Here is a 72089-nt window from a genome sequence, read left to right as displayed (position 1 = left end):
ACCTCCTGCACGTTATATGAAACAGCATATATGGATGCTTTCGGATCCTTGCCGGTTGATTTAAAGGACTACTTGTTGTGAACCGAAGCCAAATCTTCCCGTTGTTAAGTACTTTAAAGCATCTTAAATGTATTTTTCTTCCAATTTAGATTGGGATCTTTTTTCTAATTTTAGCGTTTTCCTATCATTTGGAATCCGCTCACCACATTCAAGCCTCCTTTTGTGGGATTTGTCCCTTACGTGGATATGAACTTTATTTGCTCTATTATATTATGTTATTTTAACCAATTGTGTATTCTGGATTGTATGTGATTGCTTTTTATTGTATATATTTTATTTCTGTTTCATTTTATTTTATTTTATTTTTGTACATTATTAGTTGTTTTACTAATGGTCTCCTTCCCCCGGGAGAATTTTTAGCTTTGTGTTTTTTATTATCTCTCTTATTAAATGCAATTTTATTATATACTTTTTCTGTTATGCATTGTTAATTAAGCTGCCTTGTACAGCGCTACAGTGTTCTTTCCTTTTAGGATCTTTCCTTTTAGGATTTCCTATTGTGTAACATACGCTCAGGAGCAGCAGTGCACTACTGGGAGCTATCTTCTGATTGGTGGCTGCACTTATATGCCTGCTGTCATTGGCTCACTTGATGTGTTCAGGTAGGTCCCAGTAGTGCATGGTTGCTCTTTCAAAAAAGGATTCAAAGAGAATGAAGCACATTTGATAATTGAAGTAAAAAGAAAGTTGTTAATAATTGTATGCTCTGTCTGAATCATGAAAAAAACATTTTGGGTTCTATGTTCCTTTAATGTTGATTTGAGGTTCAAACAGTTAGTATGCATCATTTTTGTTTATGTTGTTTAAACTACAAGGCAGTGTGATAGTTATTACCCATAGGGAAATTGATGGCTTATGATGAATATACAAACTATTTTCCATTACATAATGTATATATGTATATAGATACTGTATATATATATATATATATATATATATATATATATATATATATATATATATATATATATTTATATATTTTATGTATTTATTTAGTTATTTTTGTTGCATATCTGCCATTTCTCAGATTCTGGGACTAATAAAAATGGCAGCTGCTTCCTCTCACAGGGTGGTTTTCGCACTGCTGACTAATTAAATGAGGATAATCGGATTTCTAGGGAGAAATAAGGAACGTGACAGATCTCTGGAATCCTTCCTTGAGAATGTATGTTTGGAGCAATCACACCTTAAACAAGAGGCAGAATGCCTTATGTGAATATCACTAAGCATTTTCGTATACATTTCACTAAAGTATATAAAAAAAAAAAACAGCATAAATTGAAAGCAGATTTTGCTCATATGTGTCAGACGGAGTTTCATAGTATATTTCAGGCTCCTGAGCATCACTGAAATAAAAACTATACATATAATCTGCCATTAGCTCGTAATAATGACATGTCGCTCCTCAATGAATTACCATTGTGACCTTTAATAACTGCTTCAGATGTAAGGAACTGTTTTTTCTTTTTTGGTCATGATTTTATGCAGATAGGAAGATTAACAACAACTGAGACCAGAGCAAATTCCCCAATATAAAATATATAGCAGAACATGGACATGAAATAATAAATTCAAATTAAGCATCTCAAGTTAACCCTCCCTGTGTTCCCACATCTCCCCCTTTACTTAACATAAGCCATTCTTTTTTTAACTCAGAATAAAATATATTCTAATGCAAAAACGGAATGTTGTGACTCGTTAGAGCAGATTACTTTTGCATTACTGACCGTAGATTATTATGATTGAAACTCAAAAATGTTAGTCTTGTGAAGACTGACTTGTGCACTATCAGTTCTCGGAATTGGAAAACTCATAATTATGCGGTAACACGGCTCAAGTTAAATCAATAGCGCTTTTATTTTTGTTCTCATATTACAATTTAAAAGCAACATGTTAGCGCTTGAGGAAAAGCCTACAATGCTCTAACAACTTAATGTCAGATAGTGTGGGTATGCTAAATCCCACACAGATAATAGACTTCTATGGGGTGCACTGAAAAACTGCAAAATTGTTAATCATATTGTTAAAGTCAGCTCCAGAGCAGCAAAGCTGAAACCATCTAGTGAGCCAATGACAAGAGGCATATATATATAGCTCCCAATTATTAACACGCTCCCAGTAGTGCTTTGCTCCTCAGTCTACCTAGGTAAACTTTTCCACAAATGATACCAAAAGAACATGTAAATTTAATAATTTGAAAACTTTCTTAAAATCACATACTCTATCTGAACCAGGGAAGTTTAATTTATCCCTTTAAAGGCATATGTTAGTTGGTTGTTTGGGTCTATACAGCTCCAGCATACTGCTGTGGCATAATTGCTAATATGTGGTTTCTATTTAGCCTTTTTTAGGACCAAGAGTAGCACTATGTGTACACGAACAGTGTTAAACTCTCCTCTACCACAGGTGCCGCTTGATAAATATGTTGCATAAGCTGTGAATATATTGCCAACCAATGAGAGTATATGGGCCGGGCTTTTGTGGTGCTGATGTGAAAGCTGCTAATGCTTATCTCTGCTCTAACACAGGTGCGTATGCACAGACCATTCCAGTTAGCATCCATACACATGCAACAGGTGAGTGCGGGAAAGGTGTCAAGCTTAAATTTCATGTTCATTTAATACGAAGCACAGTAACAAGTTAAGATTTATTTATTATTTTATTTTTTTAACTTTTCTCCCTCCCGCTTTTCAGCCACAACTCAATGTGCCCATCAGCTCATTGCAGATTCCCACAGCCTTTTCATGCTTATACTCACCAACAATATGCAATGAAATGACCTCCCTGCCCTCTGCCAACTCCCTACTGATATCTCTCCCACATGCCTATTGTGGCTCGGAAAAGCATGGTACTGTGCAAATTTCAAACCTGTTTGCTGTGACAATCTGTGATGACTACTGGAGCTGAGGTCACTAGATATTAACCTACAAGAGATGAGACCATTTAATCCTCTAGGGAGCCAGTGAGCTAAACAAGGGCTCAGATCCATATAGAGAACAGCCTGTTACTCAATGCTAAATAAACACACATCTCTTGCACTGCTTACATATTCACTTCATTTAGACTGTTTATAGTGGGCCATTTTTATCCCAATGTGTGTGTGCCCTGGCATCAGGCCTTGCACTGTTTGTTTTACTGCTGCAATCAATTCAGCATCTTCTTTCATTTAACCACAAGAGAAACAAATGTATAAAGCATAGTTTTCTAATGGAGGAATGAAAATGTAAGTGGAACAAAAAAGTTTGTAGACTTCAGGTTATTAACAGAAAGCTTCTAATATTTTTAGGTTAGCCATATGCACAATATTTTTATGTGAACAATTGGTATATAATATGTTACAGAGTTTCAAGACATTGCTATAGCTATTTTTGCTTGTTTTTAAAAGAAGCAGGGTTGACACATATATAAATGTAGGCACTAATCTCACAATTAAAAAAAATACTATATTGTTGTAAATGCTTGATCTATGAGCTTTTTATTTAGGTACAAGGCTTAAGTTGAGTTATTTTACATTTTTCATGTGGAAATACCTCCTCAGAGTCATAAAACCAGCCATGCAATATTTGTAGGGCCAGGTAATACTTTTATATAGGGTCATATTATAACAGGGCATTAAGATGGTGGGTTCTGGGAAATCAAGAAAGATGGCTGAGCAGTCCAGGACTAGATGATTTGGGTAGCTTTAGGTTTCTTTAAAATAAACCCAAACATAAATGGGAAAGAAGCAGAGGTAAAAGGCAGAACAGAACAGAGTTCCCAGTCCAATACAATCCTGCAAATGCAGAACGATTTGGAACTTTAGGGATGTACAAGAATTTAAAAAGTCACTAGCCTCATATGGTTTATCAAGCCTTGTTTGAAAGTATGAATTTATATTTTCGAGAACTCCATGTGATTCGTTTGTTGATTTAATAAAAATAAAAAAGGTTATAATGCAATTATAATAGGTGTTAATTTATTGGAGCATCTTATTATTATACAAATGTTATCTTGTCTGGTTAAAAATGTAATTAAATGAATGTTTAAGAGCCGCAACACAGTTAAGCAGTACACAGCTGTTGAGCCAATCAGGAGCAGCATACACATGTAGCTTCCAATCACCATCCATGACATACTCAGGACCAGCATACCCTTTACACAGTAACCAAAACGCATTTGTGTAACAATTTAATATATAATTTGATATATAATACTCAACCAAATAAGAACATATCATTGCTACATTACAATGCCCATTTAATGAGAACAATACATACAAAGTGCATTTTTTTTGCATTTGATTTAATTGTCCCTTTAATGAACTGGCTGACCTAAAAATGACATTAAAATGGATTTACTTATTCAAAATTGCAAAACATTAGCTGCATAGATATTCTTTTGAGAAATCTTAATACTTTATGTGAATAAACCTCAACTCCATCCCAAGAGGGTTCATTTTAATTCAACAACAAAAGGATAAGGACGTTTTTTTTATTTAAGGGGCAACTGATTCTAAAGAAAAGCCAATTACTCATGTATTGTTTTTGACCTGTTAAGATGATCTGAGACCTAAATACAGAAGAGATCAAATGGGGTCAGAAAAGAAAAGAGAGAGGGAGTCATCAATTGTAAGGGAATAGAGTGAAGTGACCCCACAGTGAAAGCAAAGATGAGTTAATCCAGTTCAGCAGGGTCAAACCGGATCAAAGAACAGACTTCTTCTGTGAGATAATTTTTCCATTTATATAAAGTCTGTGCCATTATTATGGAAAAGAAAATTTGTTAAGTTTTGTTAACCTTAAAGTAGCTATTGAGCATATCTTTGATTTAAAAATATAGGATATCAGTTATACTGACATATGACTTTCACAAAAAAAAATGTGTGAAAAAATAAATATAATTGTCTAGAAACTGCTTGTACTGATGTCAATTTATAATGTTTCAGCACATTTCAAGGTTGGAAAGAACTCAGCGAGTTGTCTTTGCAGTTAGCAAACAATTATTTCCCCCACAAACGTAGCTGTGTACAAAACAGAGCACATTATCAGATGCAGCTAGTTGCTAACAGCAAAACTAGATTCTCCCAGTTTATTTACAAAATGTGCTGTTATCGAGAATGCCTGTTTTTTATATAAGACAAGTTAGTATAGCATAGAAACAAATGTAAACGGCATACAATTCTAAGGAATAATTTATTTATTAGAAATTGTGTCACTGTCCCTTTAAAGGGACAGTAAACACTGAGATGTATAAATAAAATGTTTAGTTATGTGTAATGAAACAGCTGCAATACGTTTTCATTAATTATCTTGTCTCCTTTTCATGTAATTTAGCTCTGCAAATTGATCAATTTCTAATTCTCAGAACTTGAAATGCACCCTGCTGACTTATCAGGGCTAACTCTGCTACACATCTTTCCCTAATTGGCTTTATCATAACAACTGTAAAACAAAGCACTTTATACTAACTTTATGACCCTGGTTAGCCTTGTTGTCTGTGGAATAAAGCCCAGATTGTCTCCTCCAAATAAAGCAAATGGTGGGTGGAATTTGGATATTCAAAAATAATTGCGGTTACAAGGATGTTAATTTGTTGTATTAAGACTCGGCTGATATGTTATTCTATAACAACACTACAGAAATGTCTTGTAATTACAAGATATTTACTGCCCCTTTAGGGATAACCTTTACTTCTTAAAGGGACATAATCATCTCTTTTATGAAACATTAAACATCTCTTTTATGAAACATTTTGCTTGTCCGACGCTACGGAAAGGCCAATTAGCAATTTCTTTAAACTGCAAATGCTGGTTTAGGCAGTTTACAGCACTTTAAAAGCCTAGGTTACAGATTTTGCTTTTTGTCTTCTCTAGGGAGCGTGAGGCAATGCATTTTTTAAATTTTTAAAAAGCAAGAATTGCTTACTGTCCCTTTAAGAAAAAGTATTTTTTTTTCTGTTGGCTTTGGATGTGCCACCTCAGTATTCACCTAAGACAAGCTCATTCTTTCTTGTATTTCTCAGGCTGTATTGCTGTCATCTCATTTATGTGTCTTGAGGGAACATGTTTCTTATCTTTATGATCACTATCGCATCCTAAAAAGACAGAACGGCTGAATTACTCTGCAGGATCCATCACTGATTTATGGCCTAAGCTTCACTTAACCACACCTCTCCTTTCCAGGCAAACCACAAGGAAACATGTTTATGAGAGAGTTATTTCTCTGATTTAGGACGCTGGGGGAAGCGAGGGAAGTGGCCTGCGTGCTACACGGTGCTCAGGGCTCAGACAGATCCTCCATTTATCATTATAGTCACCAGGGCTTTGTCTGGTTCACCTACATTTAATGGGAACTATTTAATGGGCCTTTGCTTTCTTTTTTATGTGTAATAAGCTTTGATGCGTCTCGTCCACCTGTTGGATTTCTTCCAGTGAGCTACCAGCCTGAGAGTCTGGCTCAGATCCTGTTTATAGAAAGAGAGAGAGCAGCTCTCCGTGCTGGAGATAGGAAGGAATGAAGAGAAATGAATTTTGGGGAATAAAATCTAGTGAAGGCCAAATAACAGCTCATCAGTAGTTTGTCACCCCTGATGCACTTAAAAAGGGCAATATACCCAAACTGAATTCCTCATAACATATTTATTAATATATATAAACTTTGTAAGCTACTTGCCATGACTTATTTTGCTTACTTTCTGTAATTTTTACTCTAAAGTTCAGTTTTGTTTTTTTCTATTTACCCAATGTTGCTTGGCGGCATCACAGGATTAATTATTATGAACGGACAATATTCTGAGCAGTGATAGTTTGATCATTTACATTATACTAGTCCTAAAGCCTGTGTACACTGGCTATTTTTTGGAGTACAGTGGTCTCACCCCTTGCTCTCTCTCTATCCCCCCTCTCTTTTGCTCTCTCTTTCTCCCCTCTCTTTTGCTCTCTCTCTCCCCCCTCTCTTTTGCTCTCTCCCTCCCCCCTCTCTTTTGCTCTCTCTCTGCCCCCTCTCTTTTGCTCTCTCTCTTCCCCCCTCTCTTTTGCACTCTCGTTTCCCCCTCTCTTTGCTCTCTCTCTCCCCCCTCTCTTTTGCTCTCTCTCTCTCCCCTCTCTCTTTTGCTCTCTCTCCCCCTCTTTTGCTGTCTCTCTTCCTCTCTCTCCTCCCCCTCTCTTTTGCTCTCTCTCTCCCCCCTCTCTTTTGCTCTCCCTCTCTCTCTTTTGCTCTCTCTCCCCTCTCTTTTGCTCTCTCTCCCCTCTCTCTTTTGCTCTCTTTCCACCTCTTTTTAGCGCTCTCTCCCCCTCTCTTTTGCGCTCTCTATCTCCTACGCTATATTGTGCTCTCTATCTCCCCCTCTCTTTTACTCTCTCTCCCCTCTCCCTTTTACTCTCTCCCCTTTCTTTTGCTCTCTCTCCCCCCTCTCTTTTGCGCTCTCTCTCTCTCTCTCTCCCCTATCACTTTTGCTGTATCTCTCCCTCTCTTTTGCTCTCTCCCCCTTCTCTTTTGCAGTCTCTCTCCATCTCTTTTGCTCTCTCTCCCCTTCTCTTTCGCGCGCTCTCTCTGCCCTCTCTTTTTTACTCTCTCCCCTTTCTTTTGCTCTCTCTCTGCCCTCTCTTTTGCTCTCTCTCTTTTTCTCTCTCTCAACTCTCTTTTCCTCTCTCTCTCCACCTCTCTTTTGCTCTCTCTCTCTCCCCTCTTTTTTGCTCTCTCTCCCCTCTCTTTTGCTCTCTCTCTCTCTCACCTCTCTCTTTTGCTCTCTCTCTCTTTTCTCTCTCTTTTTCTTTCTCTCTTCGCTCTCTTTTACTCTCCCTCTCCTCTCTTTTGCTCTCTCTGCTCTCTCTCTCCCCCTCTCTTTTGCTCTCTCTCTCCCCTCTCTTTTGCTCTCTCTCCCCTCTCTCTTTTGCTCTCTCTCACTCTCTTTTGCTCTATTTATCCCTCTCTTTTGCTGTCTCTCTCTCTTCTGCTCTCTCCCCCTCTTTTGCTCTCTCTCTCTCTCCCCCTCTTCTGCTCTCTCTCTCCCCTCTATCTTTTGCTGTTTCTCTTCCTCTCTTCTGCTCTCTCTCTCCCCCCCCTCTCTTTTGCTCTCTTTATCCCCCCTCTTCTGCTCTCTCTATAGCCCCTCTTTAGAGCTCTCTGTCTCTCACGGCCAGTCGGCCATGCATCCGGCCCCACCTGCCATGCCTGCACCATGCCAGGCCCCGCCCACGCCATGCCCGTCCCTGTCCGGGTCACGCCTGGCCCCGCCAACACATCACGCCCGCTCAGTCATGCCCACTCCACGCCAGATGCCAAGTGAGGTCAGTTCTATTAAGGCGAGGTGTGTTTGTCCTCGCACACAGTCTCTACTGCGCATGACAGCTCGGACAAACACACTTGGCCTTTTAATATATAGGATCTGTCCCTAATTTGCTACATTAAAGGAGATAAGATAAACACTCAATGCATTTCAAAGGGTGTGCATCAGGACTGCAAAACCATACACCTTTTTTCTCAAAATAATGTTTTTCTCAACATATTGAAAACATTTAAAACAGTTGTTTTGCATGCAGATATTTTGCAATCTTGTGATTATTTTTTTTATGCATATATATATTCTGGTTTTACTCTCACTTTACAGCATTTATGAGATACCATTATCATGCTTTACAACAGAAATTAGTATGTTCCAATGTTTTGTTGTGCTCCTAGAATCTCCAGTGAATATTGCATTTTCCAATATTAGTATTGCTTTACAAACTATATAACCTTTATCCTTAGCATTTGCAAAAATATAATGCAATTAGTACTATAATAGTATAATTTATAATGTGTATTAGGCCACCATAATAATTATAAACTCTCAATATAACCTAGTAAAAGTAATTTAATACATTGAAAAAGCATTACCAACTTAATAGCTGGTTTGTATTTGCAGTTTACTAACATTTCAAATTTTAAACTTTCCCGTAGTATAAACAGAATGTTAGTGATATTTTAGATCAAGTTTAATTCATCAGTTGTTATTAAGATAAGCTTTAACTTACTTTTTAATGTAGAGCAGAAATTCAAACACTCTGGCCGCCACTTCAAAAATATTTTTTTTTTTTGTGAGCGGTTTGAACTGTTCTCCAATCGGCGCTCTAGCCATACGGCACTCACACAATTTTTATTTCTCTCCTATTGGAGAACAGTTCAAACCGTTAGCGCACCAAATAAAAAAACGTTTTGAAGTTGGTGCCCGGAGAGCAGGGTATTTGAATTTCAGCACTACATGAAAAAGTAACACGTCATTACAACGGATTAATTAAACTCCATCTAAAATTTTGCTAACATTCCGGATCTGTTTATTCAAAGGGGAAAGTTTATCATCACTTGAACATTAAAATGTAGTATTGGAATGTTACTTTAAAAAAATCAAATGTTAGATCCAATATATCAATGTAAAATGTTGTTGCATAGAAACGTGTTAAGTATACAACCAATGTCAAACTCAATATTGGTTCTACTATTTGAATGTCAAAAGACAGGCAGACATTCTCCAATCTCTACTGCACAGCAAATGATTAACAAAAAACCTGACTGAAGCTCTACACCCCATGTGTATAATCATTATAAAACTCTTGGAATAAATAAAAAACTGTTTAGATTTCCGATTTAATTAACAGATAAAGGATACAATATTGGTAGTGGTAAAACATGGTAATGAAAACTATGAGAGGACACAACACTGTAGATAATCTTTAGAGCACCAATTTATATAGTAAGATGAACACATACAGAACGTGTCAAGAAATCCTAATGCATTTAGTATATAGCGAAGCCAAGCAGCTCTTTTTTGTATTTATTTATTTAAGAACACAATTATTGTCAGAATACAAATATCAAGAAACCATTATAAGAACAGTTAGTAGCTTGTTATTGACACACTTTGTGTAGCTTCTCCAATAGTAAAACACTTTCATTAAAAGATTTGGGCCTAGATTACAAGTGGAGCACTATTGATAGAGCATGGTGCGCTATCATTAGCACTGACTGCGCTATGATTAGTGTGCAATATGGCATTACAAGTCCATGGTAAAAAAAAACCCAGAATGTTTAGTCTTGCCAAATCCCTTTAGCGCTTCCTATTCTTTCAATGGATATTGAGTTAATAGCTCAGCATATAACAGCGCTAAAAAAATTGCAACTTGAGACATGAAGTAAAGTATAAGGGCTGGACTAAAAGTATCACAAAACACATGTAAAATATATTAAACATATTCTGCAGTGCTGTCCATGGGTACAATTAATTTAAATAAAACAATGATAGAAAAGTTGTAAGAGACAAGACAAAATTTGACAAACACATACAGGGGGAGTTGAGGGTACTATTCCCATGGGAACTTACAATCTAGAAGGGTAGGAGGGTGAGAAACAGGAGGGAAAGACTGCAAGGGTGAGAATGATGTTAATAGAGAGATAGATGAGAGCAATTATTAGGTAAGAGGAATTCATTTGTTACTGTGTTGGGTGTTAAGCTTCCCTTAAAGGGACATTAAACCCAAAAATTGTCTTTCATGATTCAGATAGAAAATACAATTTTAAACAACATTCCAATTTACTTCTATTATCTAATTTGCTTCATTCGTTAGATATATTTTGTTAAAGAAATAGCAATGCACATGGGTGAGCCAATCACAGGAGGCATCTATGTGCAGCCACCAATCAGAAGCTACTGAGCCTATCTAGATATGCTTTTCAGGAAAGAATATCAGGAGAATGAAGCAAATTAGATAATAGAAGTCAATTAGAAAGTTGTTTAAAATGGTATTCTCCATATGAATCATGAAAGAAAAATTGTGGGTTTAATGTCCCTTTAACAAAAATGTCTATAGGGAGCGTTTAAAAGAAGGCAGATTAGGGGAAAGTCAGACAGCACAATGAAGTGCTTTTCAGTTAGTTGGTGATGCACGAGAGAAGTCCTGTATTCTTGCATGGGAAGAGGTGATAATGGAAGATGCAAGGAGCCAGTCATTTTTGGATCCTGGGGGGGGGGGCTGGAGTATATCTGTTGATGAGTGAAGATAGGTAGTGGGGAGCGGCATTGGAAAGGGATTTGTATGTCAGGGTTAGAATTTTGAATTGAATTCTGCTGTAAATGTGGAGCCAGTGAAGAGACTCACAGAGAGGTGCAGCAGATACAGCATAATGGGAAAGGTGTATTAGCCTGGCAGATGCATTTAGGATGGATTGAAGGAGGGGGAGGTAGGCCAGTGATTAGGTTATTGCAGTAGTCATGTCGAGAAAGCACAAGGGAGTGGATCAATTGTTTTGTGGTGTCAGTGTTCAGAAACAGGTGAATTTTAGAAATATTGCATAGGTGGATGCAGCAGGATGAAGACAGCGATTGGATGAAGGGCAGATTGTAGCCAAGTGTAACTCAAAGACAACGGATTTGGGGTGATGGGGAGATAGCGATGCTGTTGAATGGAATAAAGAAGTCATAAATCGGAGTAGAGCTAGAGAGGGGATTAGAAGGAGCTCAGTCTTGGACATGTTAAACTTTAGGTGGTGAGAGGCCATCCAGGAAGAAATGCAGGAAGTCGCTGATGTGAGAAAGGACGGAGGGAGACAGAGCAAGGGTGGAGAGATAGAAAATATATTTATTATTAAAAATAAATTCATAAAAATTGTTTAAAAAGCATGTATGTGTGTGTGTATATATATATATATATATATATATATATATAGATAGATAGATAGATAGATATGGATAGATAGATAGATAGATATGTATATATATTATATATATATAGATAGATAGATAGACAGATAGATAGATAGATAGATAGATAGATATGTAGATAGATAGATAGATAGATAGATAAGTATAGATAGATAGATAGATAGATAGATAGATAGATAGATAGATATGTATATATACAGTTATTAGGTAAATGAGTATTTTTACCACATCATCCTCTTTATGCATGTTGTCTTACTCCAAGCTGTATAGGCTCAAAAGCCTACTACCTATTAAGCATATTAGGTGATGTGCATCTCTGTAATGAGAAGGGGTGTGGTCTAATGACATCAACACCCTATATCAGGTGTGCATAATTATTAGGCAACTTCCTTTCCTTTGGCAAAATGGGTCAAAAGAAGGACTTGACAGGCTCAGAAAAGTCAAAATTAGTGAGATATCTTGCAGAGGGATTCAGCACTCTTAAAATTGCAAAGCTTCTGAAGCGTGATCATCGAACAATCAAGCGTTTCATTCAAAATAGTCAACAGGGTCGCAAGAAGCGTGTGGAAAAACCAAGGCGCAAAATAACTGCCCATGAACTGAGAAAAGTCAAGCGTGCAGCTGCCAAGATGCCACTTGCCACCAGTTTGGCCATATTTCAGAGCTGCAACATCACTGGAGTGCCCAAAAGCACAAGGTGTGCAATAGTCAGAGACATGGCCAAGGTAAGAAAGGCTGAAAGACGACCACCACTGAACAAGACACACAAGCTGAAACGTCAAGACTGGGCCAAGAAATATCTCAAGACTGATTTTTCTAAGGTTTTATGGACTGATGAAATGAGAGTGAGTCTGGATGGGCCAGATGGATGGGCCCGTGGCTGGATTGGTAAAGGGCAGAGAGCTCCAGTCCGACTCAGACGCCAGCAAGGTGGAGGTGGAGTACTGGTTTGGGCTGGTATCATCAAAGATGAGCTTGTGGGTCCTTTTCGGGTTGAGGATGGAGTCAAGCTCAACTCCCAGTCCTACTGCCAGTTTCTGGAAGACACCTTCTTCAAGCAGTGGTACAGGAAGAAGTCTGCATCCTTCAAGAAAAACATGATTTTCATGCAGGACAATGCTCCATCACACACGTCCAAGTACTCCACAGCGTGGCTGGCAAGAAAGGGTATAAAAGAAGAAAATCTAATGACATGGCCTCCTTGTTCACCTGATCTGAACCCCATTGAGAACCTGTGGTCCATCATCAAATGTGAGATTTACAAGGAGGGAAAACAGTACACCTCTCTGAACAGTGTCTGGGAGGCTGTGGTTGCTGCTACACGCAATGTTGATGGTGAACAGATCAAAACACTGACAGAATCCATGGATGGCAGGCTTTTGAGTGTCCTTGCAAAGAAAGGTGGCTATATTGTCACTGATTTGTTTTTGTTTTGTTTTTGAATGTCAGAAATGTATGTTTGTGAATGTTGAGATGTTATATTGGTTTCACTGGTAAAAATAAATAATTGAAATGGGTATATATATATATATATATATAGCATCCCAGAAGAATGCACTCTCAGGCTTTTCTCAAAGTGAAAATATCAAATGTTTATTGAAAGTTTTCGGGGAGATTACATCCCCTTCATCAGAATAATCAAAGTGTATAAATCCCACACTTATATAGTGCATACAATCAAACAACAAATGTTATTCTTCTGGGATACTATTCAAGGACATTTTTGCACCCAGGTAGCTGTCAATCTGCAGATTGATTTTGTTATATATCTATTTTATAATTGTGTTTGTAACGCTTCCGTCTGTGTCGCCAGTTGCGCACGAATCCTCAAAGGAAATTTTGACTGAACGCGCATCCAAAAGAATGTTGGCTGCGCGAGCAGCCAAAACAATCCACCTGGATGAAGCGTAGGCAAATGGAGCATTACGGAAAGAAAACCTAACCGCCCGCACGATGTACAAAAAAAAATAATAATAACCGCCCGCACAAAGTATTAACAAAAAAAAAACCACCCACACGAAGTGTGAACAATAGAAACCTAACCGCCCGCAGGAAGTATAAAAAAATAAATAAAACTAACAGATTGCACAAATTATTAACAAAAAACCTAACCCTTAAGACGCAAAACTCAAATAACAGAAACTACCTAACCGTAAAACACCCACAACGCCAAATTAAAAAATTACAATATTAACCCCTAAACCACCAAACCCTATAACTCCAACTACCTAATTATATTATTAACCCCTAAACCGCAAACCACCCACAACGCAAATAATTTAACTAATCTAACACCCCCTAAGTTAAATCTAATTATATAAAGTAATAAAACATAACAATTACACAAAAAAATTAATTACAAATAACAACATCTAAAATTACACAAACTAATAAACATAATTATCAAAAATAAAAAAAAACATTACACCTAACAAAATACACCCCAAAAAAACCCACCCAAAATAAAAAAAACGTTAATCCAAAACTAAAATACAAATAGCCTTTAAAAGGGCTTTTTTTAGGGCTTTACCCTAAAGAAATCAGCTATTATAACCTAAAAAATATATAAATTACCCACTAAAAGTAAACATAAAAAAACTATGTCTACAAAAAAATAAGCTGCCTATTGCCTCTAAAAAGACATTTGTATGGGCATTGCCCTTAAAAGGACAAACAGCTCTTTTGTTGCCCATTAAAATAAAAAAACCTAAACTAAACCCCCCCCCACTAAAACTAAACTACCAATAGCCCTTAAAAGAGCCTTTTGTAGGGCATTGCCCTAAAGAAATCAGCTCTTTTAACATGAATAAAGAAACAATTACCCCCCACCCACAGAACCCCCCAAAATAAAAAAAAACAAATTTTGAAAAAACCTAAGGGGGCATTTGTATGGGCATTGCCCTTAAAAGGGCAATCAGCTCTTTTGCTGCCCATTAAAATAAAAAAACCTAAACTAAACCCCCCCCCCCCCACTAAAACTAAACTACCAATAGCCCTTAAAAGAGCCTTTTGTAGGGCATCAGGGCCGGATTGGGCAGCCGGGATACCGGGAAAAATCTCGGTGGGCCGCCGGCAATTAGCTCAGCTGGGCTGACCTGGCTGCTGCTAATGATGAGCGCAGCAATTACAGCATTAGTGCAAACAGGCGGCTAGTAGTTGGTCTACTTGCCAGGAACAAGGGGTGTAGGAGGTGCTCACATACCTTTTGGCTGCGGTAAATAAACAGCTCTGGCCTCTGGTGTAAATATTGTTGTAGCCATGCTGGTTCAACACCTCCTGGAAACGGCTTTCTGGTGTGGCGTCCAAGATCCTACCCCACGAGTGACGACTAAAGTGACGCTGTAGCCGGGCTGGCCCGGCCCGCCCCTGCATTTCCTGGCCTCACCCAGTGATACTGTCTACGAACTAAGCTCCGCCAAAGAGCACTTAGAGCAACTCTAGCAGCAGTACCAGCAAATATATTCTGAATGTGTATATGTGTGATGCTGGCCCAGTGGCAGCATGCATCACATATACAGAGTCAGAATAGATTTGCTAGTTGCTGGGACTTGGGGGTGGGTACTCGCTGTGGGGCAGGCGGAGCAGAGCTGAGCACTGACTGAGCAGCCAACGGGCAAAGCCGAAATGTCATCAAAATATAATTTTCAGTGTTCACCGGCGGCTGCCCCTGCACAGTGCCCTGCACTAATGCAGAAAATTGCAAAGCATTGCTTGCAGGCACAGCTCTTGAAGCCAACTACTAGCCGCCTGAGTGCACTAATGCTGTAATTGCTGCGCTCATCATTAGCAGCAGCCAGGTCAGCCCAGCTGAGCTAACTGCCGGCAGCCCACCGGGATTTTTCCCGGTATCCCGGCTGCCCAATCCGGCCCTGTAGGGCATTGCCCTAAAGAAATCAGCTCTTTTAGCATGAATAAAGAAACAATTACCCCCCACCCACAGAACCCCCCCAAAGTAAAAAAAACAAATTTTGAAAAAACCTAAGGGGGCATTTGTATGGGCATTGCCCTTAAAAGGGCAATCAGCTCTTTTGAGTCCATAAAAAAAAAAGCCCTAATGTAAAAAAAAAAAAAAACCAAAAAATTAAATATAAACCTAAGTCTAACCCCGAAATAGATACTCGCAGTTTCTGAAGTCTGGCGGTGAAGAAGGGGTACCTTGAATTTCTATTGGCTGAAATTTTAAAATCAGCCAATTGGATGAGAGCTACTAAAAATCCTATTGGCTGATTATTTTTGTAAATAATTTAGGTTTGTAATTATTTGTAAATGTTATTTTAATTAGGGTTAACTTATGGGTTGTTAGGTTAGGGGGTTAGATTTTAGATTAATTCTTTGCGTTATGGGTGGGTGTTATCGGGTTAGAGGTTAATTTTTTAAATTATTTTTTTGCGTTGTGTGGGCTGGGCGGTTTAGTATTTTTTAGGTTAATTAGTTTTTTGCGTGTTATCTAAATGGCGGTTTATAAAATAGAAGATTACGATCTTTGTGGTTGGCGGTTTAGTGGTTAATAACTATCAGCTAGATTATGAGTTATGCGCATTATTTAACCCCCTATAGCGCAGCCATTATACGTTTTCAAACAGCCGGCTTGTGTGTGCGATATGGCTGTGTTGAGCTCCATACTGCACAAAATACAAGCTCTGTTTTGACGTGCTCGTGCATGCTTCCCCCATAGACATCAATGGGGAGGGAGAGCAGGTCAGAAAAAAGCCTAACACTTGTGATTGCGGAATGAAAAGCTCCGTAATGCATCCCCATTGATGTCTATGGGGAAAATAAAAGTTACGTTTAAACCTAACACCCTAACATAAACCCTGAGTCTAAACACCCCTAATCTGCCGCCCCGACATCGCTGCCACCTACCTACAGTTATTAACGAACAACCTGCTCAATACTATTGTTAGCCTGTTCTATGGCGATTTACCACCTGGGTACAGCTTCTTTTAGCCCAGTAATGCTTTTCACAGAGTAGAACTTTCCTGTAGCAAATCATTCTGATCCTGCCTATTACAGTCAGTCCAGCACTGAAATACCAGGCAATTCCTCTCTGAACAAGGAACACAGCAACCCCAGACAATTGTTTCGGCCTTCATTGGGCCTCGTCAGTTAGGTGTAGCCATATTCCTCTAAGCACACTGAGCAAAAAGTCCACGTCTGGTTTCCCCTTTTTCCCATAGGGACACTAAATACAAACAGAGAAAAGCACACTCACAGGAATGAACAACTGGCTCAATACCATTGTTTTGCTACAGGAAAGTTCCACTCTCTGAAAAGCATTACTGGGCTAAAAAAAGCTGCAATCAGGTGATAAATCGCCATACAGGGAGTGCAGAATTATTAGGCAAGTTGTATTTTTGAGGATTAATTTTATTATTGAACAACAACCATGTTCTCAATGAACCCCAAAAAACTCATTAATATCAAAGCTGAATAGTTTTGGAAGTAGTTTTTAGTTTGTTTTTAGTTTTAGCTATTTTAGGGGGATATCTGTGTGTGCAGCTGACTATTACTGTGCATAATTATTAGGCAACTTAACAAAAAACAAATATATACCCATTTCAATTATTTATTTTTACCAGTGAAACCAATATAACATCTCAACATTCACAAATATACATTTCTGACATTCAAAAACAAAACAAAAACAAATCAGTGACCAATATAGCCACCTTTCTTTGCAAGGACACTCAAAAGCCTGCCATCCATGGATTCTATCAGTGTTTTGATCTGTTCACCATCAACATTGCGTGCAGAAGCAACCACAGCCTCCCAGACACTGTTCAGAGAGGTGTACTGTTTTCCCTCCTTGTAAAACTCACATTTGATGATGGACCACAGGTTCTCAATGGGGTTCAGATCAGGTGAACAAGGAGGCCATGTCATTAGATTTTCTTCTTTTATACCCTTTCTTGCCAGCCACGCTGTGGAGTACTTGGACGCGTGTGATGGAGCATTGTCCTGCATGAAAATCATGTTTTTCTTGAAGGATGCAGACTTCTTCCTGTACCACTGCTTGAAGAAGGTGTCTTCCAGAAACTGGCAGTAGGACTGGGAGTTGAGCTTGACTCCATCCTCAACCCGAAAAGGCCCCACAAGCTCATCTTTGATGATACCAGCCCAAACCAGTACTCCACCTCCACCTTGCTGGCGTCTGAGTCGAACTGGAGCTCTCTGCCCTTTACCAATCCAGCCACGGGCCCATCCATCTGGCCCATCAAGACTCACTCTCATTTCATCAGTCCATAAAACCTTAGAAAAATCAGTCTTGAGATATTTCTTGGCCCAGTCTTGACGTTTCAGCTTGTGTGTCTTGTTCAGTGGTGGTTGTCTTTCAGCCTTTCTTACCTTGGCCATGTCTCTGACTATTGCACACCTTGTGCTTTTGGGCACTCCAGTGATGTTGCAGCTCTGAAATATGGCCAAACTGGTGGCAAGTGGCATCTTGGCAGCTGCACGCTTGACTTTTCTCAGTTCATAGGCAGTTATTTTGCGCCTTGGTTTTTCCACACGCTTCTTGCGACCCTGTTGACTATTTTGAATGAAACGCTTGATTGTTCGATGATCACGCTTCAGAAGCTTTGCAATTTTAAGAGTGCTGCATCCCTCTGCAAGATATCTCATTATTTTTGACTTTTCTGAGCCTGTCAAGTCCTTCTTTTGACCCATTTTGCCAAAGGAAAGGAAGTTGCCTAATAATTATGCACACCTGATATAGGGTGTTGATGTCATTAGACCACACCCCTTCTCATTACAGAGATGCACATCAAGTAATATGCTTAATTGGTAGTAGGCTTTCGAGCCTATACAGCTTGGAGTAAGACAACATGCATAAAGAGGATGATGTGGTCAAAATACTCATTTGCCTAATAATTCTGCACTCCCTGTAGAATAGGCTAACAATGGTATTGAGCCAGTTGTTCCTTCTTGTGAGTGTGCTTGTGTGTATTTAGTGTATTTTTCGCTGTGGGACAATACTCTACTTTGGGACTTTGGGACTGTCTCTACTTTGGGAACACTTGATAAAGGTGCCAGTACAGCACCAAAATGTCCCTTTGTATTTTAAATGATACATTAAAAGTTAATTTTAATTTTAATTTTTTTGACCTATATATATATATATAAAGGTGGCCCTCGTTTTACAACGGTTCAATTTACACCGTTTCAGAATAACAACCTTTTTTTCCAGTCATGTGACTGCTATTGAAAAGCATTGAGAAGCAGTGCATTAATTAAAATAGCCAGTAGGTGGAGCTGTCCGCTTGTGTTGCAGCAAAGCCAAGCAAGCTGATATTAATCAGTTTAACCAGACCTGAGCTATCGAGCAGATTTCAAAGGAACAAGATCTTCCTGTCTATAAATCAGTCGAGATTGGAATGCATAGAAAGAACTGTTTGCAGAAAAATGCAAGTGAAGTCTGTGTTGTGTAATTATTTTATTAGGTTTATAATGCTGGTTAGCAAATGTTTTTGTTCATTTAACTTAGTTTAATTATATATTCTGTGTTGTGTGATTATTTTATTAGGTTTATAATGCTGTTTAGCATTTAAAGTCTTCATTTCAAAGCTTTAAAAATAATGTATTAGGTGTTACTTATGACAATTTTGAGAGGGGCCTGGAACCTATCTCCCTCACTTCTCATTGACTTACATTATAAACTGGGTTTCAATTTACAATGGATTTGATTTACAACCATTCCTTCTGGAACCTAACCCCGGCGTAAACTGAGGGCTACCTGTATTTAAATTTAAATAAGTCTGGCCAAATAGGGTGTTGTTACACCTGTATATTAATTATACAGTATATATAGCATAGTAGATCATCCAAATAGGGTTTTACTATACCTGTGGCTTAAATTAAATATATATAAGCAGTTTTTTAAAATACAGTGTTGCTACTTTGTAGCATAATTATATAAACAAAATATTGTTGCTACACCTGTAGCTTTATTATATATAACATATTTTGGATATATATAGGACAGCAGTCCATTCAAATAAGGATGTTGCTACACTTGTAGGTTATATATATATATATATATATATATATATACATACCTGTATGTATATATATATATATATATATATATATATATTTCAAAAATCTGTCCAAATAGTGTGTTGCTACACCTGAAGACTAATTATATATATAGGATAGGAGATCATCCATATACGGTGTGACTACACCTGTAGCTTAATTTATATATGGATAGAAGCAGTTTTGCTAAATACAGTGTCGCTACTTCTGTAGCTTTATTATATAAATACATATTGTTGCTACACCTGTAGCTTTATTATATATAAAATATCCCTTTAAAAAAATACCTATATTTTTCACTTAGAAGAAAATGTTCTTTTTATTTATATATATATATATATATATATATATATACAGTATCTCACAAAAGTGAGTACACCCCTCACATTTTTGTAAATATTTTATTATATATTTTCCTCTTCCACTCCTCCATGACAACATCACGGAGCTGGTGTATGTTAGAGACCTTGCGCTCCCTCACCTTCAATTTGAGGATGCCCCACAGATGCTCAATAGGGTTTAGGTCTGGAGACATGCTTGGCCATGCCATCAACTTTACCCTCAGCTTCTTTAGCAAGGCAGTGGTCGTTTTGGAGGTGTGTTTGGGGTCATTATGATGTTGGAATACTGCCCTGCAGCCCAATCTCCCAAGGGAGGGGATCATGCTCTGCTTCAGTATGTCACAGTACATGTTGACATTCATGGCTCCCACAATGAACTGTAGCTCCCCAGTGCTGGCAGCACTCATGCAGGCCCAGACCATGACTCCCACCACCATGCTTGACTGTAGGCAAGACACACTTGTCTTTGTACTCCTCACCTGGTTGCCGCCACACACGCTTGAAATCATCTGAACCAAATAAGTTTATCTTGGTCTCATTGGACCACAGGACATAGTTCCAGTAATCCATTTCCTTAGTCTGCTTGTCTTCAGCAAACTGTTTGTGGGATTTCTTGTGCATCATCTTTAAAAGACGCTTCCTTGTGGGATGACAGCCATGTAGACCAATTTTATGTAGTGTGCGGCGTATGTTCTGAGCACTGACAGCCTGACCCCACACCCCTTCAACCTCTGCAGCAATGCTGGCAGCACTCATATGTCTATTTCCCAAAGTCAACCTCTGGATATGACGCTGAGCATGTGCACTCAACTTCTTTGGTCGACCATGGCGAGGCCTGTTCCTGAGTGGAACCTGTCCTATGAAACTACTGTATGGTCTTGCACACTGTGCTGCAGCTCAGTTTGAGGGTCTTGGCAATCTACTTATAGCATAGGCCATCTTTATGTAGAGCAACAATTCTTTTTTTAAGATCCTCAGAGAGTTCTTTGCCATGAGGTGACATGTTGAACTTCCAGTGACCAGTGTGAGAGAGTGTGAGAGTGATAACACAAAATTTAACACACCTGCTCCCCATTCACACCTGAGACCTTGTAACACTAACGAGTCACATGACACTGGGGAGGGAAAATGGCCAATTGGGCCCAATTTGGACATTTCCACTTAGGGGTGTACTCAATTTTGTTGCCAACAGTTTAGACATTAATGGCAGTGAGGCCTATTTATCAAAGGTCTGGCAAACCTGATCTGACAGTGCGGATCAGGTCTGCCAGACCTCACTGAATGCGGAAAGCAATACGCTCTCCGTATTCAGCATTGCACCTGCAGCTTTTGTGAGCTGCTTGTGCAACGCTGCCCCCTGCAGACATGCGGCCAATCGTGCTTGATAAATGGGCCTCAGTGTGTTGAGTTATTTTGAGGGGACAGCAAATTTACACTGTTATACAGGCTGCCCACTCATTACTTTACATTGTAGCAAAGTGTCATTTCTTCAGTGTTTTAACAGGAAAATATATAATAAAATATTTACACACATGTGAGGGGTGTACTCAGTTTTGTGAGATACTGTATATATATATATATACACACACACATACATTTATAGATATAAAAATATTTATTTTTTCGAAACAACGAACACAGATGTTTAAAGTATATCTTAGTATACCGTCAGCTTTAGCACAGTTGTCCTACTGCAGGTTAGCGCACGAGTGAAAGCCAGAAAAGGCTTTTGTAGCGCGCCCCATAGAAGTCTATGGTGAAAGGGAGTTAGCAGGGTCACACTATCTAACCTCCATATTTTAGTGCACTTGAGTCCATAGTTTATGCCCTAACTTTTTACTTTCAACTTGTAATACAAGCACAAGAAAAGGAGCGCTATTGATTTAACGTGACCTCTGTTAGCACTTAGTAGTAGTAATATTATTGCTCTCCTCTTCTAATCTAGACCTTAGTGATCGCATAATGTGTAACATCAGGACATCAAAGCAAAGTGTGGAAAACAGCACCAACAGATATGTGGCTTGTGGGGCACGGAACCCAGGATCTGCCTTATCCTGCAAATACTCCAAGTAACAAAAAGGATTTGTTCCAGCCACCAATGGTTAAAAAACCTTTATTTCTTCATATGGGGTCTGTTTGTCCCCATATGAAGAAATAAAGGTTTTTTAACCATTGGTGGCTGGAACAAATCCTTTTTGTAACATCAGGACATCCCTGAGACAGATTCTCTAAAGATCTGTGGTCTGGCGATATTATCTCAGAAGTCTCATTAGCACGGTGAGGTCCCTTAAAGGGACATTAAACACTAAATAAATAATTCCTTGAATTATGCATTCAGAGAAAAGATTAGTCTGATAATAATTTGTACATGTATTTTTAAAAATTATATTAGTTGTTTAAATATTGAAAAAATAAGGGAAAACATTAATGTAAACAAAGCAGTGGGCGCCACCATATTGCAACTTAGGTTACCTTTTCTGCTGTGTCCAATTAGGAATGGTTATAAATGGCTTACTAAGGTGTGCAACCAATGACAGTGAGGAATATAGCTGTGTCTGCGCTTACATGTTCAAACAAGAATTAGAAAGCCCACGATATTCAGAATCAAATTACAGGAAAGGAGAACAAAATAAATAATGAAAGTATATTGCAAAGTTGTTTTGCTACATGTAATTAAAAAAATGTATATTATTACCATGAAGTGTTTAATGTCCCTTTAAAAGAATTTTAGGAAGACAAATATTAGCTGTTTATCTCAATAAGCGGAGTTCTGCATGCGTATTCATCACAATATCCTTCTTAAAACAAATAAAATGTGTGACTTCTCTTCATGTCTGCAAGTGTTTAATAATCAGGCTTTATTCAATGTCATCCATAATATTACTAATGAACTCACATTTCAATTGACTTTGCAGTATTAAAATGAGTAAAGTATTGTACTGGCAATGCTTATTAGTACCCAAAGGTGAGAGTGCACCAATAACATTTCTATCAACATTACATATTGTCTACAAAACATTGATATTGCAGTAAAACATCTCTCTAATGGTCTGCACTTTATCATTTATTGCCATGCAACAAAGAAGATATCAGCATTTTTGCACAAGTTCATTTCTAAATCGGAAGTTTATCCTATGAATCAACATTCCAGCCTTAAAGTGACAAACAAATCCTACTAATGTATGTTTATTAACTCCTACCAGAGAGGTGCAGGCTTAGCTATTAAGGGCCAGATTACGAGTGGAACATTACGAGCAAGCAAAAGGGGTTTATCTCGGCTGCTAGTGCACATCGGGTTTAGCAGTTGTATTACAAGTTGAAAGTAACTGTAAACGTGTGAGCGCAATCGCTATTTATGCTAGAATAATTACTGCATCCCCAGATCTGTGGTTAACCTTTGCGAAACAAAAAAGTGTCACAAAACACATCAAAAATACATTACAAAGTACAGTTACACTTATAATAAAACTATATGAAAAAAATATTTAAAAAAAATATTGCACAAAAAAGTTATGAGGGCTCAAAGATATGAGGACTTAGGCGTTAGAAAAAAAGGCAGGCAAAGGGCTTTAACATAGTGAGACATACATATAAATGTCTAAATATGTATATGCTATGATAACCTTGCCTCTAAAGGAGACCAGACTCCTTGTACTGAGCTACAGATGGAAATGGAGTACTTTGCAGGGAGAGACATTCTCTTTAAATTTTATCCTGTGTGGTTACGTCTAGATCAGACGCATAAGGACTGAATCTATTTTGACTAGAAGTGTTACCCTTATAGCAGGATATAATGAGCTTGCATAAGTGATGTGCAGTAAAAGTATATGTTTTGAAATATGATCTGGGGACATAGCTGGCATATAGGGGTGCATGGACAATGCTTCTGATCTGAGGCACATACCAGACATGAGAAGTGCAGGGGACAGGACACCTGTTCTGAGGAATAATCTGAGTATATACCTTGCATAAGTGCTGCAGAACAGGAATGATCTGAGTATATACCTTGCATAAAGACAGTGAAAGGAACAGCATGAGACTGTAGCAACCTAAGGGTTAAGGCTAGAATGAGTGAGATAGGAGAAGAGGGCTGGGTGTAGAAGCTAGTGCAACATTGTTGCAAGTGTAGGGAGGAGTCCCTGGCCTTACCTTAAAAAGAGCTGCACGTAGCTTCCTGCCCCTCTTTCTCCTTGTATCCTGAAGCAGAGACCCCCTTTTTTCTTCGCTTTGGAAATCCTAGGCCTTGTTCAATCCAACATCATGCATCGTTCAAGAAGATCTGTCTTGCCTCCAGTATGGTTCCAGGAGCTGCAGTTTGCATCACCTGCAAGGAAAAAGCAAGATAAGCAGATAAGTAACCTTGAAATAGATGATGATAGTGAGGATACTATTGCACCTACACAGTATACACATAGCAAGACAACTACTGCTAATCCCCATGCACCTCTTGGCCTAACTCAGCCACCTCCTGCCACTGACATGAGCAGTGTGTCTGTTCCTATTAATACCAGCTTACCTGGCATTGTCCCTGAGCCCCCAGTTAACCCCTTAATTCCTGCTACTACAGGATCTATGGCCAGCTCAGTCATTTGTGGTTCAGAAAATCCAGGGCCTTCAGGGCCGCATGGGGACCAAATCGTTGATTTAGTTACCCCTCCTCCACCTTCTAACCCAGGGGTGTCCAAACTTTGCTCTCCAGAGGTTTTGGAACTACATTTCCGATGATGCTCAGCCAGCATTTTATCTAGCTGAGCATCATGGGAAATGTAGTTCCAAAACCTCTGGAGAGCAAAGTTTGGACACTCCTGTTCTAACCTCTTACCTGCATCTTCTGTCACATCCTTGTTTGCTGCCATACTTCCGACTGCCGCATCTGCTGTTTCTTCTTTCCTGGCGTCCATTGCGGCTGCTATGGCTCCATCGTCTTCTCTTCTATCTTCCTCCATTCCGGTTGGCCAAATCACGGTACTGGAAGTCGTCGCCGGAAGTCCCGCCCCTTCCAGTGACATCACAAATCCCCATTCGTGGAGCAGCATTGGAACCATGCGGTCGGATCCTCGGGAGCTCGTAAGAGGGGAGCACGATGAGAAGACACCGTCAGTGGTAGGATTGGTGCAGTTAGGGTCAGGCAGTCAGCAGGCTTTGGGCACAATCCAGCAGTCATCAATGGTAGAGGTGGGCCAGCGGGGGGGGCGGAGCTATCTGGAAGAGTCAATTGGGAAGCAAAAGGGTTTCATGGAAGCCACATGTGAATACTCGTAATAGGGGTGGGACCCGGGCAAGGGGTGCTTACAGGGGCATTGTCTGATCACAAAGTGGGGCTCATTCTGCTGCAATGACGGCAACTGCCAGAATTAACAATAAAAGAGCTAACAGTAGCAATAAGAGAAGCTTTTCTATATCGGATTCTATAAACCCTAACACGGGTAGCAATGTGAGTGGAAGTGAATTGAGTGTGGCTGGTGAATGATACTGCGAGTATGAATGTTTTTCCTTTGGCGCACACACATACTAATTCTGGCGCAAATGGTAATGTCAATAATGTGGTGCAGGGCAGTGTGAATAGAAATAGGCACAATATAAGCAGCATGCATACGCTGCAGGATACTAACACCAGCCAGGTTTTAGGGAACCCATCTCAGTTAGGTCAATATAGTGCTGCTCATTCAGCTACTGAATCACAAGTAGGGCATGTTGCTAGTCAGAATATATCAGCAAATGCAAATCCTCCCATTTCCCGTGTTCGCAGTGCTCGCAAATTGTTCTCTTTTTTGCAGGGTGTGATTCAGCCAGAAGAATCCTTTCCATTTATGGCCACAGCACCTGAACTGTCTGCAGCAACAAGTACCTCAGCCCAGATGCCTTCTCCTGCGGTACCTACTCCCCAGGTCTCAGACGCTTCTCCAGTTCGAGCGGCTTCGGAGTTAGCGAGGCAGGAACCACCTTTGACGGCTGCTGGTGAGTCAAACGTTTTTATACATGTTAGAACTGACTCTGCTGATTCCTCACTGTCTGAATCTGATTCGGATAGTGACACTTCTTTGGGTTTAATGGGGAAGGGACAAAAACGTATGTATAGCATGGTAAAAAAAATGTGGCGGGAGTTTCAGTCAGGAGCCTTTACACAGTCTGCACCTGCCCCGTCCTCACTAAATCCGGTAGTTGATCAGTTAACCCCTGCTAATACCCCTGTGCAGGGTCCCCCATTAGTGCTATCCCTGAGCGCAAGGTTGCTTTGCACGGGGATACAATCCCCTCTTACATGCCGTCACTTCATGCCCATTTGAATGCCAAAACTATTCAGCAAGGGCAATACGTAAATGTATCTCCTGAAGCTTACAAGCAGAAGGAAAAGAGTTCTGATGGCACAGGTCCCAAAAGGTTTAAACGCCCAGAGACATTCGAGGAATGGCTTATTTGCTTTAGAGTTTTTGCCTCATGTTACTTAGAGAAGTACCCGAGTCAGAATCATGCTGTATTAAAATATACAGATTCTATTCACTGGATTCAGAGGAAGTTCAGTGATGGAGCCTGGAGGGATTATGATTCAGAATTCAGGCGTAAGATGGCCAGGAATCTGGTCCTTACATTTGACTGCACAGATCTCTGGCAATGCCTTGGTCCTCAAAGTTCTCCCTCCTCCTCCAGCCCTGCTCCCTCTCAGTCCTTTTGTAGCCAAAAAAGTAAGCGTAGAAACACCTCATGCTGGGCATTCCAAGAAAATAGGTGTGATAAGGGAGGTGCCTGTAGTTTCAGACATACTTGTAAATTCTGCAGTGGCCACCACCCAGGGTGTGATTGCAGGAAAAAAGAGAGTGCAAATAATAGGCCCCAACCCAGAAACACTGCTGTCCAGAAAGGCTCCCTCTCCAGTGAGGGTGCACATCCTTGAACCCTAGCTGCGTCTTTACCCTGACCGTCAGGCTGCTGATTTGCTCTTGGACATTTTCACGTGGTTTTCAGATCCCTGTATCATCAAGAATCAGAGGTTCAGATAACAACCGTAACCTACGTTCGGTGTACCAATACCCTCAGATAGTAAAAGACAAGTTAGTAAAAGAATTGAACCTGGGCATATGATTGAGCCCCTCCGCCATCCTCCGTTTGCAAACTTTATTGTGTCACCTTTAGGAGTAGTCCCTAAGAAGGAACCAGGAAAATTTCGCCTAATACAGCACCTCTCCTATCCCAAAGGAAGTTCAGTGAATGATGCCATCGATCCTGAGCTTAGCTCCATGTGCTATCAATCTTTAAATAGCGCTGGAGCTGGGAGAGGTGCTCTCTTGTCAAAATTGGATATTGAGTCTGTTTTCCGCTTGTTGCCCCTATACCCTTCAGCCTTTCCACTTATGGGATATAAATTTGATGGTGGTTTCTACGTGGACCGCTGCCTTCCTATGGGTTGTGCCATTTCTTGTGCACTATTTGAGAAGTTCAGCACTTTTCTACACTGGGCAGTTGCCCGTATGGTCGGCAGGGATCTCATGGCACACTACCTAGATGATTTCTTAATAGTGGGTCAGGAAGGGTCGTACGACTGTCTGGGTGTGATGAATGGAATACGTAGGCTGATGTTCCACTTTGGTGTTCCCCTTGCGGACGACAAATCGCAAGGTTCTTGCACCTGTGTGACGTTTTTAGGTATTGAAATTGATACCATAAACATGGTATGCAGGCTTCCTTTAGATAAGGTGCAGGGTATGCTGGAGGTGGTTCAAGCGGCTGTCTCCTCTAAATACATTACCTTAAAGCAATTGCAGTCCCTCCATGGCCTTCTTAACTTTGCTATGGGGAAACTCTGTGGAAGGGTTAACCCATAGGAAAAAAATTACATCTCGCGGGGCATGGTAGCTGACCTAAAAGTATGGGTGTCTTTTTTAAAGAACTTCAATGGCACTCTCTTGTGGCGCTCTGCTCCTATCTCTAGCCAGCTTTTACACCTTTTTACTGATGCTGCTGGGTCTCGGGGTTATGGGGCATATTTTTGGGGGGCGTGGAGTGCAGGCCCCTGGCCTACAGATTGGAAGGAAAGAGGGTTAACTCGCAACCTCATGCTCCTCTAACTTTTTCCCATAGTCTTGGCCGTTGAGCTCTGGGGGAAGCAATTTGCAAACAGAAGTGTTGTGCATGCAGTTAATGGCTTGTCGGCCACCTGGGCCGCAGTGGTGTGCTTGCTAGGACATTTGGTGTTACGCTGTCTAGAACTTAACATTCAGTTTCAGTCGCAGCATGTCACCAGCGTGAATAATGTAATTGCTGACTCGCTATCAAGGTCTGATTGGGTAACATTTAAGCGCCTTGCGCCCCATGCTGATGGAGTGGGCTTGTCCCGGTTTCCTATGGAAGCTTCTGAACCCTGGATATCCCTGCTCCCTTTAGTACGTGCCTCTCTAGCCCCATCCACTTGGCACTTTTACGTGAGGTTGTGGAAGGAATGGGACTTGTTTTGTCAGGACAGGAAGGTGGAAGGTGGAAGCGGCTAAGGCTTCGTAAGTCACCTTGTATGTTTGGCTGGTGAGTCTGTGGAATGATGGTGCCTGCCAGGGCACCATTCATTCTCGCCTGGCAGCTTTAAGTTTTTTCTACCGCACACTTTCCCTGCCCGATCCTACTAACTCTTTCTTTGTGCGCCAAGTGGTAAAGGGCTGGGGTCGTTCTCAACCGCAGCAAAAGGATGTTAGGGAGCCCATCACTCACGACCGCTTGCAGAAGTTGGTTAGTGCTTTGAAAGCCGTATGTTTTTCTCCATATGAAATTCTTTGGTTTCGCACGGCTTTTGTACTGGCATATTCCGTAGCCCTTCACATAGGTGAGCTAGTGTCCCCTTCTAAGCAGTATGCCAGCAGAGGTGTCCAGCTCCAGCATATCAAAGCATCCTCAGAGTCATTATTGCTTTTTATCCCCGGTCTAAAACAGATCAAAAAGGTAAAGGTCTTAAGACAGAGGGCAGCTGTTGTCCTGTTCTATTAGTTAATCAGTTCTTAGGAGTCTGCCGCAAGGTTTCAGGTTCTTTCCTCATACATGAGGATGGTACATCGTTATTCCAGTATCAGTTCCGGAGGGTTCTGGCTCGAACGGCTCCTCTGGCCGGCCTTGATCCTTCAAAAATTGCTCCACACTCCTTCCGCATAGGTGCAGAGACAAATGCAGCCCTGTCAGGCGCTTCAATTGACTCAATCAAGCACTTAGGCAGGTGGCGCTCAACCAAATATAAAGGCTATGTTCGCCCAATTGTTTAATGTTGTTTGTTACCTTGTTACAGTTACTAACGTTGTTTGTTTTTTCAGGAGTACCCCCAGGCGCTAGGCGGATATGGATCGTGGGGCACTCGTACGTGCATTGGGCGTCAATACATTCCCTATCCCTTCCTGAGGGCCAAAACCTTGGGTTCCCCTCTTCCAGAGCGTCAGTTAGGTGGTTAGGTGAGAGGGGGTTGTGTTGGCCTAGATTCCCCTCCCTTTTATCCGAGGCCCTGGTACTTTGGGGTAAACCTCATAGTGTCATTTTGCATTTAGGGGGCAATGACTTAGGTTCCCTCCCGGTCCTGCAGCTTATAAAAATTATGCAGGCTGATATTAGCTGGATCAGGACCCGTATTCCCAATGTTATTCTGTGCTGGTCTAATGTTATTCCAAGTAGAACCGTCACAGAGCAAGGAGGCTTCGTGGTCAGACATGATGCCTTAACGGCCGACAAATCAGAATATTACAGGAGAGATAGGGTTCATTTACAGGATGTAGCCTTAGATATTTTTATTAGGGATATTCGTAGGTCTCTTGTTACCTTCCTGTAAGTCAGGTTGTGGTTTATGGTGGCGGCAAGTATATCATCTGAGATGCTATCTTGTGGCGGGAGGTAGCGGACCTGTTGCGTGGAACAGGGGTGGGTCACGTGATCTCAGCAACCCGTTAGTAGCATCTCCGTTGAGCAGAGGGAACCCTCCCTCTGCTGCAGTTTCCGTTTTGGGCCGCTGACCTCCAGCAGCGCTGGGTTAGTTAACTCTTGCTTGCCGCCATCTTAGCCTTGTCGGTTTCTATAGTTATGTTTATTAATATTTAATTAAAAAAATTAACCTGTGACGGTTTAAAATTTCCTATAAAGAAGTTGTGATGTCTTTATTTTTTATTTATAGTTATACCTAATTTAGGGGTTAAGTTTATATGTATGTTATTATTCCCTCTCTGCTGGTAAGGAGTGGTAAGCCTTTAATCCCTTAAGACAGCAAAAGGAACAGCATGAGACTGTAGCAACCTAATGGTTAAAGGGACACTAAACCCAAAAATTTTCTTTTATGATTCAGATAGAGAATACAATTTTAAACAACATTCCAATTTACTTCTATTATCAAATTTGTGTCATTCTTTAGATATACTTTGTTAAAGAAATAGCAATGCACATGGGTGAGCCAATCACACAAGGTATCTATGTGCAGCATCCAATCAGCAACTACTGAGCCTATCTAGATATGCTTTTCAGGAAAGTATATCAAGAGAATGAAGCAAATTAGATAATAGAAGTAAATTAAAACGTTGTTTAAAATTGTATGCTCTTTCTAAATCATGAAAGAAAAATTTTGGATTTCATGTCCCTTTAAGGCTAGAATGAGTGAGATAGGAGAAGAGGGCTGGGTGTAGAAGCTAGTGCAACATTGTTGCAAGTGTAGGGAGGAGTCCCTGGCCTTACCTTAAAAAGAGCTGCACGTAGCTTCCTGTCCCTCTTTCTCCTTGGATCCTGAAGCAGAGACACCCTTTTTTCCCCTCCCTCCGTACCCTGTTCATCGCGGCTCACAATAACATCTATTAGATGCCAATGGCATATTAATGATTAATCAATCTAAGCTCAGTAAGACCATAGCGGTAGTCTATCTTTCCCCAATATCTGCATACTCGGTTTGAGCGGTCGTGTATCAAACACCCTTACAGGGGTGGGGATTTCTATAGTGGCCCTGTTGCATGGAGAGGGTGAACGGGGGGAGTGATGACCAATCTAAAGAAGGGAGGGGCGGATAGCCTCAGGTGCACATGAGGTGCCCCTCCTTCCCCTCGTGGGTGGGTCACGTGACCTCAGCAACCCATTAGTAGCATCTCTGTTGAGCAGAGGGAACCATCCCTCTGCTGCAGTTTCTGTTTTGGGCCGCTGACCTCCAGTAGCGCTGGATGAGTTAAATCTTGCTTGCCGCCATCTTAGCCTTGTCAGTTTTTTTTTAGCTTGTGACGGTTTAAAATTTCCCATAAAGAAGTTTTGGTGTCTTTATTTATTATTTATAGTTATACCTAATTTAGGGGTTAAGTTTATATGTATGTTATTATTCCCTCTCTGCTGGTAATGAGTGGTAAGCCTTTAATCCCTTAGTGCTGCAGAACAGGAATGATCTGAGTATATACCTTGCATAAGTGCTACAGGGGGTGCAATAATCTGATCTGGGTACATACCTGACATAAAATGTTGAGATGACAATTTATCTTTTCTGGTATCTGATCTGTACTCACACCTACCATAGGGGGTTGCAGGGAAAATGCATTGGGTCTGAGGTCTGATCTAGGCACATACTTTGCATATTGAGCTACATACTTGTCATAAGGGTTGCAGAGGGCAAGGCATATGATCTGATGGGCAATCTTTACCACACATGCAATAGGGTTAAACACTTTTCATGTGGGTCAATTAAAAAGGTGAATAGTGCAATGCAGACCCTTTGAAGACTCATATGGAGACCTTTGAATTATACCATTTTCAATACCCCATTTAGGAGATATTGAACTCTGCAGGCATCACTGTGTGACATTTACCCAATTTTACTATTACCCAATAGATTTTCCACTGAGTAGAGTGTCCTTCATTTTGATGCCAGAGTAATAAATTATAATAGCAAGACATGATGCCTGGTACTCAAGGACCCCACCATCAACCCCCACATCGCAATCTAATAAAGTTATTAACCCCTAATCCGCAAATAACATAATTAAAATATTAACCCCTAAACAGCCAACCCCCCACATTGCAATAAACCTATTTAACCAACTAACTCTTAAACCGCCAACCCACCACATCGCAATAAACCTAATTAACCTATTAACCCCTAAACCGCCAAACCCCCACATCGCAATAACCCTAATTAACCTATTAACCTCTAAACCGCCAAACCTCCACATCGCAATAACCCTAATTAATATATTAACCCCCCAAAACACATACAACTAATTTAATTACTAAGTCCCCTAACCTAAAACACCCTAAATTAACCCAAATTACTACTAAATTATAATTAAAATAAAAAAACTAACATTAAATTGCAAAAAATAAAAATATCTAACATTACAGAAAAAATAAACAAAATTATCAAAAATATTTTTTTTATATACCTTATCTCTATGAAAATAAACCCCCCTCCCAAAATAAAAACACCCCCTAATCTAAACTACCAATAGCCCTTTAAAGGGCCTTTTGTAGGGCATTGCCCTAAATTAAACAGCTCTTTTAATTCTAAAAAATACTAAGTCCCCCCTAACAGTAACTCCCCCCCACCCACCTAACCCCCCAAAATAAAAAACCTAACACTAAAAAAAAACTAAAAAAAATTTGTATGGTCATTGCACTTAAAAGGGCATTCAGCTCTTTTACTGCCCTTAAAAGGGCAATCAGCTCTTTTTCAAGCCCCAAAAAACCCTAATCTAAAAAGAAATACCCCAAAAAGTAAAATAAAAAAGCCTAAACCTAAGCCCCAAATAGGTACTCACTGTTCCTGAAGTCCGGCAGAGAAGGTCTTCTACTAGACGGATCCATCATCTTCTATCTTCATCTATGAAGGCGGAGCGGAGGTGCGGAGCTGTGTTCCCGATGTCTAGCTCCTCAATGGCGGCGTTCCTCAGCGGCGTGGAGGCTCCTCTTCATGTGATCATCCATCGCACACTGAAGATTGAATGCATGGTAGCCGATATTTATTGGGGTACCTTGCATTCCTATTGGCTGAAATTTTGAAAACAGCCAATAGGATGAAAGCTACTGAAATCTTATTGGCTGATTTGAACAGCCAATAAGATTTCAGTAGCTCTAATCCTATTGGCTGATTTCAAAATTTCAGCCAATAGGAATACAAGGTACCCCAAATTGATTGCGGTATTTTGCATTCAATCTTCAGTCTACAATGGACATCAGATGAAGAGGAGCCTCCATGCCGCTGAGGAACACCGCCGTCGCCGAAGACCGCCGTCATTGAGGACCGCCGCTGAGGATCCAGGCATCGGGAACGCAGCTCTGCACCTCCGCTCCGCACCACCTTCACTATGGATGAAGATAAAAGATGATGGATCCGTTGTTTTTTTTATTTTGGGGGGTGTGGTGGGTGGGGGTTTTTTACTGTTGGGGGGACTTAGAATTTTTTAGAGGTAAAAGAGCTGTTTAACTTAGGCCAATGCTCTACAAAAGGCCCTTTTAAAGGATTGGGGGGGGGGTTATTTTGGGGGGACTTTTTATTTTTATAGGGGTATTAGTTTAGATTTAATTTTTTAATTTTGGATAGCTTTGTTTATTTTTTCTGTAATTTTACTTTTTTATTTTTTTTATTTTTAGCTTGGGGGTTTGTATTTTTAAAAATAGACAGCCCTCTGGGCAGGCTTATCGCCTAGTATTTACATAAATAGGATTTCTGGAGGGGAGGATAATGTGCATTGGCCCCTAAGCAAAAAACAGAGAGTTTCAGAACTTTGAAGCTCTAGAGCCTGCAATGCAATCTTCGTCCTACTCTTCACAAGCCCCTGTTACCCAACCCCTAAACCAATAGTAGTCACTTATCTGCCTATGGACCCTGTGTAAAACCTTATGCTCATATCACCAAGAAAACACTTTATTTTACCCATTAAAATGCTTGCACTTCCCGCCCTCACAAGCTCTTATTCTCAAACAGTTATGCGCACACACACCTACATGCACATATACGCAAAGACACACATTATCTATACAGCGCCAGGGAATTATGTTCCATTTAAGCACCAAGAAAATACTTCTCTATTGTATCTATCAAACCACTTGCACTTTTTCTATCCACCCCATTAACATCAATAATCTTTAAACATAAACAGATATTATATGCACATATAAAAAAATAAATGCTATTGCTTGGGGTCCAATAATTTATATTGTGGATACAGTTTTTACATTTTTTACATCACATAAGCACATAGTAAGATAAAATGTAGCATAATGTGTGTTTAATCTGTTGGTGTAGTTTAATGCCTTATTTATTCTCTGGATATATATATTTATTGTTTTGTAAATGTTATGTAACCATTAACATTACCGTGTCATTTTAAACCACATTTATAAATAATCACATAAATTTAAAACTATGAGAACCCTGCAAGTGCACACGGGATATCAGTCTACATTACATACTCCTGTAATCTACTATAATTTTTATTTTGCTATCTAATCTAACATGATTAAGGTCAGGTTCTGACAGAAACGTTGTTGTTGTTTTTATATGTCTCTGATGTAATAAAAATATAAGGAATACTTCAAGCTGGTGCTGCTTCAACTTTTTCATTATACCTTTTGGGGTGAGTGCATGGACCCCACTAGCGTGCACCTTTGGTCTGGTTGACGAGTGCTGGGATTCTCTGTTCTTGCTATCTAATCTAACCATGTGTGTACTTAGAGTTAGCGTGAGGAGCGTAAATGCAATCGCCAGATCTTTGTGTTCTTTACTCTCTAATCCATATTACAAGTGGCGCACTATTTAAATTACCGCAAATTTGTTTGCGCAAACTCTCTGTAATTTACTCTCCCCATATTTTCTATGGGCAGCGTTGAGTGGCAATGTAAGCTTATATTACAAGTTGGAAGTAAATGCTTTTGCTCAAAATGCAATCGCATTTAATGCTCAAACGTTTTACGTGGCCCTTCAGTAAGGCCGAAGGAAACAGTTGCACTAAACTACTCTATTAAGCCCTTAACTGCCACAACCCCCATCACAAACTACCCCTCTATACTATTAACCCTTAAACCACCACAACCACCACCGCAAACTAAACCTCTACACTATTAACCACTAAACCACCACTATCCCCACATCACAAAATACCCCTCTACTCTATTAACAACTAAACCGCCACACAACCACATCGCAAAATACCCCTCTACTCTATTAACCTTTAAACTTCCACAACCCCCACCTCAAAATACCCACTAACAACTAAACCCCCTAACCAGCTAACCCCCCTAAACTAACATCCCCTAAGTAACCAAAAAAAATCTAACCTTACCTGAAAAAAACAAAATAACTAACCTTACCTAAACCCCCCTCTTCCCAAAAAAAACAAAAAACCTAACCTTACTTGGAAAATAAAATGACCTAATATTATAGAAAAAACCCTAGTTTTTAAGGTTAGTTTTTTTTTTTTTTTAGGTAAGGGTAGGTTTTTGGGGGTAACAGGAGATATTAAGTAAGGGGGGTTAACTGGTTGGGGGATTTAGTTGTTAGTGGGTATTTCCCGGTGGGGGTTGTGGTGGTTTATGGGTTAATAGAGTAGTGGGGTATTTTGTGAAGTGAGGGTGTGGGGGTTTAGGGGTTAATAGAGTAGAGGGGAGTTTTTGGTGGGCTATGTGGCGGGTTAGGGGTTAATAGTTTAGTTGGGAATTTGAGGTGGACTATGCGGCAGTTAAGAGGTTGGCTATGTGGCGGTTTAGGGGTTATTAGAGTAGGGGTTTATGGTGATTCAGATTATATACACATATACACACACAATATATATATATATATATATATATATATATATATATATATATATATATATTTATGTATTTATTTATTTTCAATAATAGTGTGTGTATATATGTACAGTATATATGATGAAGGGGTCAGTGTGAACCCCCGAAACGTCAATACATTTAGTTTTTTGACTCACTACAAAAAAGTCCTGAGAGCGCATTAATTTGCAACATATATACATATATATACATATATATATATACAGTATTTTTCCTTATTCTGTTTAATTGAATTAAATAAAGTAATCCGTATACAGTATGTGTGTAGAAAAGATTGCATACCTTTGGATTCATAGTAAAAAAAACTTGCTGTGTGGTTGAACAAAGCCATGAGACTGTTTACAAACAACCTGCCAAAAGCAGTGCTACTGGGAAAAACCACTGCTGTTCTCGGCAAAAAAAATTAATATATATATACAGTATATATATGGGGAGTGCTAGCAGAGCAAAACAAACCAAGTAAAGATTACAGTTTAGTACAGCGTATAACTAATCCTATTAATTTTACCTCTTTAAGAAAGCTCACTGTGTTCAGACCTTTCCCAGAGTCACATACTATATTATTCTCACTTCTGGCTCTGAAGATGAAATTTTGGAAAAAGCTGAAAATTACGCCTTGAAATTGATTTATTTGAGAACTCCCTTCAGTAATCGAGAACTCCCAACCTCACAATTTCTCAAGCAGTGGATCACATCACGTTCATTTAGAAAAAAAAAATCTCTTTACCCCTCCAAGAATTATTATGATACCAAATATAATTATAGCAAGTACCTAATTTTATAACCAAACAGCTAAAATAAGTTTCCTTTTAGAAAACAAATTATAACACGTTAATAGTCTGGGATTTTAAGGGGGCTGTGAAGAAGAGCAAAGGGCGAAGCGGTAATGAGGTTTAGGTTTCTGTTACATGGAAGTTAAATCTTTGACTGAAGTGAGCTCTTAGCTATGCATTGGTAAGCACTGATCATTTCTTTATACTGCTGACTATTTAGTCTACAAATCTGACATGATGGGGAGGGGTACTGCATTTTATAAATAACAAAGAGAGAGAACAAGATGCCTAGAACTACTTGGCTTTAGTTTGAAGATGATTCTGCCTGGTAAAAGCACATGGTCTTTGATACCCTAAACTGAACCAGAAATCTAGTGATTATTTTTTAATACTGAGTGTGAGAAGCAGCTTAAGATAAGTATCAATTCAATGTCTTTTGGAATAAAAATGTCACTTTGGCTTTAAAATGAAGAAAAGTTATTTGATATATCAGCCTGTCCCAAATTCTGTAGGTATAATTGGGAGTAGAGAAAAAAAAAGGCTGCTAGACTAATATTTTTATATTACATTGATAATCAGCAAAATGCAGAATGGAAACACATTCCAATGAAAGGAAAATATAATAGTAGATATCTGAATCCATCTCTCAGCAGAGTTGGTAAATACTAAAAAATATGGAAATCTGCTGTATATAGAAAAGCAAAAAAATGTTAAAAAGACTTTGGAGCAAGAATAGGAGAAATTAGGTGTTTTAACCCATATGTGTTTGAATATTAAAACAATACATTTTGAAATTGTCACCTGCCAAAGGGTTAAATATTGTGGTTGTCTCTTTATGTTTGTGAAATCCTAACATCTTCTTTCTCCCCCCTTTGCCCTGGTACTACAGGGATCAGACTAATGAGGACCATTACAGGCCTGGCATGCCACTGCACCATGGCCACAATTTGCAGGCATTTGTGCTTGAGAAACCAGACCGTCTGCTCAGCACCGCTCCAAACATTGTGTGCCTGGACTCATCAGGCCTCAGGAATGTATATGTCACTGGAGACCACATGGAAATGAAACTCTATAGGTCGCTAATGACCAGTTCAGCTGCAACAGCCAATTTGGCTGATTGTACTAAATCCCCTTTCTTTGATTTGATGATGTCCCACGCTACCTCTGGGCTGGGCTGGCCTGGCCTGTTTTTTGAAGGAGCAGGGCGTTGGCAGTAGGACTGCTTGGATACGCGTCTTTATGTGTGATGGTGCTTGGTCTAGGGCCTTTTGTTCACTCAGATGTAATGAATAATTATGAAGAGGCCGCTGTGGATGAATCCCTGGCTGTTGACCTGCTCAGTTATTGGAAACATAAGGTCTTGTGGAGTCTGTGTCCCGGTGAAAGACTTTTTGTTCTTTGGTTCTGTTGTTTCCTGACAGGGTCCCAGCTGTGCTACAGGCTCTGTTTTCCAACCGACCATCTCAGGAACAGAGCCAGGGCCCTTTTGAAAAAGATCTGGACTTGAAGCACTCCCTCAGCTCAGCAAGACAACTTAACCCCTGAACTGCCAGCAGGGTCTGGGATGCAATACAGAACTAGGTGTTGCTTGCCTTAAAGTAATTTGAGGCTTATATTCTCAGGCTCATTAATTTGCACAATAAAAATGTCTTGTTTTATACAGAACTGCATTAAAACAAACTGATATAAAACACATTTTCTTTAAATATGCATAGTGTATATATTATCAATTTAGCACTGCATTCAAAGTGTCAGCATTCAAAATGAATGTTTTTTAAGCATTTAACTGGGCCATAGTACAAGCCACTGAGCTGCTGTTCGGTCCTGCAAGATTGCTTCTTTTTCTGTATGTACAGTGTCTGTAAACTGTAAACATATCCATATAATACTAATAAGTAATTTAAACACAATTCATTTGAAGTTTACACAACTCTACACATGCTCATCTTTATAAGGATGCACATTTCTATTGATAATCCCTTTCTAGCACTGACTCTGTTTTAGGAAACTTTGGTAAATAACATCATATATATTTGTAGCCTATAATGGGATTAAAATAGCGTTTGCTTGCACTCTGTAATTACTGTTAACTGGTATTATGGACTGATCTGGAAGCCTGGCAAATAGAAAAGCAAAACCGGTGCCCCTGTCTTGATCTCTACGCTCGGCAGTACACTTCCATTTAGTTACAGTGATGCCAGATTACAGGCATACTGCATATTGCAGAAGACAAGTAATTAATTAAAGGAACATTGTACTATAAAATTGTCTTTATGTTAATATGTTTCCAACGACTTGTTATACCAGCGGCAGAGTATAAATAATAAATGAGAGTTTATTCCTTTAGGTTTATTTTTTGCATTTGAAATAGTTGTTTTTGTTCTTTGAAACCACAACCAATCAAAATAGGCTGATTTCGCAAGGAAATCAGATATCCTTAGTTTATTACTTTCTGTACACACACATGCTACTTTAGTATATAAACAAAGGCCCAATACTTAGAACAATTGAAAATTAACATTTTATTGCTTAGCTCGTCTACCTCCTACTGGGACTGTAATTTCTTCTGCTGGCTATGTTTACACAGATTTTCTTTCAGAATAGATAGGGATACTAAAGGAAAATCAGTTATATCAAATGCTGAAATAAAGTAAAAGGAGCTATTTACAAACCATTTAATATACTCCAGCAGGTAAGACTGCTGCTCCATAACTGGTCCGCTGCCTCTGAGGCTGCAGTCTGCAATCCGCCCAATCCTATACGATCGGGCTGATTGACACCCCCTGCTAGCAGCCGATTGGCTGCGAATCTGCAGGGGATGGCATTGCACAAGCAGTTCTGGTGAACTGCTTGTGCAATGTTAAATGCCGACAGCGTAGGCTGTACAGTGCATCATGTCGGACAGACATTGATAAATCTGCCCCATATAGCTTAAGGAAGGGGAAACTTTTTCCCGAAACGTCACTGCACAAGTAAAGAGATTTGAAAAGACCAGAGAGTGCAAGCCTGTGGTTATTTACTATATATATATGTTTGTATATGAGTATATGTATGTGTGTAATGTTTGTAAATATGTGTGTGTATATATGTACATATATATGTGCAGTGTTTTAAAATTATACCTTAATACAAAACCATATTTTAATATATGAAATACTCCTCTATTTGACCTTCGGCTTAGCAATACCCAACATGAATTTTTCAGCGTGCCCCCCATAGAAGTCTGTTGAGGGATTTAGTGTACCCACACATGACATGCAGATGTTATCAAGCCCTGCCCCTAACCTTTTCTCAAGTGCTAATTTATTACTTTTAGATTGTGATATAAGAGCAAAAATAAAATTACTGTTGAATGCACTCAATCAATGTTAGCGCACAATAGTGCTAGTATTTTTGTGCTCCACTTGTAATTTGGGCAATATTGTACTGAGAAGAGATCTATACCTTTTTTATTTAAGTAGTTCAGCTACTCTTTGAATCTGTATTTCTAACAGACATAAATAGATATATTGCTAGATATAGATTTGATATTAGTTTCAGGGATCACCAAAAATGATGTGCTTCCTGTTGTCTTATTTGTTCATAGGAACTGAACATTAATTTAACCCCTTATTTGAAAAGGATTAACATGAATTGGAGGTTACATAATAGATATAATAGATCAGACATTATGAAGTGCACAACTGTTACCTTATGAACTGTGTTTGCTTAATTAATATGTTTCTTTAAATGTTTATCTATTATTGTTATTCATGTATGATAATTTCTAGAAATAATATGAAATTTAAAATAATACATTTAGCAATGATTTACTGTATTTTGATATTGCAGGATTCTGCCACCTCACCATGCTGGGAGGGGGGGATTCTACCAGAAGGTGCAAAAAGTCCTCATCTGAACTCAGAGATCAGACCTCACATTTTTTAAGTAGGATGGAAGAATGACAAAGTCAGAGAGGCAGATGTGGCAGAGAGCACTGGAAGGAAAATGATAAGTTGAGAAGTGCAAAAGAATTCAAAGTTGTAAGTCAAACAGAAAAAAATATGATTGAGGGCTGAAAAAATGTGGATAGCATCAACCATCAACAAACATTTATAAATTATAAGCAGCGGTATAAAATCCTTTTAAATCCACATGCATAATTGTATGCAAAACCTTACACAGGGTTAAAGAGCATGTTGCAACATTATCCAGCAATGATAATAATGGTAAGATAAGAGAGGCCCAGTCCTTTAAAAAATACTCTCCTCAAGCCAGACCCAGTTGGCTATGTGGACATTTAAACAATGGAATATCCCTTATGTCGTTCACCCTCCCAATCTTCCCCATATGAGGTCCAACCACTGTGTCAGCAGTTTTCCACGCACCCCATGGTTCCATGTTTGAAGAGCCAACCCCCCCCTCCCATATTATATGCAGTATAACAAAAATTCAGGGCACATACAGAGACAGGGAGAAAGAGATATGAAGAGTGAACAGCTTGCTATTTTGGCAACAAGACAACCCAAATTATGTTATGTTAGCAAAAGGAAACCAAGACTTCGGAGGAGTTATTCCAGCTTGTTTGGGGAATGGAGTCTCGTGAAGAATGGGGAACTGGATATGTTATTTGTCTTAATTTAGATCAATTTGAAATGATGATGATAATTACAGATCTGCACTCTAAGTTTCTCTATATAGTGACAGATCTTTTTATCCTTCGCTCTCGGGACCCTTCTTGCTTTTCTCCTTATATCATAAACTCTGTGAAAATCTATGGCTGTTACAGGAAATGGCATCCCCCATCTTATACCTCCTTTCATCTTACTGTAGGTGGTGAAACAGCGATCATATTAAGTGGAGACCCTCCTTTCTTCTAGGAATGTAAACTTGGTGGGAAAGCTTTAATATTCAGAGACAACATGTAGATGTCTTGGGAATGTTTAGTATTCAGAGAGAACATATGTTTATTTTTGGATCACTGTATTTTCTCGTAGTGAGAGAAACAGAATCTAAGTCTTGTGACTCTATATCCTCTATCTCAATCAGATATACCATGTTCCATACTTTAATTCTCTTTGTGTCTACCGTCTACAAGGTTAATATTTAAATGTGACCACTGGGTTAGAATGAGGGCTAATAATGCAGCTCTCTTACCCAGCCAAGGTGTTGAGAGGAAAAGATGAGAGTTAAAAGGGATAAAAAAAAAAACAACAAATTTTTTCACTATAGTGAAATGCAAATTTCCTCAATTTGGGCAAGATTACAAGTCAAGCGTCAAATCAGTTGCGAAATCACTGCACGTGTTATGACTTTTTCGCATTTGGGGTTGCGCAGCTATTACAAGTTGCAAAACAATTTGGTGTAGTGGCCAAAATTGTGGAAAACGTTTGGAAAAAGTGTATTTTTGAGGTTTGATAGCGCATAACACCACTTGATTTTTGAGTAATACTATAAAATTATATATTAATGGAAAGATAATTTAATCAAGAATGGAATGCAATAACTTTTATAAAGGATTTTTTTATTAGATCAGCAGTTATAAAGAAGAAAACTGAAATACAGAAAAAATGATATATACAAAAATTCTCAACATGTCAGTTAATACTTAGTTGGGTAACCATTAGCGTTAATTACGGCCTTACAATGCCTTCCCATGGAGTGAACCACGTTTTTTAGTTCAGCAGCTGTTATAATGTGAAACCTAGATTGAATTATTACTTAAAGTGTCAGTAAACCTAAAATATAATGTTATATAATTCTGCACATAGTGCAGAATTATATAACATTATATTAGTGCTATCGTTATAAACCCTTTTATTACCTTTTAATTTTTTTAAAATATGCCAGTTTTTCAGACCCGCTCTCTGTACTCTGCTGAGCGGGTCTGTTTTTATTCCACAGCGCATCGGGCCAGCTGTATTGTCACAGCCCGGCCCGACCGCGCCATAACACTAAGTGCAGCTCGCTCCTGCTGTCAGACAGATGTGCAGAATTATATAACATTATATTTTAGGTTTACTGTCCCTTTAATTGGGTTTTATTGCTGGGTTGTTTCTGACTAACAAGTTTCTTTAGTCGGCTCCATAGATTTTCGATTGGGTTAAGGTCTAGGCTATTCCCAGGCCATTCCCAGGCCATCTTGAAAACACTTTTTGCACAAAGCAGAAACATGACATGGAGCTGAATCCTGTTGAAATATAAATGCTTTATTATCTTGAAAAATATCACTTACGGAAGGCTTCAGTTTGGGCTCAAGTATTTAATTTATGTTTTTTTGGGCATTTATATTCCCATTAATCACACAAATTCCGCCCACACCTTCATGCAACCCCAGATCATAACACTAACTGGGTGTTTCATGGTACGTGTAATGCAATCAGGATACAAATCTTCTCTGATTCTTCTCCTTACGTATTTTATGCCATCACTACCAAACAGGGAGATTTTGGTCTCATCACTCCAAATAACACTGTCCCATTGTTCCGCTGTCCAGTTAACATGGGTTTTAGCACAGTTTAATCTTTTCAACCTTTGTTTGATAGATAAAAATGGCTTTTCTCATGGAATTATAGCATTTAGACCAAATTCCTGCAGTCTGCGCCGAACAGTCCTTGCACTCAACTTCACATTGCATTGCGCCATTTCCTCTTGTATACACCTAGATGATTTTCTTCTGTCACGTAGGCACAGTCTCTCAATTCTTCTATCATCACTGCTGTTGTGCAACTTTTCCTGCCTTTACCAGTCTGGTTTTGTAGTGACTGTCTCCTTATACCGCTTCAAAAATTTAGAAATGCCACCTTTGGTTAAGTTTCCAATATTTCTTCTAAATTCTTCATAACTGCAACCTTGTTCACTTAATAGTACTATTTTAGATAGCTTTCTGGGTGACCAGTCAACTCTTTGTGCCCTTTTCTTTAATTTTATTACGTTTTACAAGCTCACTAAATGAAAGAACACAACAAAAACCAACCAACTTGATAGCAATCACATAACACACTGACAAAATGTCCTCCTCTCAGCTCCAATACATGACATCAATAGCTGAATCCTGCTGTGACCTGATTGGCTCATTGCCAAAACAACCTGACACCGAATTGGCTCTCTAAACACTCATGCTCATTGGCTACATTCAAATGAAGGAAAGCTACTTCATATCAACATAAGAAAGTTGTGCTTCCTTGTTCAGGTTATTTGTCTATAACTTTTCCTAGAATACAGATAACTTTGTTACATTACATTCTTGATTAAATTATCTTTCCATTGATATATAATTTTATGGTATTACTAAAAGTGGTGTTATGAATCATCAAATCTCAAAAATACACTTTTTCCAAATGGTTTCTACAATTTTGTCCACTACTGTAGTTTGTGCACGTGTTAAGCCGTGTAATGAAAACTGTGAAACCATGTGCGCGTTCATGTATTCCCCATAGAAGTCAATGGAGAAAACAAATAGAATAAAAAAACAGAATTTATGCTTACCTGATAAATTACTTTCTCTTGCGGTGTATCCAGTCCATGGCTTCATCCTTTACTTGTGGGATATTCTCATTCCCTCCAGGAAGTGGCAAAGAGAGCACACAGCAGAGCTGTCCATATAGCTCCCCCTCTAGCTCCTCCCCCCAGTCATTAGACCAAAGGTTAGGAAGAAAAAGGAGAAACCATAGGGTGCAGTGGTGACTGTAGTTTAAACAAAAATTTTTTTACCTGACTTAAAGGGCCATAATACCCAAATGTTTAAACACTTGAAAGTGATGCAGCATAGCTGTAAAAAGCTGTCTAGAAATTATCACCTGAACATCTCTATGTAAAAAAGAAAGATATTTTACCTCAAAAGTTCTTCAGTAGCCACCTCCCATTGTAAAGGATTTCTAAGCAGCATTTTAGTGTGTCTGTCCTAGGACAGCAGAAGGGATGAGCATTGTGCACTCTCATATTATTTCACCAATCAGGTAAAGGAAGCTTACTATGAAATCTCATGAGAGTTAAGTCAAATCTCATGAGATCACAGTAAAAGAGTTCATGACCTCAGCACTGCTGATGCTGATTGGCTGCTGTTCATTTCTTCACTTTTTTTAATTTTTTTACCTGCAGCTGGCTGCAGCTGAGTATAACTTTTTACACAGAACTTACTCTGCTGAGCTGAGGAGATTGTGAGGTAAAATATCTTCCTTTTTTACATAGAGATGCTCAGGTGATATTTTCCTGTCAGCTTTTTACAGTTATACTGCATCAGTTTCAAGTGATTTAGCATATGAGTATTATGTCCCTTTAAATGCCAGGGCGGGCCATGGACTGGATACACCGCAAGAGAAAGTAATTTATCAGGTAAGCATTAATTCTATTTTCTCTTGCAAGGTGTATCCAGTCCACGGCTTCATCCTTTACTTGTGGGATACCAATACCAAAGCTTTAGGACACGGATGAAGGGAGGGAACAAGACAGCTACCTAAACAGAAGGCACCACTGCTTGCAAAACCTTTCTCCCAAAAATAGCCTCTGAAGAAGCAAAAGTATCAAATTTGTAAAATTTGGCAAAAGTATGCAGTGTGAAGACCAAGTCGCTGCCTTACAAATCTGTTCAACAGAAGACTCATTTTTGAAAGCCCATGTGGAAGCCACTGCTCTGGTAGAATGAGCAGTAATTCTTTCAGGAGGCTGCTGGCCAGCAGTCTCATAGGCCAAACGGATGATGCTTTTCAGCCAAAAGGAAAGAGAGGTCGCAGTCGCTTTCTGACCTCTCCTCTTACCAGAATAGATAACAAACAAGGAAGATGTTTGTCTGAAATCCTTAGTTGCTTGTAAATAGAACTTTAAAGCACGAACTACATCAAGATTGTGTAACAGACGTTCCTTCTTCGAAGAAGGATTAGGACACAGAGAAGGAACAACTATTTCCTGGTTAATATTCTTGTTAGAAACAACTTTAGGAAGAAAACCAGGCTTGGTACGCAAAACTACCTTATCTGCGTGAAACACCAGGTAAGGTAAATCACACTGTAAGGCAGATAATTCTGAAACTCTTCGAGCAGAAGAGATAGCTACTAAAAACAAAACTTTCCAAGATAACAACTTAATCTCTATGAAATGTAAAGGTTCAAACGGAACCCCTTGAAGAACTGAAAGAACTAGATTTAGACTCCATGGCAGAGCCACAGGTTTATAGACAGGCTTGATTCTGACTAAAGCCTGAGCAAACGCTTGAACGTCTGGTACCTCTGCCAGACGCTTGTGTAAAAGGATAGACAGAGCAGATATTTGTCCTTTTAAGGAACTAGCTGACAAACCTTTCTCCAATCCTTCTTGGAGAAAGGACAATATCCTGGGAATCCTAATCTTACTCCATGAGTAACCCTTGGATTCACACCAACAAAGATATTTCCGCCATATCTTATGGTAAATTTTCCTGGTGACAGACTTTCTAGCCTGAATCAGAGTATCTATAACTGACTCAGAGAACCCACGCTTTGATAGAATTAAGCGTTCAATCTCCAAGCAGTCAGACGTAGAGAAACTAGATTTGGATGCTTGAACGGACCCTGTATTAGAAGATCCTGCCTCATTGGCAGTGTCCATGGTGGGACAGATGACATGTCCACTAGGTCTGCATACCAAGTCCTGCGTGGCCACGCAGGCGCTATCAGAATCACCGAAGCCTTCTCCTGCTTGATTCTGGCGACCAGACGCGGGAGGAGAGGAAACGGTGCAAAAACATAAGCCAGATTGAAGTACCAAGGCGCTGCTAGAGTATCTATCAATACCGCCTTGGGGTCCTAGAACCTGGACCCGTAGAGAGGAAGTTTGGCGTTCTGACGGGACGCCATCAGATTCAATTCTGGAGTGCCCCATAGCTGAGTCAGCTGGGCAAATACCTCCGGGGGAAGTTCCCACTCCCCCGGGTGAAAAGTCTGACGACTTAGAAAATCCGCCTCCCAGTTGTCTACTCCTGGGATGTGAATTGCTGAGAGATGGCAGGAGTGATCCTCCGCCCACCTGATTATTTTGGTTACTTCCGTCATCACTAGGGAACTCTTTGTTCCCCCCTGATGATTGACGTAAGCTACAGTCATGATGTTGTCAGACTGAAATCTGATGAATTTGGCCGCAGCTAGTTGAGACCATGCCTGAAAAGCGTTGAATATCGCCCTCAGTTCCAGAATGTTTATCGGGAGAAGCGTTTCTTCCCGAGACCATAAGCCCTGAGCTTTCAGGGAGTCCCAGACCGCACCCCAGCCTAACAGACTGGCGTCGGTCGTTACAATGACCCACTCTGGCCTGCGGAAACATATTCCCTGAGACAGGTGGTCCTGAGACAACCACCAGAGAAGAGAATCTCTGGTCTCCTGGTCCAACTGAATTTGAGGAGACAAATCTGCATAATCCCATTTCCACTGTTTGAGCATGCATAGTTGCAGTGGTCTGAGGTGTATCCGAGCAAAAGGGACTATGTCCATTGCCGCTACTATTAATTCGATTGCCTCCATGCACTGAGCTACAGATGGCCGAGGAATGGAATAAAGAACTCGGCAAGTAGTTAAAAGTTTCAACTTTCTGACCTCCGTCAGAAATATTTTAATTTCTACTGAATCTATTAGTGTTCCTTGGAAGGGAACCCTTGTGAGTGGGGACAGAGAACTCTTTTTGATGTTCACCTTCCACCCGTGAGACCTCAGAAAGGCCAATACAATCTCTGTGTGAGCCTTGGCTCTGTGAAAGGACGGCGTCTGAATTAAGATGTCGTCCAAATAAGGTGCCACTGCTATGCCCCGCGGTCTTAGAACTGCCAGAAGGGACCCTAGCACTTTTGTGAAAATTCTGGGAGCAGTGGCTAAACTGAATGGAAGAGCCACGAACTGGTAATCCTTGTCTAGGAAAGCGAACCTGAGGAACTGATGATGATCTTTGTGGATAGGGATATGCAGGTACGCATCCTTTAGATCCACGGTAGTCATATATTGACCTTCCTGGATCATAGGTAAGATTGTCCAAATGGTCTCCATCTTGAATGATGGGACTCTGAGGAATCTGTTTAGAATTTTTAGATCCAGGATTGGTCTGAAAGTTTCTTCTTTTTTGGGAACCACAAACAGGTTTGAGTAAAAACCCAGACCTTGTTCTGCAATTGGAACTGGGTATATCACTCCCATCGTATGTAGATCTTCTACACAGCGTAAGAACGCCTCTTTCTTTGTCTGGTCTGTAGGCAGACGAGAAATGTGGAACCTTCCCCTTGGAGGGGAGTCCTTGAATTCTAGAAGATATCCCTGGGTAACAATCTCTAATGCCCAGGGATCGTGAACATCTCTTGCCCAGGCCTGAGCGAAGAGAGAGAGTCTGCCCCCTACTAGATCCGGTCCCGGATCGGGGGCTACCCCTTCATGCTGTCTTGGTAGCAGCTGCAGGCTTTTTGGCCTGTTTAGGCTTCCAGGTTGCCTTGGGCTGTGAAGCATTACCCTCTTGCTTTGCAGCTGTAGAGGCTGAAGTCGGACCGCTCCTGAAGTTACGAAAGGAACGAAAATTAGCTTTGTTTCTAGCCTTAAAGGGCTTGTCCTGAGGGAGAGCATGGCCCTTTCCCCCGGTGATTTCTGAAATAATCTCTTTCAATTCTGGCCCGAAAAGGGTCTTTCCCTTGAAAGGGATATTTAATAATTTGGATTTTGACGACACATTGGCCGACCATGACTTGAGCCAAAGCACTCTGCGCGCCATAATGGCGAAACCTGAATTTTTTGCCGCTAACTTAGCTAATTGCAAGGCGGCGTCTGTGATAAAAGAATTAGCCAGCTTTAGAGCCTTAATTCTATCCATAATTTCGTCATATGAGGTCTCCGTCTGGAGCGACTCCTCCAGCGCCTCAAACAAGAAAGCCGCTGCAGTAGTTACAGGAATAATGCAGGCAATAGGTTGGAGAAGGAAACCTTGTTGAACAAAAAATTTCTTAAGTAAACCTTCAAATTTTTTATCCATCCATCTTTAAAAGCACAACTGTCTTCAATTGGTATGGTTGTGCGCTTAGCAAGTGAAGAAACAGCCCCCACTACCTTAGGGACCGTCTGCCACGAGTCCCGCCTGGGGTCAGTTATGGGGAACATTTTCTTAAAAATAGGAAGGGGGGAACAAAAGGGACACCTGGTCTATCCCACTCCCTAGTAACAATATCCGCAACCCTTTTAGGGATCGGAAATGCATCAGTGTATACAGGGACCTCTAGGTACTTGTCCATTTTACACAATTTCTCTGGGACCACCATAGGATCACAATCATCCAGAGTGGCTAATACTTCCCTGAGCAATACGCGGAGGTGTTCCAGTTTAAGTTTAAATGCTAATGAATCTGACTGTGCCTGATGAGAAACCTTTCCTGAGTCGGAAATTTCTCCCTCAGACATCAAATCCCTCACCCCCACTTCGGAGTGTTGTGAGGGTACATCAGATAAGGCTACCAAAGCTTCAGACTGCTCATAATCTGTTCTTAAAACAGAGCTATCGCGCTTTGCAGGAAAAACTGGCAGTTTGGATAGAAAGGCCGCAAGGGAATTATCCATGACTGTCGCTAGTTGTTGCAATGTAATAGGGGCAGACGCACTAGAGTTACTAGGCATCGCTTGAGCGGGTGTAACTGGTTGTGACACATGGGGAGAGGTAGGCGGACTATCCTCATTACCTTCAGTCTGAGAATCATCTAGGGCCACACTTTTAAGTGCAACAATATGATCTTTAAAGTGTATAGACATATTAGTGCAATTGGGACACATTCTGAGAGGGGGTTCCACCATGGCTTCTAAACACATTTAACAAGGATTTTCCTTAGTGTCAGACATGTTTAACAGACTAGTAGCATACACAAGCAGGCTTGGAAAACACTTTACTCAAATAAAAAACACAATTTGAAAAACGTTACTGTGCCTTTAAGAAATAAAAAGAGCACACAATTTTACAAAACAGTGAAAAATGCACCAATCCTTTTGAAATTTTCACAGTATGTACCTAAGGCTTTAATATGATTGCACAGCAAGTTTCAGAACGATTAACCCCTTAATGCCCAAACCGGAGCAGCCTAAAGCCAACAACCGGTTAATTAACTACAGCATCTTTCCACAGCTTACTGCTGTGGCCCTACCTGCCCTTAGGGATCAGTTTTGGGGAAATAAAGCTTCTTCTAGGCCCTCAATCAGCAGCTGGACCCTCCATGTGAAGCAGCATGAAATAGTCTTTCAATTCTAACTGCGCATCTGAGGCGCAATTTTAGGCCCCTCCCACTCTACTCCGGAGTTGTGAAGCCTAGAAAAATCACTTCTAAGTGACTAAATTTATGCCATGTGGATAATAACCCCAGTAAAACACTCCAAAGTGCTTAAAAAGGTGTCTCCAACGAGAATTTCTTAAATAAATAATCGATTGCCCTGCATTAGTGTCAACCAGCCTATTTAGCCCTGTCATGTAAGCATTCAATTCTATACTAAGTCTCAGAACATAGCTTACCCTCCCCACATGGGGATCTTGTCAGTCTTCTAGCATTATCTCAGTCTTGTCTATAAATAAATGACTGAACATAGCTCATTGCAGTCAAGACTGCAAACTGTTCCCCCCAACTGAAGTTTTCTGGTACTCCTCAGTCCTGTGTGGGAACAGCAGTGGATTTTAGTTACAACATGCTAAAATAATTTTCCTCTCAGCAGAATTCTTCATCACTTTTCTGCTAGAGAGTAAATAGTACAAACCGGTACCATTTAAAAATAACAAACTCTTGATTGAAGATATAAAACTACAAATCTAACACCACATTCACTTTACCCTCCCGTAGAGAGACCCTAGTGCTTAGAGCCGGCAAAGAGAATGACTGGGGGGTGGAGCTAGAGGGGGAGCTATATGGACAGCTCTGCTGTGTGCTCTCTTTGCCACTTCCTGTAGGGAATGAGAATATCCCACAAGTAAAGGATGAAGCCGTGGACTGGATACACCTTGCAAGAGAAAACACAAAAACATATTCTCCTCGAAAAGTGTACATGAAAATGTAAATATTTCATATTGCGAAAATGATTTTGCAACTGAATATGTTATATTTATTTATAAATAAATATTTCTCTAGATATGTGATGATTTTTGGACTGATATATATATATTTATTGCAAGATATGTATATGAATATATATATATATATATATATATGTCTAGATATCTTGAGATCTATATGCGAATATCTCTTTGAAAATCCCTCTGAGATATAGTTTAATGTGCATAAGATTGTAATGTAAAATATTTTCATTATTTCCATAGTTAAACATATCTCTATACATATAAATGAATGTTTCTCTATGTATGTGTATATATGTCAATGTAAAATAACTGCGTCTGCTTTTTTTTCTAACACCTGAGATCTTGTAACTTTGAACCCTTATAACTTTTGTGGGCAATATTTTTTTTTAAATCATTTTTATTAGACAGTGTTAATATGAATGTAACTGAACTTTGTAATGTATTTGTTTTGTGTATCTCTTATGTTTCGCAAAACTGTTAACTACAGATCTTCGAGCGCGGAAAGGATTGTTGTGTAAAATGCTAATGCAAACTATCGCGATTTTTCAAGACTTGTAATACCAGCGCAATGGAAATTTATTGCGAAAAGACCACATCATGCACAGACAACTCATAACTATATATATATATATATATATATATATGGCGCTTAGCATCAGCAATATTTTGAAGTTAATAATTATGCTGATGACATTGTAATATTAAACAATTACTTTGTCTTACTGTTGGAGGAAGAAGATCCATAGTCCATGGTTCCCTCTCTGCCATTGTGAGGTGTGCCCCCATAATCCCTTCTCTCTTTGTCATTCTGTCTTCTTGTGGTGTGTGTAACAAACTCCCTGCCACACATCTATATGTTTTACATGTCACTCCATGTCACATAACTTTCATTTTTTGATTGTGTCAGTGGCAGGACATACTTCATGGCACATAGCTTCTTTGTGTCACATTTATCACTAATGGTATAGTTAGTATAGAAATGGACCCAGTTACAAGCTCTGATCAAGCATCTAGGTATCTAATCAGCAAATAGAAAAACACTAGTAGCTTAAAGGGGCATTATGCTCAGGAATTAATTGCAAGAAAAACAGAATTTATGCTTACCTGATAAATTACTTTCTCTTGTGGTGTATCCAGTCCACGGATTCATCCTTTACTTGTGGGATATTCTCATTCCCTACAGGAAGTAGCAAAGAGAGCACACAGCAAAGCTGTCCATATAGCTCCCCCTCTAGCTCCACCCCCCCAGTCATTCGACCAAAGGTTAGGAAGAAAAAGGAGAAACCATAGGGTGCAGTGGTGACTGTAGTTTAAACAAAACATTTTTTACCTGACTTTAAATGCCAGGGCGGGCCGTGGACTGGATACACCGCAAGAGAAAGTAATTTATCAGGTAAGCATAAATTCTGTTTTCTCTTGCAAGGTGTATCCAGTCCACGGATTCATCCTTTACTTGTGGGATACCAATACCAAAGCTTTAGGACACGGATGAAGGGAGGGAACAAGACAGGTACCTTAAACGGAAGGCACCACTGCTTGCAAAACCTTTCTCCCAAAAATAGCCTCCGAAGAAGCAAAAGTATCAAATTTGTAAAATTTGGCAAAAGTATGCATTGAAGACCAAGTCGCTGCCTTACAAATCTGTTCAACAGAACATTTTTGAAAGCCCATGTGGAAGCCACTGCTCTGGTAGAATGAGTAGTAATTCTTTCAGGAGGCTGCTGGCCAGCAGTCTCATAGGCCAAACGGATGATGCTTTTCAGCCAAAAGGAAAGAGAGGTAGCAGTCACTTTCTGACCTCTCCTCTTACCAGAATAGATAACAAACAAGGAAGATGTTTGTCTGAAATCCTTAGTTGCTTGTAAATAGAACTTTAAAGCACGAACTACATCAAGATTGTGTAATAGACATTCCTTCTTCGAAGATGGATTAGGACACAGAAAAGGAACAACTATTTCCTGGTTAAGATATCCAGTGTAAGGGCGCACCACAGAGACACTTAGTCCAATTTAAAAGTTACTTTTCTTTATTTCGGCACAAGTGTAAAAGCATAAAGTAAGGCACGCAGGCCCAGCAGGCTCACAGGTAAAAACATAACACAGGTGTGTCAGATAGTCAAGCAGACATGTTTCGTGAGCATGCTCACTTGTTCACTGCATGTTAGGCTAGTCTGACACACCTTTACTTATACCACGATTTTAAAGACACAGTATGATTTAGAGTAATTTATGCCATGGTATAATTAACTAAGGACCCTAAACAGTATACAAGAGTTTATAAATACTATAAATCAAACAGATGTAAATCAAGCAAAAATGTAAACCTGTTATTCATAATAATTAAATACTTCTGTTAAATGTTTCTAGAGAGGATGTTTATTTCTGTCTGCAATTGTAAAATTTATGTATACCTCTCCCTCTGTATGAATTATTTTAACACATATCAAAAAGATAATTAGTCCTACTTTAAACCTTTGGAATTTATTGTCAATAAGAGGAATATATAAATCCTATAAGGGGATATTTTATAAAGGTCTGTGATTACATGCATAAGAAGAAATGCTGTTATTAAGTGAATAAATCAAGGTCCCTCCTCATATTTAAACCTAAGGGGTTACTTGTCTTAAGGGAAAAAATCCAATAGACCTCTCGTTTATTTAGTTTATCCTCCCTGTTGCCTCCTCTTCTCCAATGGGGTACATGATCAATTCCCTGTAAAATTAAACTAGACATGTCTGAATCATGAAGACTTTTAAAGTGTCTTGAAATTGGAGTGTCAGATTTCTCATCTTTCCCAGAACGTAAGTGTTCTAGGAACCTGTCTTTGATGGGGCGCTTCGTTTTACCAACATACTGACAATTGCAAATTGTGCATGTCAAAAGATAAACCACATGTGTGGTGTTACAGTTGATAAAAAAATTTATCTTGTGATCATTTTTTGTTGTACTAGAGTGAAAAGTATTACCCTCTAAAGCATGTTCACAGGTTGTGCAATCCTTTCTTCTGCATTTATAAAAGCCTTTCTTTCCTTGGAGCCAATTAGTGTTAGTTTTATTTTTATTCATTACATCAGATGGTGATAGATGATTGGCTAAGGTTTTACCTCTCCTAGGTATAAAGTTTATTCCCTGCTGCACTATCTCCTTCAGAATGGGATCTGTGTATAGAATGGGAACACTTTCCCTTATTATGTCACAGATTTTGTAGTAATCTGTACTGTAGGTGGTTATAAATTTAGGTGCAGTAGTCATGACTTGCTTTTCTTTCTTTTTATATTTGAGAAAATGTTCTCTAGGGATGTCTTTTATACTCTCTTTAGCTTCATCTAGAATATCATCAGTGTAGCCTCTTTGTCTTAATCTATTGGTGATTAAATTACTGTTTTCCTCATATTGTTCTTCATTGGTACAATTTCTTCTAGCCCTAATGTATTCCCCCTTAGGGATGCCCTTAAGTACATGTTTGGGATGGCAAGATTTAAATGACAGTAGTGTGTTGCCTGCAGTGGGCTTTCTGTAAAGACTGGTTTCAATTTTATTCTCTGTCATATTGGCAGAGATTTTTAAGTCTAGGAAATTAATAGTTTCTGCATTGTTTTCTCCTACAAATCTGATTCCATCGTCATTGTGATTCATGAATTCACAAAAGGAATCTGCTTCAGATTTACTGCCCTCAAATATAAAAAACAGGTCATCAATATACCTATAAAAGTGCTTTATTTTATTCCTGAATGGATTTCTTTCTCCAAAGACGTGGCGCAGCTCCCACCACCCCATAAAGAGGTTGGCATAGGAGGGGGCAAACTTTGCCCCCATAGCTGTGCCACGCCTCTGGAGAAAGAATTTTCCTGGTTAATATTCTTGTTAGAAACAACTTTAGGAAGAAAACCAGGCTTGGTACGCAAAACTACCTTATCTGCGTGGAACACCAGGTAAGGTGAATCACACTGTAAGGAAGATAATTCTGAAACTCTTCAAGCAGAAGAGATAGCTATCAAAAACAAAACTTTCCAAGATAACAACTTAATGTCTATGGAATGTAAAGGTTCAAATGGAACCCCTTGAAGAACTAAAAGAACTAGATTCAAACTCAATGGCAGAGCCACAGGTTTATAGACAGGCTTGATTCTGACTAAAGACTGAGCAAACGCTTGAACGTCTGGTACCTCTGCCAGACGCTTGTGTAACAGGATAGACAAAGCAGATATTTGTCCTTTTAAGGAACTAGCTGACAATCCTTTCTCCAGTCCTTCTTGGAGAAAGGACAATATCCTGGGAATCTTAATCTTACTCCATGAGTAACCCTTGGATTCACACCAACAAAGATATTTCTGCCATATCTTATGGTAGATTTTCCTGGTGACAGGCTTTCTAGCCTGAATCAGAGTATCTATAACTAACTCAGAGAACCCACACTTTGATAGAATTAAGCGTTCAATCTCCAAGCAGTCAGACGTAGAGAAACTAAATTTGGATGCTTGAACGGACCCTGTACTAGAAGATCCTGCCTCATTGGCAGTGTCCATGGTGGGACAGATGACATGTCCGCTAGGTCTGCATACCAAGTCCTGTGTGGCCACGCAGGCGCTATCAGAATCACTGAAGCCTTCTCCTGCTTGATTCTGGCAACCAGACGCGGGAGGAGAGGAAACGGTGGAAAAACATAAGCCAGATTGAAGGACCAAGGTGCTGCTAGAGCATCTATCAATACCACCTTGGGATCCCGGGACCTGGACCCATAGAGAGGAAGTTTGGTGTTCTGACGGGACGCCATCAGATCCAACTCTGGGGTGCCCCATAGCTGAGTCAGCTGGGCAAATACCTACTCCTGGGATGTGAATTGCTGAGAGATGGCAGGAGTGATCCTCCGCCCACCTGATTATTTTGGTTACTTCCATCATCGCTAGGGAAATCTTTTTTCCCCCCTGATGATTGACGTAAACTACAGTCGTGATGTTGTCCGACTGAAATCTGATGAATTTGGCCGCCGCTAGCTGAGGCCATGCCTGAAGAGCGTTGAATATCGCCCTCAGTTCCAGAATGTTTATCGGGAGAAGAGATTCTTCCCGAGACCATAAGCCCTGAGCTTTCAGGGAGTCCCAGACCGCACCCCAGCCTAACAGACTGGCGTCGGTCATTACGATGATCCACTCTGGGCCTGCGGAAACATATTCCTTGAGACAGGTGATCCTGAGACAACCACCAGAGAAGAGAATCTCTGGTCTCCTGGTCCAACTGAATTTGAGGAGACAAATCTGCATAATCCCCATTCCACTGTTTGAGCATGCATAGTTGCAGTGGTCTGAGGTGTATCCGAGCAAAAGGGACTATGTCCATTGCCGCAACCATTAGTCCGATTGTCTCCATGCACTGAGCCACAGATGGCCGAGGAATGGAATAAAGAGCTTGGCAAGTAGTTAAGAGTTTTAGCTTTCTGACCTCCGTCAGAAATATTTTCATTTCTACCGAGTCTATCAGGGTTCCTAGGAATGGAACTCTTGTGAGGGGGGAGAGAGAACTCTTTTTGATGTTCACCTTCCACACGTGAGACCTCAGAAAGGCCAATACAATCTCTGTGTGAGACTTGGTTGTTTGGAAAGTTGACGCCTGAATTAAGATGTTGTCTAGGTAAGGCGCCACTGCTATGCCCCGCGGCTCTTCCAGTGGCCAACCCGAAAGGAAGAGCCACAAACTGAAAATGTTTGTCCAGAAAGGCGAACCTGAGAAACTGGTGATGATCTTTGTGGATAGGAATGTGCAGATACGCAACCTTTAGATCCACGGTAGTCATATATTGACCCTCCTAGATCATTGGTAAGATTGTCTGAATGGTCTCCATATTGAATGATAGGACTCTGAGGAATTTGTTTAGAATTTTGAGATCCAGGATTGGTCTGAAAGTTCCTTCTTTTTTTGGGAACCGGTTTGAGTAAAACCCCAGTCCTTGTTCTACAATTGGAACTGGGTGGATCACTCCCATTGTATGTAGATCTTCTACACAGCGTAAAAACACCTCTTTCTTTGTCTGATCTGTAGACAGATGAGAAATGTGGAACCTTTCCCTTGGAGGAGAGTCCTTGAATTCTAGAAGGTATCCCTGGGCTACAATCTCTAATGCCCAAGGATCGTGTACAACTAGATCCGGTCCCGGATCGGGGGCTACCCCTTCATGCTGTCTTGGTGGCAGCTGCAGGCTTTTTGGCCTGTTTACCCTTATTCCAGTCCTGGTAAGGTTTCCAGTTTGCCTTGGGCTGTGAAGCGTTACCCTCTTGCTTTGCAGCCGGAGAGGATGAAGGGGGGCCGTTCCTGAAATTGCGAAAGGAACGAAAATTAGCTTTGTTCTTTGTTTTAAAGGCTTTGTCCTGAGGGAGAGCATGGCCTTTTCCCCCCGGTGATATCTGAAATAATCTCTTTCAATTCAGGCCCGAATAGGGTCTTCCCTTTGAAAGGAATGTTCAAAAGCTTGGATTTAGACAACACATCGGCCGACCAGGACTTTATCCATAGCGCCCTGCACGCCAAAATGGTGAAACCTGAATTTTTCACCGCTAACTTAGCTATTTGGAAAGCGGCGTCAGTGATAAAAGAATTAGCTAGCTTTAGAGCCTTAATTCTATCCATAATTTCCTCATATGAGGTCTCCGTCTGGAGCGAGTCTTCCAGCGCCTCAAACCAGAAAGCAGCTGCAGTAGTTACAGGAATAATGCAGGCAATAGGTTGGAGAAGTAAACCCTCTAATTTTTTATCCATAGGGTCTTTAAAAGCACAACTGTCTTCAATTGGTCTGCCACGAGTCCCGCATGGGGTCAGATATGGGGAACATTTTCTTAAAAACAGGAGGGGGGACAAAAGGGACACCTGGCCTATCCCACTCCCTAGTAACGATATCCACAATCCTCTTAGGGACCGGAAACGCATCCGTGTAAACAGGGACCTCTAGGTACTCTAGGCACAATTTCTCTGGGATCACCAAAGGGTCACAGTCATCCAGAGTAGCTAATACCTCCCTAAGTAAAACACGGAGGTGTTCTAATTTAAATTTAAAAGCCAATGTATCTGAATCTGTCTGGGGAGGAACCCTTCCTGAATCAGAGACTTCTCCCTCAGACATCAAATCCCTCGCTCCCACTTCAGAGCGTTGTGAGGGTATATCGGATACGGCTACCAAAGCGTCAGAATGCTCATAATATGTTCTTAAAATGGAACTATGACGCTTTGCAGGTAACACGGGCAATTTAGATAAGAAGGCTGTAAGAGAATTATCCATGACTGCCGCTAAGTCTTGTAATGTAAAAGGGTTAGACATGCTAGAGGTACTAGGCGTCGCTTGCGCAGGCGTAACTGGTTGTAACACTTGGGGAGAGGCAGACGGGCTACCCTCGTTACCTTCAGTCTGAGAATCATCTTGGGCCACATTCTTAAGTGCAACAATATGATCTTTAAAGTGTATAGACATATCAGTACAAGTGGGACACATTCTGAGAGGGGGTTCCACCATGGCTTCTAAACACATTGAACAAGGATTTTCCTTAGTGTCAGACATGTTTAACAGACTAGTAGAGTACACAAACAGGCTTGGAATCACTTTAATCAAATAAAAAACACAATTTGAAAAAAACGTTACTGTGCCTTTAAGAGATAAAAAGAGCACACAATTTTACAAAACGGTGAAAAATGCAGCAATCTTTCTGAAATTTTCACAGTATGTAGTTAAAGCCTTAATAAGATTGCACCCCAAGTTTCAAAATGATTAACCACTTAATACCCAAACCGGAGCAGCCTAAAGCCAACACCTGGTTAAAGCCTTGCTGTGGCCCTACCTTCCCTTAGGGATCAGATTTGGGGGAATATAGCTTCTTTTAGGCCCTCAAACATCAGCAGGACCCTCCATGTGAAACAGCATGAACTTCTCTGCAATTCTTACTGTGCATCTGAGGCAATTAGGCCCCTCCCACTCTACTCCGGAGCTGTGAGGCCTAGTAAATCACTCCTAAGTGACTAAAAAACAGCCATGTGGTAATAACCCCAGAAAAAAACCCAAAAGGGCTTTCAAAGTGTCTTGCAAAACGATTTTTCCTTAGCCAAACAATCGATTGCCCTGAATAAGTGTCAATCAGTATATTAGCCCTATTATGTAAGCATTCAATTCCTTACTAAGTCTGTGAACATAGCTTACCCTCCCCTCATGGGGATATTGTCAGTCTCTTCTAGCATTATCTCAGTCTTGTCTAGAAATAAATGACTGAACATACCTTATTGCAGATCACCCTGCAAACTGTTCCCCCCAACTGAAGTTTTCTGGTACTCCCCAGTCCTGTGTGGGAAAAGCAGTGGATTTTAGTTACAACATGCTAAAATCATTTTCCTCTCAGCAGAAATCTTCATCACTTTTCTGCTCGAGAGTAAATAGTACAAACCGGTACCATTTAAAATAACAAACTTTTGATTGAAGATAATAAAACTACAATTCTAACACCACATTCACTTTACACTCCCGAGAGAGACCCTAGTGCTTTGAGCCAGCAAAGAGAATGACTGGGGGGTGGAGCTAGAGGGGGAGCTATATGGACAGCTTTGCTGTGTGCTCTCTTTGCTACTTCCTGTAGGGAATGAGAATATCCCACAAGTAAAGGATGAATCTGTGGACTGGATACACCTTGCAAGAGAAATCAAAGCTTTTCCACTCGTATCTTTTAGTGTAATGTCTAAAGGTTTATGAAACCAAAAAAATATATATATATATTTTGTGATTTAGACAGAGGGGCCGATTTATGAAAGTGCAAGCGGACATGATACGATGTAGCGCATCATGTCCGCCACACATCGATAAATGCCGACAGCATACTCTGTTGGCATTTATCATTGCACAAGCAGTTCTTGGCCGCTAGCAGGGGGTGTCAATCAGCCCGATCATATAGGATCAGGCAGATTGATGTCCGCAGCCTCAGAGCAGGCGGACCAGTTATGGAGCAGTGGTTTACTTCATAACTGCTGTTTTTGGGGAGCCTGAAGGCTCGCGCGGAAACAGGGGCATCAAGCTCCATTTGGACCTTGATAATTTGGCCCCAGAGTATACAATTAAAAAACATGTTTCCCTTAATGTTCTTTGTTAAAGAGATACCTAGGTAGGCATCGGGAGCACTGCATGGCAGGAAATAGTAACATTCTTGCACAACTGCTGCCATATATTGCTCAAGAAATGGGCAGTCTCCTGATCTTATGTCCTTGCTTTTCAACAAATGATACCAAGAAAACTAAGAAAAAATATAATAGAAGTAAATTAGAAAGTTGTTTAAAACTACATGTTCTATCTGAATCTTGAAAGAAAATGTTTTGGGTTTCATATCCCTTTAACTATTAACCAATGCATGCTTACCTTTCAAAATTTGACTAAAAAAAAAATTGAATACATTTATAATCCACCTTCCTATGCAATTTATTTAGTACAGCTTTAATACCATTCTTATATGTGACTTGTCACTGTCCATATGTGCTAAAAATCTGGTAACATCATTATCTTCATTATCACGACAACTTCAAGAGCTGAGTCAGACTCAATCAAAGTTTGCCTAAAGGCAATGCTTCAAGAAAAGTATAGGGCAAACTTACAGAAGCAGTGATAATGGTGCCTGCTAACGTTAATAAATGCTGTAACTGGATGACAAATGTTTGCTGAAGTGCTCTGATTGGCTAGTGAGCCGGACAAAGCCCATTATCCTTTAATATACTTTAAATCACTATCCCTGCTGCCTCTGCTAAGCTGTGGCCTAAGTATAATGTTGCTGTAAGCTACAGAGAGTAGTCTGTGAAGACAATGAGAATGCCAACACTGTGAAGATGATTAAACCTAATTGTACCTAATTCCTCATTCAGTGGCATATCCAGAATAAAATGTAGGAAGGAAAAACACTCACCCTGCAGAGCTTCATGTGTAGCCAAGCGGACCAGGTGTAGCTAGATGTGAATGTATAGTGGCAGAGAGGGCAATTTTCACCCTTCTAAGCCCAGCCGCAAATAGAGGTGCAAAGCAAAACATTGGAATACCTTTGCACCCTCATTTGTGTTCCCCTTCAAATGATCCCTGCATTTCTAAATACTTGTGTATAAAAATAAAAGCAATTACCTGATATCCATCTGGAAAATCTTCTGTCATACTCATCAGCCTATCTGGCTATCCAGCAGCAGAATCCCCTTCTTGTTAATCCATCCCACAGTCTGGTAATGTTTAGAGATTACATTATACATTTATTAATTTAAAGTGACGACTGACCCATCAAGCTTTAGGAAGGTTGGCTCACAGCAAAAATGAAAATTGTTTTATCGCATTAAATATGGTTTGTATGAGAATGCTGTGATTTTCTTTTCACATGAATATATTCCCACATCAGAGTCCCTATAAAATCACACAGACACATACCACTTAGTTCCTCTTTTTATCTTAATTATGAACACCAGGCCCACAGTCTCTTCACTCTCTTTATGGCCCTTGCATCTCCTCTGTATTGACTATTTGTCTACTTCAGATTATAAAACATACCTATGGCCATTTAAATTCCCTAAATGCCAGATCCATACCCAAATTAAAACAATGTTCAGACCCATAGCCCTGCATCCCTTGTAAGCTAAATACCTAAGTCATACATCAGATTAGACCCCATAGATCCTGTCATCCCTTTACCCAAACCAGACCTTAGATCAGACTCCTGGTCCTGCAGCCCCTCTGTCAGCAATATGGCTATTTCATATCTCAGATCAAACCCCATAGTCTTTCAGCTCTTCTATCAACTCTCTGCCCACATTAGACCACAGATCATAGCCCTGCAGCCTTTTTATATTAAATACTTTGTTCTTGTTTCTCCATGTAACATGTGTTGCATTTTAAATCACTATATACAGTATCCCACAAAAGTGAGTACACCCCTCACATTTTTGTAAATATTTTATTATATCTTTCCATGTGACAACACTAAAGAAATTACACTTTGCTACAATGTAAAGTAGTGAGTGTACAACTTGTATAACAGAGAAAATATGCTGTCCCCTCAAAATAACTCAACACACAGCCATTAATGTCCAAACCGTTGGCAACAAAAGTGAGTTCACACCTAAGTGGAAATGTCCAAATTGGCCCCAAAGTGTCAATATTTCGTGTGGCCACCATTATTCTCCAGCACTGCCTTAACCCTCTTGGGCATGGAGTTCACCAGAGCTTCACTGGTTGCCACTGGAGTCCTCTTCCACTCCTCCATGACGACCTTGCGCTCCCCACCTTCCCTTTGAGGATGCCCCACAGATGCTCAATAGGGTTTAGGTCTGGAGACATGCTTGGCCAGTCCATCACCTTTACCCTCAGCTTCTTTAGCAAGGCAGTGATCATCTTGGAGGTGTGTTTGGGGTCGTTATCATGTTGGAATACTGCCCTGTAGCCCAGTCTCCAAAGGGAGGGGATCATGCTCTGCTTCAGTATGTCACAGTACATGTTCGCTTTCATGGTTCCCTCAATGAACTGTAGCTTCCAGTGCCGGCAGCACTCATGCAGGCCCCGAGTATGAAACTCCCACCACCATGCATAACTGTAGGTATTCCTCACCTGTTTGCCGCCACACACGCTTGACACCATCTGAACCAAATAAGTTTATCTTGGTCTCTTCAGACCACAGGACATGGTTCCAGTAATCCATGTCCTTAGTCTGCTTGTCTTCAGCAAACTGTTTGTGGGCTTTCTTGTGCATCATCTTTAGAAGAGACTTCCTTCTGGGATGGCAGCTATGCAGACTAATTTGATGCAGTGTGCGGCGTATGGTCTGAGCACTGACAGACTGACCCCCACCTTTTCAACCTCTGCAGCAATGTTGGCAGCACTCATACATTTATTTCCCAAAGACAACCTCTGGATATGACGCTGAGCACGTGCACTCAACTTCTTTGGTCGACCATGGCGAGGCCTGTTCTGAGTGGAACCTGTACTGTGAAACCGCTGTATAGTCTTGCCCACCGTGCTGCAGCTCAGTTTCAGGGTCTTGGCAATCTTCTTATAGCCTATGCCATCTTTATGTAGAGCAACAATTCTTTTTTTCAGATCCTCAGAGAATAATTTGCCATGAGGTGCCATGTTGAACTTCCAGTGACCAGTGTAGAGCGATAACACCAAGTTTAACACACCTGCTCCCCATTCACACCTGAGACCTTGTAACACTAACGAGTCACATGACACCGGGAAGGGAAAATGGCTAATTGGGCCTAATTTGGACATTTCCATTTAGGGGTGTACTCAATTTTGTTGCCAACGGTTTAGACATTAATGGCTGTGTGTTGAGTTATTTTGAGGGGACAGCAAATTTACACTGTTATACAGACTGTACACTCACTACTTTACATTGTAGCAAAGTGTCATTTCTTCAGTGTTGTCACATGAAAAGATATACACTTTTGTGGGATACTGTATGTGGGGAATTGAGAGTGCTGAGCATGTCTGCTGTACCAAATGGCAGAAAACTAAAAGGCACAGGACACTGTGTGTTATGCAAAGAGGCAATACCCAAAGAAAGACTGTAACCTCTCTGTAAAACTCTCATTGGCCTACTCTAGTGGGCCAGTCTAGAAGGGAAAAAACATTTTAAATGTCTGGAGGTTTTTTTATACATTACAGACAGCTGAAATACTGAATTATCTTGCTCAATACCAGACACCTGGCAACCCTTACGAGTGCAAAAGGAAAGAGATGGGAAGCGCTAGAAAGCTTTGGGTATGGATATATAATCTATTTAAATGAACCTCTAGTTTAAAATAGGTAAAATCTGGTTATATAGGGTAACCTCTAAAATAAATAAAATAAATTAAATAATGAATGCGGTGTATATCACAAAGTATTAGATGCGTACTTTACTGTTTATAAAGAATAAAATGCAAATTTTTCCCTATATAAAATCTTATACAATCATATAATATCATGTGTAAAATCTAACAGCTAGATTACGAGTTTGGCGTTATGAGTGAAAAGCATTGTTATGCTTCTTAACGCTGCTTTTTCCCTAACGCTTGTAACGTCTTGTAGGTATAGGTGTACCACACACCTTTTTGGCCGTCACACAATGTCAGTACCGCACTTTTAAAAAAGTCCTTTTTCAATGGGACTTCCATAGTGCCGGTATTACGAATTTGCCTGGAAGGCCAAAAAGTGAGCGGTACACCCTATAACCACAAGATCCGTACCGCCATCTAAAGTCAGTAGTTATGAATTTTACGTTACAAAGCTGTAACATAAAACTCATAACTAAACTGCTACAAAGTACACTAAACCCCCATAAACTACCTATTAACCCCTAAACCGAGGCCCTCCTGCATCGCAAACACTAAAATAAAATTACTAACCCCTAATCTGCCGCTTCAGACACCGCCGCCACTATTAAAATGTATTAACCCCTCTTCCGCCGCTCCCCGACATCGTCGCCACTATAATAAACCTATTAACCCCTAAACCGCCACCATCCCGCATCGCAAACACTACTTAAATATTATTAACCCCTAATCTGCTGTCCGCCCACATTGCCGCTATAATAAACCTATTAAGGGCTAAACTGCAAGCCCCCCACAATGAAATATACTAAATGAAACTATTAACCCCTAAACCTTTGGCCTCCCACATCACTACATAAATATACTAACCCTAACCCTAGCACTCCCTAACTTAAATATAATTAAAATAAATCTAAATAAACCTTACAATTATTACCTAAATAATTCCTATTTAAAACTGCATACATACCTGTAAAAAAAAACCTAAGCAAGCTAATAGTTATATTGTAGCTATCTTAGGTTTTTTTTTTTTATTTCACAGGTAAGTTTGTATTTATTTTAACTAGGTAGACTAGTTGTAAATAGTTATTAACTATTTACTAACTACCTAGTTAAAATAAATACAAATTTACCTGTAAAATAAAACCTTACCTGCCTTACAATAAAACCTAACATTACAATCAAATCAAATAAATTAAATTAAATGAATCAAATACAATTATCTAAATTACAAACAAAAAAACCCCACTAAAATAAAAAAACAAATTACAGTTTTCAAAGACCGGACATCCATCCTCATCCAGCCGGCGAAGTCCTCATCCAAGCGGGCAGAAGTCCTCATCATAGCCGGCAGAAGCCTTCATCCAAGCAGGCAGAAGTCTTCATCCAAGCAGGCAGAAGTCTTCATCCAGACGGCATATTCTATCTTCATTCATCCGCTGCGGAGCGGGTCCATCTTCAAGACATCCGGCACAGAGCATCCTCTTCTTTCGATCGTCGCTGGAAAATGAAGTTCACTTCAAGTGACGTCATCCAGGATGGTGTCCCTTACATTCTGATTGGCTGATAGAATTCTATCAGCCAATAGGAACTAAAGGGGAAAAATCCTATTGGCAGATCCAATCAGCCAAATGGATTGAGCTTTAATCCTATTGGCTGATCCAATCAGCCAATAGGATTGAGCTCACATTCTATTGGCTATTCCAATCAGCTAATAGAATGCAAGCTCAATCCTATTGGCTGATTGGATCAGCCAATATGATGTTTCCCCTTTAATTCCTATTGGCTTATCTAATTCTATCAGCCAATACTAATGTAAGGGATGCCATCTTGGATGACGTCACTTAAAGTGAACTTCATTTTCCAGCGACGATCCGAAGAAGAGAATGCTGCATGCCGGATGTCTTGAAGATGTACCCGCTCCGCGCCGGATGGATGAAGATAGAAGATGCCATCTGGATGAAGACTTCTGCCCGCTTGGATGAAGACTTCTGCCGGCTTCAATGAGGACTTCTGTCTGCTTGGATGAAGACTTCTGGCCGCTTTGATGAAGACTTCTGCCCGCTTGGATGACGACTTTTCGAAAACTGTAAGTGGATTGTCAGGGGTTAGTGTTAGGTTTTTTTAAGGGTTTATTGGGTGGGTTTTATTTTTAGCTTAGGGTTTGGGCACCATAAAAGAGCTAAATGCCCTTTTAAGGGCAATGCCCATCCAAATGCCCTTTTTAGGTTAGCTTAGGTTTATTTAGACAGAGGGTGGGTGGTGGGTTTTACTGTTGGGGGGGTGTTTGTAATTTTATTTTTATTGCCAGGTAAAAGAGCTGTTATCTTTGGGGCCCTTTTAAGCTTTTAAGGACTATTGGCAGTTTAGTGTAGGCTAGGGGTTTTATTATTTTGGGGGGCTTTTTTTTGATAGGGCTATTAGATTAGGAGTAATTCGTTGTTTTTTTTGATAATGTGTTTTTTTTATTTTGTGTAATTTAGTGTTTTTGTAATTTAGATAATTGTATTTGATTAATTTAATTTATTTTATTTGATTGTAATGTTTTTATTGTAAGGCAGGTTAGGTTTTATTTTACAGGTAAATTTGTATTTATTTTAACTAGGTAGTTAGTAAATAGTTAATAACTATTTACTATCTAGTCTACCTAGTCAAAATAAATACAGTACAAACCTGTGAAATAAAAATAAAACCTGATGTTAGGGGCGGCAGATTAGGGGTTAATAATTGTAATGTAGGTGGCGGCTATGTTAGGGATGGCAGATTAGGGGTTAATAACTGTAATGTAGGTGCCGGCTATGTTAGGGACAGCAGATTAGGGGTTAATAACTGTAATGTAGGTGGCGGCAATGTTAGGGGCAGCAGATTAGGGGTGATTAGACATGGTTTTTATGTTAATGTGTTAGGTTTAAACATAACTTTTTCTTTCCCCATAGACATCAATGGGGCTGCGTTACGGAGCTACGGAGCTTTTGTTTCCGAGATTGCAGGTGTTAGGCTTCTTTTTTGCCGGCTCTACCCATTGATGTCTAAGGGGAAATCGCGCACGAGCACGTCAAAGCAGCGCTTGTATTTCGGTGCGGTATGGAGCTCAACGCCACCATATCGCGGCGAATTGGCCACCAGCAGGGGGTGTCAATCAACCCGATCGTACTCGATCGAGTTGAATTGGGGCGATCTCTGTCTGCCTGCTCAGAGTAGGCGGACAGAGTTATGGAGCAGCGGTCTTGTGAGCTGCTGGTGAAACGCCGCCCCCTGCAGACTCGCTGCGAATTGGCCACCAGCAGGGGGTGTCAATCAATCGTACTCGATTGAGTAAATGTGCACAATCTTTTTATATGCACACTTTCTGAGGCACAAGCTCCTACTGAGCATGTGCAAAATTCACAGGATATATGTATATGCATTTTATGATTGGATGATGGTTGTCACATGATGCATTAGGAAGGAAAATGCAACTAACTGACATTTGCCAGGAAAAAAATCTATTGCTTATTTGAAATGTAAAACTGCTTTTGAATTTTCTGATAATTAGATATTTTTTGATTATGCTATTCTACTGTGTTTAGTGGTCCTTTAAACATAGAGAAAAGTAAGGACAAATGTATCAAGGGAGCTGTTTTTTATTCCTATCCTGTCCTCAATGACCAGCGACAGCATGAGTGGTTAATCACTGATACAATCATTTGCTTGAATCACTTGTGCCCAGTCAAGGATAGCATAAATCTCCTGGTCTGTTAAGGAAATAACTGTCCTACATTTCCCATCTCTTTCTCTGGTTCTACACTCTTTCTTATTATGCCTTTCTGTTTTATCATTTATTTTTTTTGCTGTCAGGTCTCCATTATATAACTCACTATGTATCTGTGCCTATGGCTGCAACCTTAGCCATATTTTCTTGGAAACCTGGGAGTTACACATGTTGCAGGTTGTGCAGAGAGTCACACCCTGTAGGAGGCTCTCGATCTCTGAGGTTACAACCCTATCAGAAAAAATATTTCATTCTAGAAGGGCAAAGTCTGCCCAATGCATATTATCCTTTCCAATTCTAGTTATCCTGCATAAAAAGTACATTTTGTGAGCAGTTGGTTTCTCTCAGTCTGGTTCTTGAGCACCCATTATCTCTTACAGGTTCTCACCTTCCTATTACAGCTATTAGTAATTGTATCACATAGCTGTCTCAGTGAAATTGATAACCAAGTGTTTCATCACAAGCTTTAAAAATAAAAATCAGGTGGAGCATCCAGGCAGGGGAGATAATAGAGGTGGTAATTAGAAATTATTAGAGTCCTGCCAGCAGCCTGTATAAGTTATGGAGGCACCATCAAGAAGACATCATTTAGATGGTCATATGCTTTAATGTTTAGCTCTTTCAGTCATTGGCATTAATGACAATTTATTGTCGGAATAAGACATGTCTACAACTTGCTCGTCTGTGACCTTGTTCTGCAGATGGAACACTAAATGATAAGGGCCCATTGTAGCTACCTGTGGGCCCCCTCTTTGCAAAAGTAATGCCCTGATCTCTAAGTATCCAGGTAACCAGCAGTTTGTCCTTTAAAGTGATGTTAAGTGAAATATTTCTTTCCTGTTTCTCTCTCTCTCTCTCAAGGGTGGAAAAAAAATCAAGGTATTTTCATACTCCAGAGTTAGCTACAGTTAAGCATCATAGGGAGACTATCGCTGACAGAAATTCAAAATAATTTATTTTGTGTCATTATCTTCCCATTTTTTTAGTCGCATCTTGGTTGGGGTTTGAAGAGAAAGCAGGATAAAGATCTGTCACACGTAGAAAACTTCACCAGGGAAATTCACACATTTAATGCAGTACAAGCACACAATTTGTAAGAATTTACAGCATGTGTCAAAGCAAAGTTTCAAAATTCAGTAACAAAGAGACCTCACGGTAGGGTATGAATTTTGTATTAACACTTTAGGTACCTTGTTCTCAGGGAAATATAGCTTGCAAAGGTATGGTGTTCCTATGTAGCAATCGCAGGCTTTTTCACTCATATATCACGCTGACTTAAACTGCTCTCTGTTCATTAAACACTGTCACATTATTCTCATCAGAAATGTCACCTGCTAAAATGATCACGTCTTTAACATGATCAAATAGAAACATATTCTGGTGTGCATTTTCTAACACCACTTAAGTTAAATAAGTAGCTCTCCTATCTTGTGCTCATATTACAAGTTGAAAGTAAAAGGTTATCACTCTAGCAAAAGCCTTAGTTGCGCTAACATGCAGATAGAGCATCCGCGCTAATTCCCTTTTCCTATAGACTTCTATGGAACACGCTACAAACCTGTGTTCTGTCTTTTGTTTGCACACTAACCTTAAGGTGCACTATGCCAAGTGTGTTAAAGTCAAAGGTGCATTCAATATAAGAAATAGCCGCCTTGTGTATTCTTCACTCAGAAGAAAATTTTGTTTTTTAATTTTAAATAAATATATATATGTAATATTTATATATATATACTCATGCTGTAATAGTATTTCACCTTTGCTTTTTTAGAATTGTCCACTGCGTGATGCCGTGGTAGGACATTGACGCATGCACAGTTGCACCACCGGAATGCCGTTTTGCATACACGCTCTGGACTAAGTTGCACGGTGTTGGGGATAGATCATGGGGGTAAGTTTTTGTGTATTTACTGTTTTTTATGGTCTGAGAAAGGGGCACAACCCGAAACGTCACATTAAAGATATTTCATATTTGATATTTGAGTTCCTTGATGATTTTGGAGTTTATCCTTCTGTTTAAGTGCACACTGGAAGCTGCCTGAACTATTGGGAGTGCTGGTCTGTAATTAATGTTGTTTTATATATATATATATATATATATATATATACACAGTATATAGTAATATATCTATATGTACAGTGTATATATATATATATATATATATATATATATATATATATATACACTCACCAGCCCCTTTATTAGGTACACCTGTACAATTGCTTAGTAACACAAATTGCTAATCAGCCAATTGCTTGGCAGCAACTCAGTGCATTTAGGCATCTAGACGTGGTGAAGACGACTTGCTGAAGTTAAAACCGAGCATCAGAAAGGGAATATACATACACTCACCGGACACTTTATTAGGTACACCTGTTCAATTGCTTGGTAACACAAATTGTTAATCAGCCAATTACATGGTAGAAACTCAATGCATTTAGGCATCTAGACGTGGTGAAGACGACTTGCTGAAGTTCAAACCGAGCATCAGAATAGGGAAGAAATGGGATTTAAGTGACTTTGAATGTTGGTAGAGTATTTTAAAAACTGCTGTTCTACTGGGATTTTCACGCACAACTAGGGTTGATAGAGAATGGTTGAAAAAAGAGAAAATATCCAGTGAGCAGCAGTTGTGTGGACGAAAATGCCTTGTTGATGTCAGAGGTTAGAGGAGAATGGGCAGACTGGTTCAAGATAATAGAAAGGCAACAGTAACTCAAATAACCACTCATTACAACCAAGCTATGCAAAATACCATCTGTGAATGCACAACACGTCGAACCTTGAAGCAGATGGGCTAAATCAGAGGAAGACCACACCGGGTGCCACTCCATTCAGCTACTGTATAAACTGAGGCTGCAATTCACACGGGCTCACCAAAATTGGTCAATAGAAGATTGGCAAAACGTTGCCTGGTCTGATGAGTCTCAATTTCATCTGCAACATTCTGATGGTAGGGTCAGAATTTAGTGTAAACAACATGAAAGCATGGATCCATCCTGCCATGTATCAATGGTTCAGGCTGGTGGTGTTATGGTGTGGGGGGTATTTTCTTGGCATACTTTGAGCCCCTTAGTACTAATTGAGCATCGTTTAAATGCCACAGCCTACCTGAGTATTGTTGCTGACCATGTCCATTCCTTTATGACTACAATGTACCCATCTTCTGATGGCTACTTCCAGCAGGATAATGCACCATGTCACAAAGCTCAAATCATCTCAAACTGGTTTCTTGGACATGACAATGAGTTCACTGTACTCCAATGGCCTCTACAGTCGCCAGATCTTAATCCAATAGAGCACCTTTGGGATGTGGTGTAACGGGAGAATCGCATCATGGATGTACAATCGACAAATCTGCAGAAACTGCATGAGGCTATCATGTCAATATGAACCAAAATATCTGAGGAATGTTTCCAATACCTTGTTGAATCTTCAGGACAGAATAAAAGGAGTTCAAGATGAACTTTTTGTGAAGAAAGTCAGCTGAACATTGAGATTTTCTCCAATGCCGCTCAGCAGTGCGGGAAAATCTGTGGAGGTAGCGTGACAGAGCAGTATGTCAGGGCTGAGAATTAGTAGCTATTGCTATAGCTATTGTAGGAGGGGCAAAATTGTCAAGGATTGATGTAAGACTGGAGTTGTAGTGACAAGACAGAATGGTCAGAGTAGGAAAAGGAGGAGATGAAAGAGAGCAGTGGTTTGAGAGAGTTTGAGATATGTTATTGATCTAGTGACTTAATGCTCTGGGGAGTTTGTTATGAGGGTTTAATGGGCGGAGAGTAATAGGAAGTGCTGTGATGTTACAAGTGAGGAAATGATGTTCAGAAAGAGGAAAAGGGGAATTAGTGAAATTTGAGAGATTGCATCATAGAAAAATAAGATCAAGGGGCTGTCTATATATGTAAGTGGTAAAGTTGGTCTAGTGGAAGTGAGTTGGAGACAATTTGTTGCTCCAGGGGTAGTGGGATTGTCAGTAGGGAGATTGAAATCCCCAAGAATGAAGGCATTGGTGTCTGAGGAGAGGAATTATGGTAGCCAGACCGCAAAATGATCAATAAAGTTGAGGAGCCGGAGGAGGGGGGGGGAACATATATAACTGCAATATGTAAAGAGAGGGCAGAGAATAAGAGAATCATATGGGGTTTAAAAGAAGAAAATATGAGGTAAATGAGGGACTAATTAATTATTTTCTCTACTTTTCTTGTTATTTACCTCCGTAGATCATGCTTTTTCTGTTCTTTCACAAAGTTGCTGGAGACCATACTGCATACCTAAAAATGGTGTGATTCAAGACCCTGCTACATGCTTCCTGTTGAGGTATCTATTCATAGGCTGACATTAAGTAATTATTTTCAGCTGTTACTTACAATAGGGTAAATGACTACAGATTGGCAATAAGGTTGTTTTTAATTAGTCTCATATTGTTTGTTGGAAAATATATTTTTTTCTTTTTAATAAATATGGCAATAAATTTAAGACATTTCTTTAGGCATAATATGTTCTGCATTTCGTAGTATAAGGCACGGAAATAATTTATAGTTCTATTATGAATATCCTGCAATGTCTTTTAGTGCGAAAGTATATTTTTTTGCTGTATTAATGCCTTCATCACGGGTTTGAGATGTAACCTGTGTCATTGCTGGTATATGTGCATATAGCTTGTCAGCCCTCCTTTCTCCTCAGAGAGATTCTGTCAAACTATATGTAAATCAACATGTTCTATCCCTCTTGAGAAATCAGTGTTCTGTGTAGCACCACAAAATGCAATTTGATAAATGTGCATGGACCTTCTTTATGATATTGAGATATGCATTTTTGGATCTAGGAAGCTGTTAAGCTGAAATGTTTAACTTTTCATGCAATTATTACATTTTTT

Source organism: Bombina bombina, chromosome 1, assembly GCF_027579735.1.
Source record: "Bombina bombina isolate aBomBom1 chromosome 1, aBomBom1.pri, whole genome shotgun sequence".
Classification (NCBI taxonomy): domain Eukaryota; kingdom Metazoa; phylum Chordata; class Amphibia; order Anura; family Bombinatoridae; genus Bombina; species Bombina bombina.
The sequence above is the reverse complement of the archived record's forward strand: the minus strand, read 5'-3'. Positions refer to the sequence as shown.